The sequence below is a fragment of the Lotus japonicus genome, chromosome 1 (genome assembly GCF_012489685.1).
Source record: "Lotus japonicus ecotype B-129 chromosome 1, LjGifu_v1.2".
NCBI lineage: Eukaryota > Viridiplantae > Streptophyta > Magnoliopsida > Fabales > Fabaceae > Lotus > Lotus japonicus.
In genome coordinates this window covers 75,482,077-75,544,172 of record NC_080041.1, presented here as the reverse complement: position 1 = coordinate 75,544,172, position 62,096 = coordinate 75,482,077, and the positions used below count along the sequence as shown (strand labels likewise).

The window sequence follows — 62,096 nt, the reverse complement described above, 5'->3', positions numbered from 1 at the left end:
AGATCAAGGTTCATGCGAAGATTCAGAAGGCGAGGGTCTAGATCGGGATTTTAGGTTACCACCTAGCTTTGAGGTTGGTTCTTGTTCTGATCCTGTTCGTGCTTCGGTTTTGGACGTCTCAATTTTTGAGTCTGAGGATGATGATGTCGGCTTGGGGATGGAGGAGGATGTTCCTTGTTTAGAGTTCTCCCCTCCTAGGCCCAGGCTTCGCGGTCGGCCTCGGAAGAATGTTGCGACAAAGCTTAGTGTAGATGGAACTATTCGTAGACCTAGAGGTCGTCCAAAGAAGGCTATTTCTGTGGCGCTTGTGAGCGACCCCCCAGCGGCAGCTCCTCATTCCCCTATTGGTCCCTATTTTACGCGTGCAAAAAAGGTTTGGTTTTTAGGTAAATATGCGGGTTTGGAATTTCCTGGTAGCGAGGAAGAGGCCATTCGCGGTCTAGAAGATTTCCTTAAAGAAAATGGGCCTGGTGTTTCGTAGAGGTATTGGTTTGTCTAGGTGTTCTTGGTTTTGGGCTTTCCGTGCCTTTCTTTTTATGGTGCGGTTTTTGGTTGTCGTTTCCTTTGTGGTTTTTTTTCGTCTCGCCTTCTTTTTGTAAGGCTGTACTTTTCCCTTGATTATTAATAAAACATTTTTGCTCTTTTCAAAATACTATTATACTTTTTATTTAATAGTACCTAATACAAGATCTAATTATCAAAAAAGAATTATTTAACTAATAAAGGTTCAACCGCGGTTCGACCCCGGTTGAACCTTTAAACCTTGAACCACTACTTTGACCGGTTCAATGACTGGTCCGGTTTTCAGAACATTGGTCTATTGTATTTGAAACATCAATCAATACATTAATTTTTTAGATTTATGTTTTTTCCCAATCATAACCTCAACATATGAATATGATTGTTTGTTAACCAATTCGTTGTATTCGTGAGATAAAAAATTTGATCCATATATCATTACTCATTTATAATTAACATAGGAAATACGATTCAATCCATATGTAAAACACTAAAGTAAGGAAAATATACTATTACAAATAATATAATTGACCAAGGTGATGAAAGTGAAGCTGCAAAGGGGGAGGAATCAGACGATTGAAACTGAGACAGATTAGAGATTTAAAGTAGTGACGCTGGGTGCGGATCTGAGGCAAAGGGGAGTCGCGATCGGAGTAGATGACCATGTCGCTGTTGAAGGAGGACTTGCTGAGGGGTGGCGGTGAACGAAGCAGGTTCTGATCTAGGAGGTGTGGGGTGAGAGTTGACCTTCTTTTAGGGTTATAATTTGAATTCGAGTAGCATGTGTTCATGAAGAGTGAACTATTGAAAGGGCACGTGTTGGAGAATCAATCAGGTATATATCGGGACTGGTGTTAGGTGCAATTGAAATTAAATTTGAATTTGAATTTGAATTTGCGAACCATAAATGCTGAAAACGAGTAAGAAGAGAGAAGATTTGAAAACGGGAAAGAAGGAAAGCAAAGAAGGCAATGTGGGTCAGGGAAGAGAATTCATGTGGGAATGACACGTAGTAAGAAGCAATAGAGAAACGTGGGAATGACACGTAGGGAGGGAGTTGTGAGAATTAATCTGAAAGCAAAATGCACCTTGAATTGACACTCATCAAGTGGCTCTCATAGCTTTTGTTCTTTTATAATATATACATGAAAATTATTACTCAAATTTAATACATGTTGTTTTAGATGGGAAAAATGAATTGTGCTTAAGGCTATGTTTGGTTTTCTGTTTGTGAGCCTCAATGTGCTTTTGGGTTGCACTGAACATTGTGCCATTATGTTTGGGTAACTTGAACCCACTTTCACCCTAACTCACTTTTGGCCAAAAACCCACTTTCATCTAACTTGACCCAACCATCACTTCTACGTTTACGTTGAGCAGTTGGGCTAATTAAAGTTGGATTGAAAAAAATCAACTACCTTCACAGTGCCATAACTGACCCTCTCTCTTCTCCTTATTCCAACCTTCTCTGTAAGAAAACCACACTCGGAGCTCTCGTTCTTCTCTTCTGGTCAAAGCTGTAGATCACTGTTTGAAGTTCTATTTTCTTTGAAGCTTATCTGCTCCACAAATCTGTGCTGCACATCAAGTAATTCATTTCTCCTTTGCAAGTTTTCTTCAGATTTGTACCACTAGCTAATATTTTGTTCTTCAAAAAATGTGCTGCATGTTTGAAGTCAGTAGAATATTGGTGCCTTGTGATGACACTTTAAGCTATGAAAACAGATCAGGCTCAAACAAAATCCCTTTTTGTGTAGTTTTAAAGGATCTTTTGGCTTTTCTTTTGTCTTTTTTGTTAAGCTAGTAGGCTGCTCTCGTTTTCTTTTCCCCAAGCAGATCAGGCTCAAGCAGAAAATCAAATGTTTAAATGCTAATAAAAACTGATTTATTCCCATTCATTTTTCCAAGTTATTGCCTAATATATACTAGTGATTGGTTTGCTATATAATAGCCAAAAATCAATCACATTAATTCACTTTTATGGCCTTTAGCCGTGGTAGTAAATGGCTATTAACTTGGACAATTCTTTGATTCTCATTGGGAAATATACAATGGCAGTAGAAGCTTGAATGTGGGGTGTATCTTTTTGATAGTACTCTTCAAGCTTATTGTTATACTTCTTATCTTCATGTTCAATTTTTTGATAGTACTCTTCAATTCTTTGTCTTTGTTTTTGTTGTTAAGTATGCTTAAGAAACTCTCCTTATCAATTGGCATGAAAATTTGCTTGCATTGTACTGAACTAATACACTATCAATAAGAAGTTTTCATTTGTGAGTGCTGATTATGAAAGAGACAACTGCACATGTATGGGATTTGACTAGTACACATTGGTAAATTGGTCTCTTCACTGTTTGAGATGGAGAATTGGGTGTTTATGTATTCATACTTCCTCTGTTCTTTTGTTCTCCCTCTTGAATGAATATAAGAGGATATTTTTTAGATGAAAAGTGAAAACTGTTGCAAGCAAATATGGAGCATTTATGGCTGAAACTTGTTATTTTCAGTATTAATTGTTAGTGTTTTAAATTTAAAAAAGTAATTTGGACTTTTCGTTTATAATAGTGAGTCGCAATAAGAGAAAGGAACATGTAGACACCCCTACAACAGATAAGTCGAAGGCTGAATGGGATGTGAGAGCCTTAGAGATTTACATCAAACTATGCTTGGATCAAGTCTACAAAGGAGAACGGTCTGGGACAACTCTTACAAAGAATGGTTGGATTGTTGTAAAGACTGAATTCAACAAGGCAACTAATAGAAACTATGAGAAAATACAATTTCGAAACAAGTGGGATAATCTTAGGAAAGAGTGGTTAGCATGGGATAAGTTATTTTCCAAAGAGACAGGCTTAGGATGGGATGAGGAAAAAAAGACTCTTGCTGCACCTGATGAGTGGTGGGAGAAAAAGATTATGGTATGGATTTAATATGAAGTTGTAAGATTTATAATCCGTTTATACAATATATCATACTCATTAGTTACAAATGTGCAGGAAAATAAACAATATGCAAAGTACAGATATAAAGGACTTGCATATGCTAATGAATTAACTATCTTATTCAAAGATGTGGTAGCTACTGGAAAACATGCATGGGCACCCTCTTCTAGAGTTTTGCCTAATGAAGAAGGTGAAAGTGCTGATGGGTATCGTCCTACCTTTGAGAGTGGGTGCATAAATCTTGACGAAGGATCGGGGGACAGTGATGAAATTGGAGGAGCTGGTGAGGGAGCAAGTGTTGGAGTTAGTGCTGAATTTGGAAATATTAATTTAAGCAACGGATATGGAAACAGCAGTGATAAAAGTGGAGGGAAGAGGAAGAGAATTGAAAATGCTGAAAAAGCTAGTAACAAGAAGATGGTGAATGTCCCTGCCTCTAAAAAGATAGCAGATGCAATAAGTAGGATTGCAACTGCATCCGAGTCACGCTCAACTACTGTAAACAAACTCGTAGTGCCTGGTGTAAGATCAAGTTTTGATCTAGTAGTACAACTCTATGTTTTGATGATTACAAGTTAACCTTTTGATATGAACAATTGTGGTACTCTAACGTGTTTTTCTGAGTGTGCTATTTATAGGCTCTAACCTCAACTCAATCTCACACAAATCAGAAGCACTGTGTATAAAGAGCAACCCAAGCAACGCTTTCGCATTCACCATGTTCAGTATGAACAGTGGAAAAGCTTCAGAAGTTCTGAAGTTATACAAACTCTGATGTGGACTCAGTCACTAGAAGTTCTGAAGATCCAGAAAGTCTGATAACCAAGAAACACTGAAGGCTCAGATGTTCTGATGGTGTAGAAGACTCTGAAGATCCAGAAGCTGATTAGTGAAGTTCTGATGTCCAGAAGCAAGATACTCTGAAGACCATGTTCTTCCCTCTGAGTTCAGAATCAGAAGAAACAATGGTCAGAGGATCTGGGCTTTCCCTCTGACTCTGATCAACCGGCTTCACAAGTTCCAATATGAAGCATTCCCCTGATCAGAAGTCTCCTAGGTTTAAAGGTCGCGTCGCTATCCAAGTACAAAAGCAACTGTACCTTCCTGACGACCTACCTAACAGTCTCAGACACATCAGAAGCTGGATTTTCCAGAACTGCCCTCCAACGGTAGCATTTCCCATGCAACGCTCAACCCTAATCCTTGGAGTATATAAAGAGGCTGAAGACTGAAAGAAACGGCTAGAAGCATTCACATACGCGCAAGACAAACTTAAATTCTTCTAAGCTTTCTTTCATCTGAAATTCATTGAGTTTACTATTAGCTTTTTAGAAGCAAATCTCTTGTAAACAATTCTTTGATAAACAATTTGTTTAGTTCCTTTAGGAGATCAAGGTTGATCGGATCCTAGAGAAGACTAAGAGAGTGAATCTTAGTGTGAGCTAAGTCAGTGTAATTGTTAGTCACTTGTAGGTTTCAAGTGCAGTTGTAACTCTTACTTGATTAGTGGATTGCCTTCATTCTAAGAAGGAAGAAATCACCTTAACGGGTGGACTGGAGTAGCTTGAGTGATTTATCAAGTGAACCAGGATAAAATCCTTGTGTGCTTTTCTATCTCTTATCTTTAGCACTTAAGTTCTCGAAAGATTTGTCAAAATCTTTAAGGTGGAAGTTTTATACTGAAAACGTTATTCAAACCCCCCCTTTCTACCGTTTTTCATACCTTCAATTGGTATCAGAGCGCAAGTTCTGATTACCACACCTAACAGTGTTCAGTGATCCGGGCCGGTGTGAAAAACAATGGCTGCCACCACCAGTGAAACTCAAAGAGATGGTTACAATGCAAAGCCTCCTATGTTCGACGGTCAAAGGTTCGAATATTGGAAAGATAGACTGGAAAGCTTCTTTCTGGGTTTCGATGCAGATCTCTGGGATATTATTGTGGATGGCTACGAGCGTCCAGTTGATGCAGATGGCAAGAAGATCCCAAGGTCAGAGATGACTGCAGATCAAAAGAAGCTGTACTCACAACATCACAAAGCAAGAGCAATTCTTCTAAGTGCTATTTCCTATGAAGAGTACCAGAAGATTACAGATCGTGAGTTTGCGAAAGGCATTTTCGAATCTCTGAAGATGTCTCATGAAGGAAACAAGAAAGTCAAAGAATCAAAGGCATTGTCTTTGATCCAAAAGTATGAATCCTTCATCATGGAGCCAAATGAGTCCATTGAAGAAATGTTCTCCAGATTTCAGTTGCTTGTAGCTGGCATACGACCTCTCAACAAGAGCTACACTACAAAAGATCATGTCATAAGGGTCATCAGGTGTCTTCCTGAAAGTTGGATGCCTTTAGTGACTTCAATAGAGCTCACGAGAGACGTTGAGAATATGAGTTTAGAAGAACTCATCAGCATTTTGAAATGCCATGAGCTGAAGCGCTCAGAGATGCAAGATCTGAGGAAAAAGTCCATAGCCTTGAAATCTAAATCTGAAAAGGCTAAGGCTGAGAAGTCAAAAGCTCTTCAAGCTGAAGAAGAGGAATCTGAAGAAGCATCAGAAGATTCTGATGAAGATGAGCTGACTCTGATCTCCAAGAGACTCAATCGCATCTGGAAGCACAGGCAGAGCAAATACAAAGGCTCTGGAAAGGCAAAAGGAAAGTCTGAATCCTCAGGTCAGAAGAAGTCCTCACTTAAGGAAGTCACATGCTTTGAGTGCAAAGAATCAGGGAACTACAAAAGTGACTGTCCAAAGTTGAAGAAGGACAAGAAGCCAAAGAAGCACTTCAAGACAAAGAAGAGTCTGATGGTGACATTTGATGAATCAGAGTCAGAGGATGTTGACTCTGATGGTGAAGTCCAAGGACTCATGGCTATTGTCAAAGACAAAGAAGCAGAGTCAAAGGGAGATGTTGACTCTGACTCAGAATCAGAAGGAGATCCTAACTCAGACGATGAAAATGAGGTATTCGCTTCTTTCTCTACCTCTGAACTGAAACATGCATTGTCTGATATTATGGATAAGTATAACTCCTTATTGTCTAAGCATAAGAAGCTTAAAAAGAACTTATCTGCTGTTTCCAAGACTCCTTCTGAACATGAGAAAATTATTTCTGATTTGAAAAATGATAATCATGCCTTGATCAATTCTAACTCTGTGCTTAAGAACCAGATTGCTAAGTTAGAAGAAATTGTTGCCTGTGATGCCTCTGATTGTAGAAATGAATCTAAGTATGAAAAGTCTTTTCAAAGATTCCTAGCTAAAAGCGTGGATAGAAGCTTAATGGCTTCAATGATCTATGGCGTAAGCAGAAATGGAATGCATGGCATTGGCTATTCTAAACCAATTAGAAATGAGCCCTCTGTGTCTAAAGCTAAATCCTTGTATGAATGCTTTGTTCCCTCTGATACCATATTGCCTGATCCTGTACCTGCTAAAGTTGCTAAACACCCTCTTAAAAAGGGATCTTTCTCTATGACTAAATATCATGCAAATATTCCTTTAAAATATCATGTTGAGACACCCAAGGTGATCAGAACCTCTGGGGTAACTAACAAGAGAGGACCCAGAAAGTGGGTACCTAAGGACAAGATTATCTATGTTGCAGATATCCTTGATAGCTCCACTGAAACACCAATCATGGTATCTGGACAGTGGATGCTCGCGTCACATGACGGGAGAAAGGCGTATGTTCTGAGAGCTGAAACTTAAGCCTGGAGGCGAAGTTGGCTTTGGAGGAAATGAAAAGGGTAAAATTGTTGGTACTGGTACTATTTGTGTAGATAGTAGTCCATGCATTGATAATGTGTTATTGGTAGACGGCTTAACACATAACTTATTGTCTATAAGTCAATTAGCTGACAAGGGTTATGATGTTATATTCAATCAAAAGTCCTGCCGGGCTGTAAGTCAAATCGATGGCTCTGTTCTGTTTAACAGCAAGAGGAAGAACAACATTTATAAGATCAGATTATCTGAGTTGGAGGCTCAGAATGTGAAGTGCCTTCTGTCTGTTAATGAAGAGCAGTGGGTATGGCATAGACGGTTAGGGCATGCCAGTATGAGAAAGATTTCTCAGCTGAGCAAGCTAAACCTTGTCAGGGGCTTACCCAATCTGAAGTTCGCTTCAGACGCTCTTTGTGAAGCATGTCAGAAAGGCAAATTCACAAAAGTCCCTTTCAAGGCAAAGAATGTTGTCTCAACCTCAAGGCCGTTAGAACTTCTGCATATCGACCTTTTTGGACCAGTGAAAACTGAGTCTATAGGTGGCAAGAGATATGGGATGGTTATCGTTGATGACTATAGCCGCTGGACATGGGTAAAGTTTCTAACCCGCAAGGATGAGTCTCATGCTGTGTTCTCTACCTTCATTGCTCAAGTGCAAAACGAGAAGGCTTGTAGGATTGTGCGTGTCAGAAGTGACCATGGTGGAGAGTTTGAGAATGACAAGTTTGAGAGTCTGTTTGATTCCCTATGGAATTGCACATGATTTCTCTTGTCCCAGAACTCCTCAACAAAACGGTGTTGTTGAGAGGAAGAACAGAACTCTTCAGGAGATGGCTAGAACCATGCTCCAAGAAACTGGCATGGCTAAGCACTTTTGGGCAGAGGCAGTAAATACAGCATGTTACATTCAGAACAGAATCTCTGTGAGACCAATTCTGAATAAGACTCCTTATGAATTGTGGAAGAACATAAAACCCAACATTTCTTATTTTCATCCTTTTGGCTGTGTTTGTTATGTTCTCAATACTAAGGATAGATTGCATAAATTTGATGCTAAGTCTTCTAAGTGTCTATTACTCGGTTATTCTGAGAGATCTAAAGGTTTTAGATTTTATAATACTGATGCTAAGACTATTGAAGAATCTATTCATGTTAGATTTGACGATAAGCTTGACTCTGACCAGTCAAAGCTAGTTGAAAAGTTTGCAGATTTAAGCATTAATGTTTCTGACAAAGGCAAAGCTCCAGAGGAAGCTGAGCCAGAGGAAGATGAACCAGAGGAAGAAGCTGGTCCCTCTAACTCACAAACTCTGAAGAAGAGCAGAATCACTGCAGCTCACCCTAAGGAATTGATTTTGGGCAACAAAGACGAACCAGTCAGAACCAGATCTGCCTTCAGACCCTCTGAAAAGACCTTGCTCAGTCTGAAAGGATTGGTGTCCTTAATTGAACCCAAGTCCATAGATGAAGCTCTTCAGGACAAGGATTGGATTCTGGCCATGGAAGAAGAATTGAATCAATTTTCCAAGAACGATGTTTGGAGCTTAGTGAAGAAGCCTGAGAGTGTCCATGTTATTAGAACGAAATGGGAATTCAGAAACAAGCTGAATGAGAAAGGAGATGTAGTCAGAAACAAGGCAAGGCTAGTTGCTCAAGGCTACAGCCAGCAGGAAGGAATAGACTACACTGAAACATTTGCTCCAGTAGCAAGACTGGAGGCAATCAGACTGTTGATCTCTTTCTCAGTAAATCACAACATAGTTCTACATCAGATGGACGTAAAGAGTGCCTTCCTAAATGGTTATATCTCAGAGGAAGTCTATGTTCATCAACCCCCAGGTTTTGAAGATGAGAAGAAACCAGACCATGTGTTCAAATTGAAGAAATCACTCTACGGTCTGAAGCAAGCTCCCAGAGCATGGTATGAGAGACTTAGCTCATTCCTTCTGGAGAATGAGTTTGTAAGGGGTAAAGTAGATACAACTCTTTTTTGCAAGACTTATAAAGATGATATCTTAATTGTGCAAATTTATGTTGATGATATTATATTTGGTTCTGCTAATCAATCTCTATGCAAAGAATTTTCTGAGATGATGCAGGCTGAATTTGAGATGAGTATGATGGGAGAATTAAAGTACTTTCTGGGAATACAAGTTGATCAAACACCAGAAGGAACATATATCCATCAGAGCAAGTACACTAAAGAACTTCTGAAGAAGTTTAATATGCTGGAATCTACAGTGGCCAAGACTCCAATGCATCCTACATGCATTCTGGAGAAAGAAGATAAAAGTGGTAAAGTATGTCAGAAGCTCTATCGTGGCATGATAGGTTCACTTCTATACTTAACTGCATCTAGGCCAGACATACTATTTAGTGTTCATTTATGTGCTCATTTCCAATCAGATCCAAGGGAAACCCACTTAACTGCTGTTAAGAGGATCCTAAGGTATCTGAAAGGCACCACTAACCTTGGCTTGATGTATAAGAAATCATCAGAGTATAAGCTTTCAGGTTACTGTGATGCTGATTATGCTGGAGATAGAACAGAGAGAAAAAGTACTTCTGGAAATTGTCAATTTATGGGAAGCAATCTAGTCTCATGGGCAAGCAAGAGGCAATCAACCATTGCACTATCAACTGCAGAGGCAGAATATATCTCAGCAGCAATATGCAGCACTCAGATGCTCTGGATGAAACATCAGCTGAAGGATTATCAGATCCTTGAGAGCAATATCCCAATCTATTGTGATAACACTGCTGCAATCTCATTGAGTAAGAACCCTATCTTGCATTCAAGGGCAAAGCACATTGAGGTAAAGTATCACTTTATTAGAGATTATGTACAGAAGGGCGTACTTCTTCTGAAGTTTGTTGATACTGACCATCAATGGGCAGATATCTTTACAAGGCCCTTAGCAGAGGATAGATTTAATTTTATTCTGAAAAATCTAAACATGGACTTTTGTCCAGAGTGAAGATGGATCAGAACCTCTGACTATGATACTTCTTGATCAGAAGATGTCTAGTCCAGAAGGTAACTCAATCAGAGTGTGTGTACCCACTGGTACTGACTCTGAAGCTGAGACAGCAACACGTGTGTCAATATTTCTGATGCATAGTTCCTTGTGCCCGTGTGACAGTCTGTTATGATTGCGTGTAGATGTGCTTCTCTCCTGTGTGTGATTTGTGTATTTACTGTTACTATCTATCTTTAATTTTCAACCGTTGATCTTAAATTGCTTTTTGAATCAACAACGGTTATTTGTCAAAACCCACTATACACACACGATCTCTTTCACTTCCGGTTTTTACTCTCGCTCTCTCTGCTTTTCAAAAACCGCTTATCCTCGATTTCTCTCTCGATCTCTCTTCATCTTTCAACCTTCATCTTCTACCTCAAACCTTCAACCGCTTCAAAAATGGTGAGTCAAACCAGAAGATCTACTGCAGATGCACCCCAGTTCCCTCACATGGTAGTTGGTCTAGCAACGGGTCAAAGGGGCTCTGAGAATCCGACACAAGATCAAGGTCAAGCTCAAGAGCAGATTGTTCCAATTGCAGAACGGGGCTGTGCCGTTCACTGCGTATATGCTCCTGAGGAACTTCAAGTCCTGGCAGAATGGAGATTCGACCTCGACAACCTGGCTACAAATGGGTATGATCTTCGTCCTGAAGTCCAAGTTCAAGGTTGGGGAAATTACTTCAACAGACTTCGAGGACCGGTGTATGATAGACTGGTCAAGGAATTCTGGAAGCACGCCGACTGCGATGATACTCAGGTGGTATCTCACATTCTTGGAAGAAAGATCATCATCACAGAGAAGTCTTTCGTGAATTTGCTGGGTGCAGACACTGCTTTTGGGTATCGTTTCCAACTCACGGAATCGAAGCTGAAACCCAGCACCAAGGATACAATCAACCAGGCCCTGTACACCAATTACAAACCGGGCAAGACGAATTACAAGGTGATGGACCTTCATCCCAAGCTCAGGATCTGGCACAAAATTTTGCTCCACTGCATAAACCAGAGACCAAAGGGCAGTTCTCCAGACTACATCAACTTCAACCAGAAGGTGATGTTGTTCTTCATCCAAGACCAGAAGAAGATCTGCCTTCCCTACTTCCTGTTCTCCTACTTGAAGGAATGTATCCGGAAGTCTCGTACCACTGCCTCCATCAAGTCAGCAATCAAGTATATCCCCTTTGGGAGACTGCTCTCAGACTTTTTCATTGAAAGCAACCTGGTGCAAGATCTGGTCCATGCTGGATGTGTAGAGGATCTGACCACCATTGTCAGTGATGTCTTCACTGCAAATTCTCTGAAGAAGATAGGTTTGGTCCAGAAGAAAATCGCCCCTGCTCGTGAAGACACATCTTCTGAAATCAGAAGTAGAAGGATGCCTCTGAATGACTACCCTCTGTGGACTCAGGCAGACAATCCTGACGCCATTAGGTGCTATGTTGAAGACCTAAGGGCTCAAGGATTCGAAATTGATCTCGATGATTTCTTCAGCAGACTGCCGCCAGCTCCAGAGTTTCCTTCTCCTCCCAAGAAGAAAGCTCAGAGGAAGATGATCCTAGAATAATCTTCTGAGGAATCAGATGTCCCTCTGGTCAAAAAGAAGAAGAGAAAGCCTGATGATGGTGATGATAGTGATAATGAGGATGGTCCTCCTAAGAAGAAGAAGAAGCAAGTCAGAATCGTGGTGAAGCCTACTCGGGTGGAACCAGCTGCTGAAGTGCTCAGAAGGACTGAACCTCCTGCCAGAGTGACTAGATCATCAGCACACTCAAGTAAGTCTGCACTTGCTTCTGATGATGATTTGAATTTATTTGATGCACTCCCTATATCTGCCATGCTCAAACACTCCTCAAATCCCCTCACTCCTATTCCTGAATCCCAACCAGCTGCACAAACCACCTCTCCACCACATTCCCCAAGATCTTCATTCTTTCAACCTTCCCCTACTGAAGAACCTCTCTGGAATTTGCTTCAGAACCAACCCTCTAGGTCAGAAGAACCTACCTCTCCCATTACCATTCAGTACAACCCATTATCTTCTGAACCCATCATTCATGCACAACCAGAGCCTACCCACACAGAACCTGAACCCAGAACCTCTGATCACTCTGTCCCAAGAGAATCAGAACGTCTGGCTCTCAAACCCACGGATACAGACTCTTCCACAGCCTTTACACCTGTATCCTTCCCAACCAATGTTGCTGATTCTTCTCCCTCCAATAACTCTGAATCCATTAGAAAATTCATGGAGGTCAGAAAAGAAAAGGTGTCTACCTTAGAAGAGTATTACCTCACTTGTCCAAGCCCTAGGAGATATCCTGGCCCTAGACCTGAACGTCTAGTTGACCCAGATGAACCTATCTTGGCCAATCCTTTACAAGAGGCAGACCCTTTGGCTCAACAAGCTCACCCTGCCCCCGACCAACAAGAGCCTATTCAACCAGAACTTGAACCCGAACAATCAGTGTCTAACCAATCCTCGGTTAGATCACCCCATCCTCTGGTTGAAACTTCAGAACCTCACCTTGGAACCTCTGAACCCAATGCTCAAACGTTTAACATTGGCTCTCCACAAGGTGCCTCTGAAGCCCACAGCAGCAATCACCCAGCCTCTCCTGAAACCAACCTCTCCATAATTCCTTACACTCACCTCCGACCCACATCTCTCTCTGAGTGCATCAATACTTTCTATCATGAAGCTTCTTTGATGCTACGCAATGTGCACGGTCAGACTGATGAGTGGAACAATCTGGGCACTTGGCTAGTGGCTCAAGTTCCAATTATGATGCAGCTCCTGCATGCAGAGGGAAGTCAGAGCATTGAGGCTGCAAAGCAAAGGTTTGCTCGAAGGGTGGCTCTTCATGAACAAGAACAGAGACATAAGCTTCTTGAAGCTATTGAAGAAGCCAAGAGAAAGAAAGCTCAAGCAGAAGAGGCTGCACGTCAAGCAGCAGCTCAAGCTGAACAAGCCAGATTAGAGGCAGAACGACTTGAGGCTGAGGCTGAAGCCCTTAGATGCCAAGCACTTGCACCAGTAGTGTTTACTCCTGCTGCTTCTGCTTCCATTCCAGATCCTCAAGCTGCTCAGAATGTTCCTTCCGGTTCTGCTCAGTCAAGCTCATCCAGACTCGACATCATGGAACAGCGTCTTGACATTCATGAATCCATGCTAATTGAAATGAAGCACATGATGATGGAACTTCTGCGACGAACTGATAAACCTTAGTTTTAGGATCTCTTCGTTTTTCTTTTTCTTTAACGTTGTTTTATTTTTGTTAAACTCTGTTTCTTTTTATTTACTTATTCTACTTTGTTCGTTTGTGATTATCTATGCATATCTATATATATTTGTGTCACATATGTTTGTAAAAATCTTTTTATTCATCATATCTTTATGTTTACATCATACATTCTTTCCCTAAAGTCTAGAATGGAGGATCCCTCCTCATTCTTCTGCACTCCTGGCGCTGCTCTGACCTATCCTTCTCCAGACGCTCCAGTGCATGCTGGATGTTGTTGAGCCTGTCCTTTAGCTCATCCCTCTCCAGAATCTCTTCTGCGGTCTTGAGCTTCTCTTTCAAACTCTCTTTTTCTTCCAGCAGCTTGAGTTCAAGCCGGCTGAGTTCTTGCACCTCCTCCACGAAGGCAAGAAATTCCCTCAGGTCTCTCTTCACCTCTGGACGCAGGTCCTCTTCCAGCAGTGTCCGTGTCAGCTCCGCGATGGTCGTTGTACCCTCTGGATGCCTGATGTTCAGGAACAAGTCCTCCTCAAAGGCCTTCTTCCTCAGCTCTTCTAGTGCTACGATGTATGATGCCATTTTTTTTTACTGAAAATTGTTCGAGGTGTGAAGCTTACCTTTCTCTCCAACGCTTTATATAGGCTTCATTTTCTCTCTGAAAGTTAATGCTCCTACGGTTTCTCGAGGTTAAGTTCTTGGTAACTGACCCTTCTCTTTACTCACTTGACCGGTGGTAAACGTTCTTCTCTTGCATTAACTCTTCTATTTATTTCGCCTAACTCTGATTCTTGCATCGTTTTCATTTTCTTTAAACTTAGACCTTCTCTAAGGGGGAGTACCTTGTACTTCGAGCTAAGTTTTTCACACCCCAAGCTTTTTGCTTATGACAAAAAGGGGGAGTACACCCAGTTTTTGATGTGTAAGATGTGTTAGTGTGATTTATTTTTTTCTTTTGGAGAATTTAAGAGTTCCACCTTCATGACCATAGATGTGTCACTGGGCAAATACAAGGAATACATTTCACTTCTTCTGAAGTGATTATAAGTTGACTCTGATACCCAAGACTCTGATACCCTGTCCGTGACTCTGATTACTTATGCGCTCTGATTACTCGATTTTCATCTATGTCATAAGTTCTTCACTCTGAACTCTTATATCTTTTAGCTCAGAATCTAGACTTTACTAACGTTTTCATCAAGTATTAGATTCAGGGGGAGCTAAGCTCAGAATCAAGCAGTGACTTGAATTCAGAATGAGCAAGATAAACTATTCACATCAGGATAAGTATTATTCTATATCTCTAAACTCTGAGTGAATTCAGTTTAATGTTTAAGAATTGTTCATCAAAAATCTTAGTTTTGTCATCATCAAAAAGGGGGAGATTGTAAGATCAAGTTTTGATCTAGTAGTACAACTCTATGTTTTGATGATTACAAGTTAACCTTTTGATATGAACAATTGTGGTACTCTAACGTGTTTTTCTGAGTGTGCTATTTACAGGCTCTGACCTCAACTCAATCTCACACAAATCAGAAGCACTGTGTATAAAGAGCAACCCAAGCAACGCTTTCGCATTCACCATGTTCAGTATGAACAGTGGAAAAGCTTCAGAAGTTCTGAAGTTATACAAACTCTGATGTGGACTCAGTCACTAGAAGTTCTGAAGATCCAGAAAGTCTGATAACCAAGAAACACTGAAGGCTCAGATGTTCTGATGGTGTAGAAGACTCTGAAGATCCAGAAGCTGATTAGTGAAGTTCTGATGTCCAGAAGCAAGATACTCTGAAGACCATGTTCTTCCCTCTGAGTTCAGAATCAGAAGAAACAATGGTCAGAGGATCTGGGCTTTCCCTCTGACTCTGATCAACCGGCTTCACAAGTTCCAATATGAAGCATTCCCCTGATCAGAAGTCTCCTAGGTTTAAAGGTCGCGTCGCTATCCAAGTACAAAAGCAACTGTACCTTCCTGACGACCTACCTAACAGTCTTAGACACATCAGAAGCTGGATTTTCCAGAACTGCCCTCCAACGGTAGCATTTCCCATGCAACGCTCAACCCTAATCCTTGGAGTATATAAAGAGGCTGAAGACTGAAAGAAACGGCTAGAAGCATTCACATACGCGCAAGACAAACTTAAATTCTTCTAAGCTTTCTTTCATCTGAAATTCATTGAGTTTACTATTAGCTTTTTAGAAGCAAATCTCTTGTAAACAATTCTTTGATAAACAATTTGTTTAGTTCCTTTAGGAGATCAAGGTTGATCGGATCCTAGAGAAGACTAAGAGAGTGAATCTTAGTGTGAGTTAAGTCAGTGTAATTGTTAGTCACTTGTAGGTTTCAGGTGCAGTTGTAACTCTTACCTGATTAGTGGATTGCCTTCATTCTAAGAAGGAAGAAATCACCTTAACGGGTGGACTGGAGTAGCTTGAGTGATTTATCAAGTGAACCAGGATAAAATCCTTGTGTGCTTTTCTATCTCTTATCTTTAGCACTTAAGTTCTCGAAAGATTTGTCAAAATCTTTAAGGTGGAAGTTTTATACTGAAAACGTTATTCAAACCCCCCCTTTCTACCGTTTTTCATACCTTCACCTGGTGCATCTATTGGTGAAGTGATGGCAGAAATGCAAAAGTTTGAGGCTCTTGAAAGTAATATTGAGTTGCATTCTCGATGTTGTCAACTCATGATGTTCGAGCCCGCAAGGCAAATGTTTGTGGCATTGAAAGGGAATGAGGAAAAATTGTTGGCTTGGTTGAAATTTGCTGCGTACAACCCATCGCCGTTCATGAAGACTTAATTATGTCATTAGTTTGATCATTAAGTTGTGTTAGGTGCTACTTTTTTATGTATGGTTAACTATGTAGAACTTTTAATGTGTGGTTGTATTGTGCTAGGAAAAATTGTATGGTTAATGGTACTTGTCATCAACTATGTTTTAATCAGTATCTAGTACTTATGTTATTTAATGTCATTCTATCAATTTAATCAGTACATATGTTCCATTTTCTTACTTTGTGGAGCACATGAACCTTAATTAGTTTAGTTGTGACTATATAATTAAAATAGTATTTCATTTTTACCTTTGAACTTTATTGTTGGTTTGTATTTTATTTTGGAACATATATATGTTATTTTAAGATATGTTGTTATCTTTTATGTAATTTTCTACAACTTATTTGGGGGAAATTCTGAACTACAATCAAAACTGTAACTGATACTATGTTCAAGTCTGTTTTGAACCTACTCCTATCTGATTGCATACTGTTTATCTGGTGTTCTATGCGCTGTCCTGGGGATGTTTTCTTTTGCTGTTTGAGCTTCAACGGCCCATGTGTTGGCCAGCTTTGAGCATGGTTGTACCTTTTCCTTTTGGTGAGTAAGCATGCATTTCTAGCTAGTGTAGTTTCGTTTTTTCTCCTTTTTCTTTACTGTACCTGCAGTTGTTTGTCATGTTTTTTCTACTTCTTTGCACCTATTTATCTGCTTGGTTTCTTGTCTTGTATGTTGCTCTTTTAGCTCACTTGGAAGAGGTTTGTCTCCAAGACCTCTCTTATATCAATATATTCTCTTTTCTAAAAAAAAATTCTGCAACTTATTTAATTTTTATTAGTGTTAACTTTACGAATTTCAACTATTTGCATTTTTTGATTTCCTTTTAAAAAATATTTTTGCTTAAAATAATAAAATGTAGTTAAAAAATCATGAATGAAACTCTGTTTTAGAATAAAACTCATACCCTTTTTAGTAATTATACAACTTAAAAGTGCTTTTCATTAATATTATCCAAACATGATTCATGATATCAAACTCTGTTTCAGAATAAAAGTATCCAAACATAAATCACATTACAATCAACTCACTTTGACCCAAACTCTGTTTTGCAAACCCACATTCACCCAAACTCTGTTTTGCAAACTGAAATCCAAACACACACTAAATCATTAAGTATAGTGAACATTACATAGACATATAAGAGAGTAGGAAGATGGAATTGAACTCTGAGTTATGCGAGCGGCCGGGGTGGTAGTGTTCACCATATGACCAACCAGTGAAAAAACCATCGGATACTACTAGTGGTTTCGGCTGGGACTGGATATGAGCTCCACATGTAGAGATCTATGCTATATATATATATATATATCATGTTTTAGGAAACGAAATTGTTATAAAGTTTGGTATTCCTTAATTGAAAACTCATTTAATGTTTGGAATATAAATTTAAAAGCAATAAGCCAGAACTTAGAAAAGATCAAAGCACAACTCACTGAGGTAGCAAGTCTCACCTCTTCTTTGAGCAATGACATAGCACTGCTCCCACAACTCACTAATTGTGATTGCAGATAGAAGTAATTTTAGTTCGAACCTAATCAAACCAAAGTAAAAATGAGCCCAGATGCAAAGCCTCAATTAGAGTTTCTGGTTTCTTTGGCAAGAGTAGTGAAAAAAGTTATCAAAGAAACCTGCTAAATTAATGAGGTCATCTACGATACTTTCAAAATTTAGGTTGTAATCTTTGATGGTTTGGAAAGGAACAGTTATATACCAAAATATGCTATCAGTGAGCATAGCAGCACCTGCATTGATCCATTCACCATTATTGTAGAGACAAAAATATATTATGAGGTCAATGAATAAGTTTCAAACATAAAATTGGAAGAAAAAAAATGCAGCAAAGTTAGAAATTAATTCTGCAAATCAATATCTATATCTATATGTCTCCATTCACATGGAGATAGCATAGATTTGAATTAATGTTATCTCCATGTTTTTTTTATACATGTATACTACTTTTTCTTTACCCGACTAATTACAGATATATAGACGTACTGGATCTTTTTCTTAGATATCGCACTCTATTTGAATTAAGGTTATGTCCATGCACATTAGACGATGGCTGTGAGTGTGACAGCAGCTGCAAGCCGGTGATACCACTGCCATGTGACAGCTTAGATAGACAAGACAAAGTTCCTCCCCAAGTGGCCATAGCATCCACAGAGTGAACACATGATATGCAAACCCTCACATTCCACATTGAACCAAATACCTTGAATGCAAACACGTCCCCACAACTGGTTCATTGTGTTTTATCAAACTTAATTTGTTTCTACCATTGAGAAAATCACGAGTAGAAAATTCCCGTCATACAATGGCAAACTGAGATAGGGGATACAAACCCAAACCATTATTTTGTCGATTTGAGCGGTGGAAGCCACAAAATCAGAAGACCACTCCCTTATTAAGGATAAATAATGAATAAAGATCATTCAGGGACCCGTTAATGACTTTTCATTTATCAACGTCTTGATCCAACTTCACAACATAGAAACCATTCCGCACATCAAGCATCATCCACAAGTTCAAAACGAATCACTTTCTGCTACACGAGTTTGTTGATAGAGACTTTTTTACATCACTAATGTAATTTTTAAATTGATTTACGAATCTAGTGCAAGTTTTGAATTATTTACGGATTTAGTATAAATCGCCACTGGCATTGGCGATTTCTTTGATTTTTTTTGTTCTTATGAAATCGCCATTAACATTGGAGATACCGTTTTTTTATGAAATCGCCACTTGCAGTGGCGAGACCATAATTTTTTTACTCTATTGGTTAGTGACAGAAAAACGTCTGTCACAAAATCCCAGTATATATATAATATGAAAGGTATTAGTGACGGAAAGTGAAGAGAGAAGATATCTGTCGCAAAATATTTAGCGACAAAATTTCTTTTGCGACGAAGTTATTCGTCCCAAAATCCTAGTGAATAATGAAACACATAATTAGCGACGGATAGTAGAATAGAAATAATTCCGTCGCAAAAGTATTAGCGACATAATATTGTTTATGACTTCTTTACATATTATATACTAGGATTTTGTGACAGATGTTTTTCCGTCACTAACGAACAGAGTCAAAAAAAAAAATTATGGTGTCGCCACTGCAAGTGGAGATTTCATTAAAAAAAAGAGGTATCTCCAATGTTAATGGAGATTTCATAAGAACAAAAAAAAAATATTAATGAAATCGCCAATGCTAGTGGCGATTTGTACTAAATCCATAAATAATTTAAAACTTTCACTAAATTTGTAAATAAGTTTGAAAGCTACACTAGCCATGTAAAAAAGTCGTTGATAGACTTTACTGGCGGTGACGCACGCCTTCCCAACACTTTATCACGACAAGAAACCCTTGGACCTTGCTTCTCTACATATCATCCAGTGGATTCAGCGGTGATTTAAAGCTGCCTCCACCATAGTCTTCCATAGCACTATATTCCATATCACCTTGCTAATTTCTTTATTTTTTTATATATATATTTTTAATAAATTTTTTTAGAAAGTAAAAGGATGTATTAATCTCAATTTTGAGAACAAAGCTTACGAGGAGACAAAATAGGCACGAATGATTAGTAGAAACAAAAAGCTAACCACTCCACACTAAAATTAAACCAACAAAAAACAAAGGAAACCCCATGCATAAAAAACTAGTTCAAGAGCTAAAAAATCATCGCTAGAGACCAAAAGAACTAAAAGGCTAAAAGAGAAATCCACTATAACAACACTAAAGGAACGCATGAATATGGGCCGCAATTTGGTTCACAACAAACTCATTTGTACAATCATACCTCATACCCAAATAATTCTCCATCAATATAGCACCACTTGCTCTAGCCATAACACCCTGCGGCTCTCAAAACTCCGACAGTAGAATTATCAACTAATTTCCTTCATTTGCCTCCACAAAAGTCATGACCTCAGATAAAAGACAGACGACCACATGAAACCCAATTAGCTCGAACTTCTTCCGACCTCTCTTCTCAACTTTTCTTGGTCTTCCCCTAAGCCTAGGGGTTTGAACGAGAGATGACCCCAACACTGACTTTTTGATTTAGTTTACAAATAAATTTTGTTTCCCTTACATATCATTTTCACTTTTCAAAAAAAAAAATACATATCATTTTCAAATATATTTCTTCCTATCACTTTCATCTATTATATCATATCACTTATTATATCACTCATTTCTCTTTCTTTTATTTCTATATCTCTATAGAGGTAGAGAGGTGTGTAAGCACCATTTTCCATTTACAAATCCTATACTATATACTATTTCCGAAACCAAAACATGGCAACTCTAACTAGTATCACCCCCTCATTATAAGCCTTTCTTCATAAGTTTTCTCTCTCATACTATAATTAGTAGGTAGATGATGTCATATTTATATTTTCTAATTTTTTTAATTTAAATATTAAATAATTTCATTTTTTGAAAATAATTAATGAATTAATATTGCATTTAATAGGCATTAATGACATTAAATAATTAAGAAAAGTCAATTATGACTTTTTTCGAAAATAACTCTCGTATTAATTTGACATTTAATGGTTTTTAATGACATTAGAAAATTTAATATAAGTCAAATGTTACTTTTTTACTATTAAGATCTATGCTGAAAAAGTCTTTTTTTAGTGATTATGGTTATTTTTTATATAACTGAATAAAAGAAAAATTGAATATAATATCTTAAATTCAAAATGATATCAAATATGACATAAAAAATGATGTCAAATATTTTTACAAGATTGAGTTAGAAATTAACTAAAAAAAATTGTATTTTATGTTTTCGTATATACACATGGAAGTTTAAATTTGTTTTGGTATTTTGATTCAAAGTATAACAAATTAGAATGTAACTATGATTAGAAAAAATAACTTAAATAGGTGATATACGTATTTAAAAAATTAAAACGAGAGAGAAAATATAAAAAGATCTTATGTATGTCGACAAAGTACTCTTATCCATTCGTGCATAACGCAGAATCAAATACTAGTTAGAAGTAAGAAAGGGGGATTATATTGCTTATAAAAAAGGAGAATAACAAAAATCAGCAAGATAAATCACTTTCCTACTTTATTCACATAAGGGTGAACTTAAAAAAATCTCCATCGCCTCTATTCGTTTTTACTTTGCTTGCCACCTTATAGAAAATAGATATCCCTCTCAAATCTGCCTCCTTTCCTCCTCTTATCCCAATTGTTCTGCTCATTCTTGTAGTAATTGGGTTTTAGCAATTTGTGCTGCCTTTTCCAAAAAAAAAAAACACACCATGGATCAGGATCACACTGCAGTCCGAAACTTAAAGCGTAAACAAGAAGAATGCAATAATAATACACAGCTGATAGATTCTCAACGAGATCAAACCGACAAAATTTTCCAACAGATTCTTGTCCTCAAATCCGCTGCTTCATCCTCTCTCTCAGATCGTGCTACCCGTGCTACCGCAAAAACTGCCCTAAACGTGCTTTCTGAACTTGCTAGAGACGGTACTGGTTCTACTCTAAACTCTCTTGTCCTATTTTTTTTTCTTTGCTCGAATTGTTCTTTACGTTATTTCCGTTTTATTCTCATGTAGAGGGACTTGTGGATACTATAATGAACTTTGACGTCGAAGTTCCGGATGGCTTGCAGATCGGATTCGTTTTGCTCGTCGGCCTTCTGTCTTATAAAGTAATTGATTTATTTTGTTATCTCTTTTATTCATGTTAAATTTTGCTTCATGTATTACATTCAAGATTATTTTGTTTGCACTTATCTTTATCTTCAAACAGCCAGAGTACCAACAACCCATTGTTGATGCTGGAGTCCCGCCCTATCTTGTTGATTTCTTAAGGGTGCATAAAGCTGGTCTCATGTCTCAAACACTTGTTGGTCTTCTTATTATAATAGTAGACACAATAACTAATCTTGCTAGTACAAACATCAACACTATGAACCTTATCAGGTTGTCATTTGTTTCCATATGTTATAGACACATGCTGCAAATATTTTATTATCTACTCTTACGTGATATGGATTGTTCAGGAATGAAGGTGGTATTCCACTTCTTGTTGAATTGCTTGAATTCAATGATTCATGTGTGCAGAGGACAGCGGCAGGAGCCTTACGAACTCTTGCATTTGACAATGATGACAACACAAATCAAGTAGTTAACTTTGCACTATGAGTTATTATTATATATTATTTAAACATAGTTGTTTACATGAATGAAAAATTACAGATTGTTGAATGCAATGCGTTGCCCACTCTCGTATTGATGCTTCAATCAGAGGATCCTACTATACATTATGAGGCGGTCAGACACATAAGCGAATTTCCATAATCCCTTATATTTGATTTTGCTGGCTACATAGCTCTAAGTTTTTAACACTAGTTGAATAACGGTTTTTGCAGATAAGTGTAGTTAGAAGTCTGATCCACACTTCGCAGAATATTAAGGAAGTTGTTCTTGAAGTTGGCGCTTTACAACCGGTGATTTTGTTATTGAGGTAAAATTTCACATAACTCATTGTTTTCTCTGTATGCAATACAAGGAAAATGATGTGTTCCTCTAACATGTTAGCTGCTTGCTGCAAATGAGCAATATATTTTCTCCCTAATTAATCTATGCAAGTTCATAATCTTAATCTCTGCGAGTTTGTGATTTTAATGATAGGTCCTCTTGTTTGAAGACCCAAAAAGTAGCAACTTCTTTACTTGGTGAATTTGCTACATCATATTCGTGTTCCAAGGTGGATCAAGTTTTATGTTTTTCCAAAACGCAATAAATCTATCATTTGTAGAATTCTCTTATTAATTTGCACACTCTGTGATTCATGCAGGCTCGGATTGCCCAAAGAGGGGCTATAAGACCTTTGGTTGACTTGCTTATGTCCTCAGATGAACTACTTTGTGCAATGTCAGCTTTTGTTCTTGGGATGTTAGCAGAGGTGATTAATACTAGCAGCAAATATTTGGCCTTATGTCTGCTTAATTGAATCAAATCAATGAATACAAAGTGAAGTTGGGTAATTTTTTGGTGTATGTGGGAATTGATTTTTTAAACCTATTTCTTATTGCTTATATAATTCAACTGTTAGGACTCCGACAATCAAGTTGGTATTGCTTATAATGGAGGTATAGAGCCTCTGCTCAATCTTCTTGGCTCAAAGAATGAGTTTGTCCAACACTATGCAGCCTCCACTCTCTCTTTTGTCGCTTATAATGAGGTGGAGTCAATTTCCTTGTTCTTTAATTGGTCACAAACCCGCAGCGATATGCATCCACTGATTTTATAGCTTTGTTTTATAGGACAATGTTGTAGATATTATTAAGGCTGGTGGTCTTCAAAAACTGCTCAATGGACATACTGAAGTATGTTCATTTATTCTCTTTTTTAGTTTAGTAATATTGCATTTGATTTACCATTATATCTACTTGATGGTTATTTTTTTTTATCAAGGTTTGCTAATAGAACTCATTTCCCTCACTAATTTATTAATTGGGTTGTTCTTATTACAGGCTTCTGATTATGTGTGTCGGTGTGTGGCAATGATATTAAAAAGATTAAAGGAGAACATTTATGGGAGAGTGAGTTTTCTAGCACATTATCAAATTTCTATAGCTAGGGATTGATTATAATCGAATATGAGATTTGTAATCTATTTTAATACTTCTTTTTGCGGTACTTGATATGAACATTATATCATTTCCTCTTTGGCAGGTACTGAAACATCTGTTGAATCTTATGCGCTTTGCAGACAAAGATGTTCAAAGACTTGTAGTTATTGCTCTTGCTCATTTATGTTCCCCTAATGATCATAAAACTATTTTCATTGTTAATAATGGTAATAAACATAGATCTGTCCATTTTTGTCATTTCTCACTCACAATACTTGGAAAGTATTTTCATTTCGATAAGCTGCTAAATCTTCAGGACTAGAATTGCTTCTGGATCTTCTTGAATCTAAAAACCTAAAGCAGAAGAGTGATGCTTCAGCAGCGCTTCTCAAGTTATCTGCCAAAGCCACATTTGTCTCTATTGTTGATGCTGCTTCTCCATTACTATCATCCAAAGTATTTTACTATCATGTGCTTAAGATATCATGATTGCTTCAGTCACAATTGAAATTGAGTTGCTGATATTTAGTTGTTCATGTATGAAAGTGAACAAAATGAGACATTTTTTTTCTCATTTTCTATCATTTACTGGTTATATTTTCTGTAGGTGTACTTGGACGAACAATATGTGAACAATCCCAAACTATCTAATGTCACATTCTTAGTTGAAGGTGGAGAACCTGCTGCCAAGTTTTTCTGTTGCTTATATTTTCTATAACTTTGTTTATACGCATATTGATTTTGATATATGGACTAATTTATTTTGTTTTCCTTTATTCAGGTAAAAGGTTTTATGCTCATAGAGCTTGCTTGCAAGCTACTTCAGATGTATTTCACGCAATGTTTGATGGGGGTTATAAGGTAAGTTTTAATAAATCTTGAATCTTTGTTTTAACCCTCTTCGTTTTCTCTTTCATTTGGATGTGGCTCTGATGACTGGTCCTTCAATTTGCAATTGAAGCAAGATGAATGGATTTGCCGAACTTAAGTGTAAATATCCAAAATAATTTCATAATATATGTGTAATGCAGGAAAGTGAAGCCAATGATATAGAGATTCCAAATATTAAATGGGATGTCTTTAGGATGATGATAAGGTATTGTGATGCAAAGTGCAATACTATTGTTCTATTTTTTTATAATAAGCTTAATATATGAACTGATTTTCTGTTGGACTTCAGATTTATTTACACCGGAACAGTAGATGTCAAATTGGATATTGCTAAGGACCTCCTCATAGCTGCAGATCAGTATCTTCTGGAAGATCTTAAGCATCTTTGTGCACATGCAATTTCTCAAGTAAACCAAGAATTCAGTTCCATTGTTGCTTTATTTCTTCTATGCTTGTAGATTTTTCTTTTAGTTTGATTTAATCGAATTACTCTTGAAATTATTCTTACAGGATATTTATGTGGACAATGTTTCACTAATGTACGATATGTCAGAGACTTACAATGCTACATCATTAAGAAACGCGTGCATACTGTTTGTCATGGAGCAATTTGATAAGTTGAGTGTCAAACCATGGTACGTATATTCTTTAAAACATGAACAATACTTTCATAATTCATTGTTTTATCAATTATATTTCTTTATCCACTTGCTAAATAAGTAAATATGCAGGTATTGTAGCCTGGTTTGCCGCATTGCACCCAGCATACACAAATTTTTCTCAGATTTACTAACCAAGCCAGCTGATTCAGAGGACCATTGAGGATCCTTGATTTTTAAACATTGGAGAAGGTGAAAGATGTAAACATTTTAGTAAGAAATAGAATTACAAATCATTTCTGTGTAGCATTGAAATTGGCCTAAGACTCTGGTCGGTACTTTGGGATTTCCTATGTTAATAGGGTGTGTGTTGAAAGATTATTTCCAATCTAAACTTGTTAATTTTTTTTTTTTGAAAATGAAAGTAATTTTATTAATAATAATGGCTCAAGCATAAGCAAGAAGTTAGAAAACATAGCATTAAACCCCTCTCAGCTGAATTCCCCACGAAACGGCTTCAAACGTAATCTTAAAGATGAGTCTCATCAAAACCTTGCTAAGAAAAACCCAGTGGGAAAAAACCTAGCAAGGAAAGAGTACCACATCCTTAAGATTGCCAATTTCGTTATCCTTATTTAGTAAATTAATCTTGGGCCCTTTTACATCTAAAAAATCAGCTCGCCAAAATTTTCTAATCCAAAACAGCATCTCCAGCATCCATTTTCGCAGCAACAACACTTGTAATAAACAGCAAAAACAGATAGCAACAACACCCTTCAATTTTCGTAGCAACAGCACACAACAACAACACTTTTAATTTGTCAGCAAACAACAATTTTAATTAGCCAACAACAGTAGCCACATCACACAATATTAGAAACAACATCAGCTGGTACACATAACAACAACAGCAACAACAACGTCACAGGCAAAATGGCTTAGAGTTATCTTAAAAATGAGCCTCATTAAAACTTGCTTGTAAAAACCCAATGGGATAAAAACCAAGTAAGGAAAAAGAGAACCACATTTGAAAGATAGCCACTATTGCATCCCCAATTCTAATTTTATGCCAATGCTTCAAAACAGTAACAGCAGCAACAACAACATAGAAGTACAGCAGAAGCAACATCAAACAACGAAATTAATAACAGCAACAGCAGGGGAACAATAGCAACAACAGCAAATACGAAATTAACAACCGTAACAGCAGAAAAATTGCACCAGCAACAACAACAGCAATTAACAGCAGTAGAAATTTCAGCACCAGGAAACACCAGTAACAACAACACCAGGCTCAAACTCATCACCTGCAAACATAGAAATAAATGCAACCAGATAAAAGGCTCCATTTGCTAAATCACCCGCGTCTAAAACTCCTCCTGAAGACCGTTCGGACTCCAACATGACCGCATTGAAATCACCCCCAATACAAACCAAGCCTCCATGACACAAAAACATATACTCTAAGGGCTTCAAAGAAGAATCTGCGATCCGCCACCGACTACTATACGTCGTTGTTGTTCATTCAATATGGTTTCCTGTAACATCCGAAGTTCTGATTTCAATTGCAACACTGATTCTTTCACTGCTTCTCTTTTTGTTGTTCTTCCTAGCCCGCGGACATTCCAAGTCAGTCAAGGTCCGGACATATTACTTGAGATGAGGGTGGTTTTGACAAATTTGAGCCTCCAAACCATGAAGCATCAAAGCTTCCGGCCCTCACGTTTTCAAACCCAATTGCTTACCAAGTAGCCAAGTTCTCTGAGCCCGAGTTGTCACTCCATCTTCCCCCCTGGACTGGCTCTAATAAATCAGCTGGGAGAGGTTGAGGTTTATTCTTACTACCCTTAGGACGCCCCCGTTGAGAACTCTTCTTGGAGGAATTTGTGTTTGGTGATTTCTTCACAGCCGGCGTCACAGGTTCAACAGAAGCAACAGGACCGGGAGAGCACGTGAGAGGGATGGGACTGCCCAGTTCCCCTTTTATTGGACCAAAACCCCTCGCGTCGTCCCGCAGCCGTCAGACGCGTCGCTGAGTGACGAGGATAAAGCCGTCCTCAGTTTCCTCGCTGGTCTCCCTGTTCTTGAATCGTCATAATTGCTCGAGGCCGCTCGCAAGAAGACCATTGATTCACTCCTAGGGGAAATAAAGTTTACCAAGGTTGAACTGGAGCGCGCTCTCGCTGCCAAGGTGATTAAGTTTCCTCCTACCTTCAATACTAGCAGGGGTAAGAGAAGACGTGCTGCTGTGAGTGCTGGCATTGAGACCACCATCCCTTCCCCAAAGAAACGGGTCAAGGGGTCTACGTCTGTTGAGTTTGCGTCAGGATCCACAAGCGGTACCGCCCTTCCTGAGGCTGGCGGGGCAACGCCAAACGTTGTCGTTCCTGATTCCAGCAAACCAACGCTAGGCGCCGACGTCCCTCCCGGGACTGGCGGGTCAGCGCCGGGTACCACCGACAACGTTGCTCTTCCCCGCTAATGAAGAAATCTTACAAATCCAAAGAAGCTGAAACCGGCGTGGATGGAGGAACCTGAGTCGCGATCCCCCCGTTGAAGAAGAAAAAGAAGAAAACCAGGGGGACCAAAACCGGCGAGACATCTGTTCCTCGCCAGAAACTAGCGGGCGAGGACGAACCAAACCCCGAGGGCGGGGCGGGGTCCCCGCCCCTTCCCAAGGAGACCTTCATCGGCCAGGACGCTCCTGAGGGCGCTGCCTCCGTCGTCCCTTAACCAGTTCCCCCTCTAGACCAACCATCTCATCAAGTTGAGGTAAACTCACCTTGGGCTTCCCCTTTTAATACAACGAGTCGCCGCGATGAGGATCAAGCTCCTGTCGTCTCACCATCTCCTTGTCACTCTTCCCCCGCCTTCAGCCACCTGGACACCGAAGGAAAGGAGAGCTCTCCTTCGAACCAACAACCTACCCATGTCGACTTTATGCTGATTGACCCTTTCTTTGGTAGTATGAAAGGAGCTGAGAATCCTGACCTTGATGGTGTAGCACAAGAAGCCATCTCGAGTCTCCTTCGCGCTACATGCCTTTTTGCCAAGTTATCCCAAGATTCGGCCTCTGCCGCTGAAGTTGAGGAACTCCGTCAGAAGGCTGAGAGTTATCGTCTTGCCACGCTCGAGGCGTATGGCGAGCGTGACAGGTTGTTAACCGAGTAATTAAGCTGAACAACTTGAGCATTGAGATGAGCGATCGCGAGACTGACTTATCCGCCTATGAAGGGAAAGTGGAGGACCTAGAGGACGAGCTGGACGATATGCAGAAGGAGTTGGAGGCGAGGGCCGAGGCAATTTCCGCGAGTAGGGCAGCTTGTGTCGCCAAAGATAAGGAGCTCGCGTCCTTGCGTAGTGACTTGGCGTTGTTGAACAAGGCTCTCGCCACGGTGAGAACCCAGCTAGAGGCAAAGGAAAAAGTTGTTGCGGAGGTGGAAGCCCGGGCGCCTGCTGAAGCCAAAGCCCTTCGAACGAGGTTGGAGATCGAAGCAGCAGCAGAGGCTGTGGAAGAGCGTGGCCGCGGTTTCTCCCTTGCTAAAGCCCAGGTTCAACGTCTTTATGAAGGAATAGATCTCGGGGGGATGGGGGCCTTCAAGAAAGTCACCCCCGAGGGTTTGGTCAGCCCTGATGATCCTCCAGGCTTCAACGCGGAGTACTTTTTGGCTGCTGAAAATGCAAGAAGAGCAGAAAATATTGATGCGGTTTGAGTACTTTGTATTGATTTTTCCTTACCGCTTTTGTAATTAATATTGCCCTGCGGGCTAGCTATGAATGAAAATTTGCAGCAGTTCCTTTTTTCTTCTTCTATTCATCGCTCTGCCATATTTTGTCCTCATGTTCGTTTTACGCTTTTAAGTTTAAGTTTCGTGTAGCGATTTTGAATGTGTGCCAAAGAAAACTAGGACTTTTGCTCAGTTTTGAACCGAGGCTTTGTTCACACCATGTTTCCCGTAAGATCAGGTGTGTGTTGGTAAATCTGCAAGTGTACGAATCCACCCGGTTTTAATTATCGAACCACAGGGATTGTGAGTGACTAAATTAAGCTTAAGCCTTGAGAATGAAGGTTTGTTTTATTGAATTAGAGATATGTCGAAGTAGCAAATATAAAATAAACAAAAACTCAGAAAAGAACATGCTTTGGGTTCTTGCTCAACTAGTCAATTCAAGCACATCATTCTAAGCACATGTTCTCATGGATCCCTCCTTGATGCTATAGCCTAGTTACTCACTTATTGATTCCTCACATAAGCAATTCTCTCATACTAAAAGCTAAGCCCAATTCCTTGTGTACTTAGTCATTTATATGAGATTTTAGATCATGCAATTTCAGGCCAACAAACCCCAACCCTTCCTCTATTCCTAGTAGCCAAGATAGAAGGGGTAATCCCAAATCGGTTCCCTAATCTATAACAAACTTTCGTTCTGATTATAGAAAAGCATAAAGCAAGCATGCATACAAGCTTAGATTGATATTCAGAAAATGGGATTCAAGGAAAGAAGAAGATCATGTGGGAAAGAACTTAAGATTATAACTCAAATATGAAAAGTCTTGCATGAAAACCAAAGCATAAGATCATGCTTGGCTAAGAACCTGAATTACAAGCTTGGAAGCCCTCTCTCACTCTCCTAGATGTTCCTCTCCTTCTAAACTTATGTAAAAATGGAATGGGTATCAAGGATTCCAAAAGAAAACCACTAAAAACCTATTTATAGGCAAAAGGGACGAGTCTGGGCGCTCAAGCGCTAGCCCAGGGTGCTCAAGCACCAGACTCAAATTCTAGCAAAAACACCTACTGGTTAACTGGCGCTCAAGCGCTAGACAGGGGCGCCTGAGCGCCCGTGCTTGCCCAAAAACTCATTAAACTTCATTTTAACTCCACTTTATTGCCTCCTTCAAGTCTCCAAGCCTCTAGACCTTCCCTCTTCAGCTGTTACAACCTGAAAACTTGTTGACAAAGCTAGAGAAAATATCAAGAAACTTAAAGGTAAGTTTTGCACAAAGGCTCCAAAACAAGTGGAAATTGCCTACGACTCCTAAACTCTAATAAAATGCAACTAAAGCCCTTATAAAAATACAAAATTACTAAACTAATGAAAATGCACAAATAAAAGTAAAAGTGCATGAGAATGCATGAAACACTACATGAGACACAAGAAAAAGACTCAAAACCTACTAAGAAATAACCCTAAAAACACTACTAAATCCGGGTCATCAGTGTGGCCTTGCCAGTTTTGTCCTGGCGATGACTTACAGTTGCTAGGGTATCAATGGCCATGTGGGTTGCCCGAGACTTAGCCTAGTTTTGTGTTTTCGCCCATATTTCGAGGAGGTTTTGCTCGCCCATATTTCGGGGAGGCTTTTGGGATAATTAACTTATCCGCACACATCGCCAACGAGTAGCAGCGGTTCGCGCCGAACTTTCTGGAGCGATCCCCAGACATCAAGGTCATGTTGGGATCGCCACCTTCAGGGAATTTTTTCCCACCGGGCGACCGTGATAATTTAGTTGTGAGTTAGGAGTATTACTGAGAATATCCTTTTGAATTTGAATTGTAAAAAGATTTTACATTCGAGGGATGCCTCGTTAAAAAACTCTCGTGGTGGAGAAAAAACATGCATCTTTATTTTTGTCATAGTTCCTCGTTTCCTCGCTGCGCCCTTGCTCTTGTCTCTGGTCCCCCCCGATCAAAGCACCACGCCTAATACCCCGTCCTTCAGACCTGATGTGCTCGTTGTCTTTGCAAGGCCGATCTACAGACCCGATGTGCTCGTTGTCTTTGCTAGTAGCGGGAAACTTCATTTAACTTGTTTCTTTGCTTGTCGCGCTGAGCTGTTCTAGGCTTAAAAATTGCTGACCCTACTGGCTTCCAATATCCTTCTTCTCCCTTTTCCTTTTTCATGCAGCGGCACGCTTGGCTCCTTTTCCCTTTCCCCGGCTTGCCCCGAGGTTGCTCAAGTGCCTTGTGACTACTTCGTTCGTCGCCACCTCGCTGAAGGTTCAGCAGACCCATTCCCTACATCGCTTCCCCTTTTCCCTTTCTCTCCTCTTGGCTCGTACCCAAAAGAGTCGGCTTCTTGAATCTAGGAAACCCCCAAAGCGCTGCATCCTTCTGACTCCAACTAAAGAGGTCAAAATTGTCCTCTACTAGCTTATCTAGGCGCCTTTCTTGACTAGGCGTGAGCCTGGGCTCGATCGCTAGCAGTCCTCTGCTAAATTTGTATATTTCCAAATCCCCTATTACATTCGCCCAGCGCTCCTCCACGTGAGCATCAGTGAACTGTCCATCTCTCCCTATCCTGCCATCTAGCCTTCCCTGACTTTGGCTGCTCCTCAATCTCTCAATCTTCTGATCAACCATTTGCTCAATCCTTCCTGCGCCACTTCGGCCCTGGCCTTGCACGCCTGACCCACCTTGATCACCTTCTAAGACCTCGATCTCGTGGCACCTGTGTCCATCGCTGGCTCCCTTATTTCCATACAAACTAAGGCAATTGTTATAGCATTCCCTCGCCCTCCGCTGGTACCACGATTTTCCCCACCTTACCGTAGATCAGTGGATATTTCACCGCCAAGTGAGCCGTTGAAATTACTGCGCAGAGACAACTTAGCGTGTTCCGGCCGATGATGACATTGTATGATGCCACGACCTGCAATACCAAATACCTTACACGCAAAAGCTTGGCGTTTTCATCAATGCCAAAAACCGTGTCTAAATCAAGGTAGTCACGCACCCAAGCATGTTTTCCTGAGAAACCTACCAGGGTCCCCGTGTACGACATCAAGTCCTTATTGGTTAATCCTAACTGATCGAACACATCACCGTAAATAATATCCGCAGAGCTTCCTTGGTCCAAAAGTTCTCTTCGCACATTAAAACTATTGATCCTTACCATCACCACCACAGAATCATCTTTATGTGTCTTGACCCCCTCGGAGTAGTTCTATCAAATGTGCGCTTAGACTTTTTCCTGAATCCTCTCGCCGACGAGAATCAGCCTGATGCCACGGGCGCCAGCGCTCGAAACTTTCCTTCCTTGGATACAGTGGCTCCTTCGCGACTTTCTCCCCTGACTTCACTTTCTTGTCTCACCGCTTACTGCCTTCCCATTCCTCCCTACTTTGTTTGCCTTTTGACGATGCGTCCCTCTGATTGCCATCCTTCTCCATCTTTGCACGCTTCCTTTTGAAAGCATGATCCTCCTCATCCAAGATGTAGGTGTTCGCCCGCGCTCAGATTTCTGCCATCGACTGAGCCGGCTTACAGCTCAACTTACAGGTCGGCTTTCTCGGCTGCAGCCTGTTCTTGAAAGCGCGCGCGCAGGCATGTGGTTCTGACTCTTCAATCTTAACAGATGCTGCACTGAATCGCTTCACATATTGTTTCAAAGTTTCGCCCTCTGATTGGCGGACGTTGTACAGATCATCGATCGTTACCTGCTTGGTTTTGCTCGCGGAGAATTGAACGAGGAACTTCGATGAGAAGTCGTGAAAACTTGTAATGGATCCCCGAGGTAGAGTCGTAAACCAAGCCATGGTTGTGCCCTTAAACGTCGACGGTAACATCCTGCATTTCACCGCGTCGGAAGCCGCGCTAATTACCATTTTCGTGTTGAAATAAAGCAGGTGTTCTTTTGGATCGGCCTTTCCACTATACGTTTCGAGAAGAATGTTCTTCATATTGTCCGGGATAGCCACATCCCTCACCGCTGCTGAGAACGAATCAAACTCCGCCACGGCCTCTGCCTCTCGCTCTCCTTCGTCTTGCTGCTCGAAGCGATAATAATCTAGTTGCTCATGCAAATAATCGTTCCGCTGCCGTATATCATCGACACTGCGGATCAGATACCTCCAATCTCGATCGGTGATCGGAGCCTGCGGTAGTGGTGTTCTTTCTCCTGAGACTCCTGGCGAGTGCACTCGTGACCTCCGTTGCTCCTGTGAGGACGGCGAAGAAGGTAGCGGAGGCGTCGGAGAAGGAGGAGGTGGAGGCGGAGGAGGAGTCAGTTGCTCAGATTCCCCACGGCAGACCTGCTCGCGTCGCGGCCTGCCTCTCACGCGACGCGGCGGTGAACCGCGCCGCTGCTCCTGCTCTCCATCGCGTCGTCGACGACGTGTCTCCATCAAGCTCCACTAGAAAACTAGGAATCCAACCGAAAATCCAAAAATCGAAGAAAATTGCACATAAAATCAAACTTCTCTCAACCAAATCACAATCAACGTAGTCCGGGAATCAAAATATACCGATTCCCACAGACAGCTCCAAATGTGCTATCTAAGAACATAGAGATGAGGTATGACATCTAGAGTGAAAGGATCGTGACGTGAGAATCTAGAGAGAATTAGAGCGTAACCTCTTAGAGAGAGAAAGTAACTGAATTTCAAGCTTGTTATTTCTCAAATGAGCTAAGAGTCTTTACTATTGGTAATTGTCCCCTATTTATAGACTTGGGGCTGGGCCTAACGTCCTTAACTATCCTCAGTGGGCCAGTTGGGCTTCCTGGGAGAGGTCCCAACTTCCTGGCGCGCGCGTCCCTGGGTGAGGGCCCCTGAAGTCTCGCCCAGTCCACATCGCTAGGCTACAGAACTTCAGAAACAACAAGTGGGTTATTGAGTTTTCATGTATGTTACTTGTATTGGTTGCTACTTCTTGATGATTCTAAAACCCAAATCCAATTATCAATTCCCTCGCTTGTTGACAAATTGGTACTGGTTCAGGTTCGTGTCTTTCACCTCATTCTCTCTTCCCTCTAATCAAATTTGTGGCTTTTCTTTGCTTCACTCCTCTCTAAATGTTACGATGCGTGGCAACAAAAGGGGAACATTGACCCAATCCTAAAAATTATAACACATTCAAATAAGATTGCCTTTTTTTAATGGTAAAATTGTCTCATTGATGAGAGTATGTGGTTCAAAAAGAGAATACATTTTGTATTTATGACAAGTTTTTTTTAAAGAAGAAAATAATTTCATTAAAAAATATTTGGAAGAATACCTGAAAGAATGTAAAATTGAATGCAAGACAGAACACAATTAAACCAAGTTTCATCTAAAAAAAACATTTAAGTGTGGTGGCAAGAAGGCGGTGATCGTGCGAACCTTCGATGAGGGAACCCTTGATCCCCCCTACGACCACTGTCTCGTCGCTGGAATCAAGAAGTATCCGAGTTAGGTGATTAGGAAAGACTCTGCCAAGAAGACGATGAAGAAGTCACATGTGAAGGCCTTCGTGAAGCTCATCGACTACCAGCACCTCTTGCCGACGCGCTACACCCTCGATGATGACCTCAAGGCTATTGTCTCCACCGACGTGCTTCAGGAAAAGGACAAAAAGATCACTACACTCAAGGAGACCAACAAGTGCTTGGAGGAACGTTTCAAGACCGGGTGAGAACATGTGCTTCTTCACCAAGCTCAGGTTTTAAGCATGCTGCTCCTAGGGTTATTCTCAACTGTTTTTGGATTATCATGTTTCTTATAATTAGATTATGTGGCTTTTGGTAATTTGGATTGAATTTCATATACATTCAGAGCTTATTGAATTAATTTCCAAAAAAAGATTAAGTGAAGTAAATTTACTTTTTTAAGGAAAAAGACGTATTTTAGTTGTATAACCAATAAATATAATTTAGATAATGTCAATATGCCATAACTTCCTAATGTTCAATATTTAGATTTCAATTTAGTGGATAAGGATTTATTGAATGTTGTGATATCAATAAAAAAATTAACACACATAGGGAAATCCTAATGGCAGAAGCAATAGTGAAGAGGGGTGATGACGATGGAAGGCGATAATTGTGCCAGCATGGTGGTGGCGGATGGTTGCGGTAAGGAGGTGGCGGTGATGGCATGGTGGTGGTGGTTGAGAGGGTGTACGGTGGCAATTGTGGTGGCCTAGTGGGAATGATTGTGGAGTGGTAGGAATGGTGGTGAAGTGTGGTGGTGGTACTGATGGCAGCAATGTTGTGCGACGGTGGTGGTGGAGTATAGTGGTTGTGGTGGTGGTGGTAGTGGTGGTGTGACGATGGCTGTGGTGGTGATGGTGACATTTAATGTTGTATGGCGGTGTAGCGGCAGTGGTGGTGAAGGGTGGCAATTTTGGTGGTAGTGGCAGTGGTGGTGGTTGTTGCAGTGGTGGTGGCAACAACGGTGGTTGTAGTGGCGGAGGGTGGATGTGGTGGTAGATTAAATATTTTCTAGTAGCTTATATGTCACAATTTTATCATGCTTAATCTCATATCTGTTAGATGAATTAGATCATTTGTCATTTTAACTTATTACAGTGGATTCATGGACAACATATACAATATGATGTTAACATTAAACATAATAAACTTATAATGTATTATATAAGCTTATACAATCATATCTAATACGACATACTACACAAGTGAACCCAATGCCCATGTGTGCTCGTTGTAATTTGTATCCCGAGACAGTCCTCTATTGCCTTCGTTATTGTTGGTTCGCTCGCCGGATTTAGATTCAGATGGGTCTCCCCCTAATCATGTATCCTTTGGAGCGGTTGACACTCGTGACTGGCTCTGTTGTGTGCTTGATGGGGCTGAAGCGTCGGGTCTGGCTACCGTCTGGGGAATTTGGAATGCTCGGAATGAAGCGTCCATAACTCAGACTATAATTCCGGAGGGAAAGCTTCTGCACACTATTCAGGAGCATTGAAACCTTTTGATGCATTTATGGTCCTCTCCGCAGCTTGTTGCTCAGCCTCAGATGCTATCTTGGACAGCTTCGGTGGCCCTTGAAATCGTTGTTAATTGCGATGGTAGCTCCCTGCTTCGGTGGCTGCGTTCGGAACTCTAATGGTGGCTGGCTTGGTGGGTTCATGGGATACGATGCTCAAGGGTCAGTTCTTCGAATGGAGCTTCTAGCCATTTTGCACGGTTTGAAATTAGTTTGGAACTTGGGGCATCACCAGGTAGAGTGCTTCTGTGATTCGTTGTTGGCTGACAACTTGACCATCAACCTCCCTCTCATTTTCATGTGGAAGCTATCAACTAGATATTATACTTGTGCGTTGCACGGGTTTATAAACAATATTTCTTAATATTATGTGAAAATTATTATAGAGTAATCATATAAAAAATAAATATTAAAATATTTCTTCAATATAAATATAATAGAAAAATTTATTGTGTTTAGATATCTAAATAGAGAGTATTAGAGTTTTTTATGCATTAAATTGCTTGTATTAGAGTTTTCTTTATGTAAATAAATAATATTACAGAAATTTAATAAATTTTTGGGTTAATGATAAAATTAGTCTCTGGATTTGTAAGCGAGTTTGATTTTAGTCTCTCTGAAGAAAAATTAAGTTTAGTGGCAGTCATTTTTACAATCACTGGCAGTTGTTGACTGCCACTAAACGTCATTTATCCTTAGAAAGACTAAAATCAAACTCGCTAACAAACTCAGGGACTAATTTGACCATTATCACTATTTTTTTAAGATAATATTATTAATAACATAAGAAAACTTGTGAAAATATTTTTACTACTATATAATAGGTCAAAAAAAACATTTGAAAGTATTTTTCCAAATAATGCACGCATGCGGTATATTTAATAGTAAATATCTTATAGAGACATTTATTCAATTTTTAAACTATTTTTCTAGAGTGTTCACTAATAAATTTTATCTAGACTATTAATTAATTTAATTATTAATATTCTCTACATATAAATATATTTCTTAATTCTTCCCTCAATTTATGATTGATAGTTAGTATTCTAACTATTGTTAAAAACTACTGAATAAATTGTTCTTTTGTATAAGAATCTGAAAAAGTTGACAATTAATAGTTAATAAAGTTAATAATATTCATCAATAATTTATTATTATCATTATTAAGACAAATCACAAGTAAATTTAAAATTATTTTTTAGAATAACACGCAGCTACATTATAGTTAATTTAAACAACATACAAAATCATTTCATATTTTAAAAGTAAATATTAAAATATATATTTACAAAAATCATTCAACCATTAACTAATTTTAATATCTAACATGTTTATTTTATTTAAAAGATATTATTTAGTGCTATTTTTGTATCTTTTATTTTTTTCAACCTTAGGTTGATAATTAATTACACTGAAAATGAAAATAAAAGTTAATTAATCTTACCGGTAATGTAGAACTCAAAGTCAAATATTCTGTTATATATAAATATATAACTTATTAACATGACATCTAACTTTAGTATTTAATTTGGTATTTATACGTAAAAAGTAGTAATAAGTTTTATCGATTAATTTTTTAAATTCATCAACTTATGATTAATAATTTATATTAAAATAATAATGTTAATTTTAACCTTAACAGTTTAAATATTTTTACAAATTATTTATAAATGTAAAAGTTATTTTTAGTATATATTTTATTAATTTAAAGGTAGTCAATTTAAATTATTATTATTATTATTATTATTTGAAAATTAAAGAATTGTATTTGTTCTAGCAAAGAACATTGAAGAGAGGTGTAGTACCTAGTGAGTGAAGAATTGTGCTAGAGAGGGAATGAGAATGAGAGTGAGAATGCTGAATTTCATGTCATTTCATAAAATGAGCCAAAAGTCCCTTCCAATTGATAACTACCTCCTATTTATAGAGCTTGGGTACCACCTATTGGGCCTCCGAGATCAAGGCCCAATTTAAGGCCAGGGCCCCGCCTCAGGGCGGGCTACATGCTGGGCGTTGCCCCTCTAGGGGCTCGCCCAGTCCACTAGTCCACAAGACACCGAGCTCGAAGTATAAGAGCTAAGTGTGTCTTTTAAATGCCTTTACACGTGTCCTATTGTACACTGGGATCTAAGCTGTCAACATGACTTGAGAAAAGTGTGGTAAACTACGTCGCCAACATGGCGTGAGCAAAAGGAAACTAACATCTCTAGCCACCTAGTCCACTGACTCGGCGAGCAACCCGAGCCGGCAAGTCCACAAGTCCCCAAGTCCACAAGCGGCGAGAGCGATCGCTCCGTGCTGGCGATTAACTGGAGCAGGTACATGCTCGTTCGCCGGCGGGAAAGGTGGCAGGCATTGGTCACGTGCTGATCACCCAACCATGGACCGGCAGTATTCCCGGTCGAGCGACTAAACTTTGTTGCTGGTATCACCTGTCAGGCGATGGCGTTTGGTTTCTTCAGTGGCGAGGCCTTTCGCGCTTTCCCTTATTTCAAAACTCTTTCAAATCCCTAACTGCCCCACGTGACTGCCCCACGTGATGTGTCAGTTACATCAATTTCCCTCTTTCTCCGGAACCGTCACTTCACTTTTCGTAACCGTCCCATCGTGCGCAGTAACTCCCCATTACACGCGACCCACCTTCCCAAAACCATCATGACTTCCAACCTTCCACACGCGTCCAACACGCGTCACCCTTCCAGACTCCCCCCTTTCCCTATAAAAACCCTTCTTCCCTACAATCATCCCTTTCCGAAACCCCTCTTCACCTCCCTAATCGCTTACCAGACTCCTTCTGCCAACTTCCGTTCCGGAGCCATCGCTTATCACCCCTTCCGCTACCCACTCTTCACATCTTACTCCGGTGAGTCCCACTGTCCTTATCTCTGCATCATACACATACTCATCTTTTCCTTTCTTTCACTTCGCTGCCTTCTAAAAATGGCTTCAAACCCTACCTCCCCTAATCACTCCTCTTCCTCCTCCGAAAGCGACCCTAATTCCACCGCCGCCGGCGGCCTCCGTTTAGAGGTTCCGGAGATCCCTGCTTACCGACTAAAAACCTACGCCACTCTGCCCCTTCCAGTCCAAGTAGCCCCCAAACACGAGGCTATAGACCAACCTTCCATCTTCCAAGATAGCGATCTCATTGTGCAATTCGTGAACTCCCTGGGTGGCTTGTCCAATGACGATGAGTTTAACGCCAAACTCAGGATCTGGATTTGCAGTCCCGGGGATCGCCCCTGGCTTCATAAGCCAAACGGCGACGTAAAGAGATCCCACTTTTTCTTTGCGTATGAATACATGTTTAGCGAGCTTGGAATCAGGCTTCCTTTCTCGCCCTTCGTCCAAGCCGTCCTCCGCGACATCAATGCGGCTCCCTGCCAACTCCACCCCAACGCCTGGGCCTTCATTCGGTGCTTTGAAATCTTATGCGCCGCGGTCGGCATCGCCCCCTCTCCCACCAGTTTCTTCTACCTCTACGATGTTGACCCCATGTCCATCAAAAACAGAGGATGGATTTCCTTAAAGGCCCGAGCCGGCCGGAAGTGCTTGAATCCCCACAAAAGTAACGCGAAGTCCTCCTTCGCGCGGAAGTACTTTCGTGTGGCGGTTCACCCTGCCTATCCAGAGGCCTTTACCCTTAGGGATGGGACCGCCCTTTTCCCTCTTTTCTGGACGGAGAAGCCTAATGGGATTACTGATCCTTCAGAGGAATCCTTGTCCCCCAACGACAAAGCTTTTCTGAATCTCCTTGCCCCGCTCCCCATCCTTGACTGCTCAACAGTCCTTGAGGGCGCTGACCACTCAAGGACTCCCAAATACCTAGGTTGTCCATAGCTTGGTTTTCTTATCGACACCTTCTTTTCTCGTCTTCTGAGTTGTCACTGATGTTTTTTATTGTTGCAGAAGATATGAATTTTACGAACGCCGAGCTCCTGAAGGCCCGCAAGAGGAGAATGGCTCGCTTTTCCCCAAAGTTCAACACTGAGGGCGACGTGAAAAAGTGGGGCGGTGCCGAGAACCAAGCTGAGGGCGCCAAAGCTCCCAAGAGGAGAAAATTGGTCAAAGCCTCCTCTGGCGCCGGCACCTCCAACCCTGGCGCTCAGACCTCCACTGCTGCTGCGCCTAAAGGCAAAAATGTCGCTGAAGCCTCCGTTGCCGCGGCCACCGAGACAACCTCCGTCCCGGCTCCTACTTCTGCCACTGCCGCTGCCGAGTCCACTGCTGGCGCCGAGTCCACTGCTGGCGCCACAATCGCCTCCTCCGGTGCCATAGCCACCTCCGCTGACACAAACACCAACGTTTCCCAACCTCCGGCTGTTGAGAAACCCGCTGCCACCAATGCTGCTGCGTCTTCCGATACTCCTGCTAGGGAGAAAGAAAAAGAAAATGAAACCCCGAAATCTCCCACCCGCCAGGACGCACCTCCTAGCCCACCCCCAACAAATGATGGGGGCTTCATGCCCTCCCCGCCTCATCAAGAGGAAAGATCCTGCCCTGGCGCCACCATTACCTCTGAAGCAGCCCGGATTGAGCAAGCTCCTCCTCCCGAGGGCGGCTCTTCAAGCTATTACAATATGCTCCCCAACGCCATCGAACCCTCAGAATTCCTGCTCACTGGCCTCAACCGCGACGCCTTAGAAAAAGAAGTGCTGAGCCGAGGCATCAACGAGACTAAGGAGGAAACCCTTGCCAATCTTTTACGTGCTGGGTGCATTTTTGCCCACGCGTTTGAGAAATTCAACTCCACCGCCGTTGAAGCTGAGCGGTTGAAGGCCGAGAGTGCTCAGCACCAAGAAGCCGCCGCTGCTTGGGAAAGGCGCTTCGACAAACTGGCGACGCAGGCCGGAAAAGACAAGGTCCATGCCGACAAGTTGATTGGCACGGCGGGAATTAAAATCGGCGAACTGGAGGATCAGCTGGCGTTGATGAAGGAAGAAGCGGATGATCTTGACGCAAGTCTTCAAGCTTGCAAGAAGGAAAAAGAGCAAGCTGAGAAGGACCTGATCGCCAGAGGCGAGGTGTTGGTTGCGAAGGAGTCAGAGCTCGCCACATTGCGCGCTGAGCTGGAGTTGGTGAGAAAAACGCTGGCGGAGCAGGAGAAAAAATCTATTGAATCCTTGGCCTTGGCGAAGTCTGATATGGAGGCGGTGATGCAGGCCACGTCCGAGGAGATCAAGAAAGCGACCGAAGCCCATGCTGAGGCCCTCGCCACAAAAGATGTTGAGATTGCCTCCCAATTGGCAAAGATCAAAGGGCTAGAGGACGAGCTGGCGACGGAGAAAGCCAAAGCCACTGAGGCGAGGGAACAAGCCGCTGACATTGCCCTTGACAATCGCGAGCGCGGCTTCTACCTAGCCAAAGATCAGGCCCAACATTTGTACCCGAACTTTGATTTCAGCGCTATGGGAGTGATGAAAGAGATAACCGCTGAAGGACTGGTTGGTCCTGACGATCCTCCTCTGATTGACCAACACCTCTGGATGGCGACTGAAGAAGAAGAAGAAGAAGAAGTAGGAGAAAAAAACAGAAACAATGAATAATGTAATCCATGAATAATGTAATTTTGATGTCACTTAGCCTTTTCCGCCTTCTTGTCATGCACTTTTCCGCCATTCATATATATAAGAAACTTTTCGCCACAGCTTTTATATCGCCGTTAGATATTTTGTAAATCATGTTGGAATGCTTTCGCCAAATATTCATCCGCCGACCTTATATCTTGCGCCATTCTTTCACGCGTCATGTGATTGAATTACGCCTAACGATTCTGTGCGTTAATTTTAACTAGGACTTGTTGCTTGGTATTTCCCCACCAAGACTTTAACATTTTCCACAAAGGGATAAATGGCCTCCATTCTCGAGGGCTTCGCCCGGGGCTTTGCCCGCTCGGGGCTTACAATGCTTGGGTCCCAATGGCCATTTGGGGGTCCCAAGACTTTTGCCTAGTTAACGGTGCTCGTCGTATTCTGGCGAGACTTACCCAGCACATCGTTTACGGGACCGGCGATCACATTAGACTTTCTGGGGGGCGATTCCCAGGCGTAAAAGGCCATTTGTGGAATCGCCGCCACCATCAGGGTTCTAGCAGGCCCCTTTGGGGATCAAGCTAGCCCCACTTAGTAATCGCCGTAATTCTTTAAGTCGATCGGCAATTCCGATCGTCAGGGAATCCCTGGAACTTTTGGACACGAATTTCGTGAATTTTCGTTTTATTTTATTGATGGAGCGCCTCATTAAAAAACTCCTCTCGGAGAAAAAGAGCACGCTTTGTTATTGCAATACATTGGAAAATTTGGGAACACTTTTCAGAAAATTTTTAAAGATATCTGGCTCCGGCAACTCCGCCTTGCTCGCTTTCTCGCCTGCGATCAACTATAATAGTAGCACAAGCTCAAACCATTGAACGACCGAGGTAGCCGCCTTCCATCAAGCTCTTCTAAATGATAGGCCCCATTACCAAGAACTTTAATAATGCGGTAGGGCCCCTCCCAGTTAGGAGTAAGCTTGTTTCCCGGGGCTCCCGATCGCCACTTGAGGACCAGGTCGCCGACCTGCATATCTCGGACGCGAACCCTGCTGTTGAACTTTTCCGCCACGCGCTGCTTCATCGCTGTTTCCCGAATGTGCGCTTCGTCACACGTTTCCGACAAAAGGTCCAACTCCGCCGCCATATTGGCCTGATTCTCCCCTTCAAAATCTGGCTGGGTTCGCCATGTGAAGTTGTCAATCTCCACTGGCAACATAGCATCAACCCCATAGGTCATTCTAAAGGGGGTTTCCCTTGTAGTGGATTGCACAGTGGTGTTGAATGACCATAGCACCACCGGGAGTTCCTCCAGCCATGCTCCCTTAGCCTCCTTGAGCCGTCGCCTTAATCCACGCAGGATTACTCTGTTTGCAGATTCCACTTGCCCGTTTGCTTGCGGATGCTCCACAGAGGCAAACCTCATCTGTATGCCCATTTCCTTGCAAAATTCTCTAGTTTGATTGCTTGAAAACTGGGTTCCGTTGTCGGATACGATCGCCCTTGGGATCCCGAACCTGCAAACAATTCGCCTCCAGTAGAAGTTGACTATTTTTGCAGAGGTTATTTTGGCCAAGGGCTCGGCCTCAATCCACTTAGTGAAATAATCCACCGCCACCAATATAAACTTCATTTGCGACTTGGCGATCGGAAAAGGTCCGACCAAGTCCACGCCCCACATGGCGAAAGGCCACGGGGCGCTCATCGTTACCAGCTCCTTTGGCGGTGCCTTAGATAAATCAGCAAACACTTGACATTTTTTGCATTTTTTCACAAAGTCCATGCAATCTTTCCTGAGGGTGGGCCAGTAGAATCCCGCCCTTAACACCTTGCAAGCCAAAGATCTCCCCCCAATGTGGCTTGCGCACACTCCCTCGAGCACCTCAGACATGATCGCCTCGTATTTTTCTGGCGGCACGCATTTTAACAATGGCGCCGAAAAACCACGGCGATACAAGTGTCCGTCGATGAGAGTGTAGTGGCTCGCCTCTCGCCGCTGCTCCTTTGTGCATTGCTCTACTTCTGCCGGGTCCCCCGCCAAGATAGACAATATAGGCCCCATCCATGTCGCCCCACTGGTCCACACATGCCATAAGCTCGCCTTCAATGCTGGGGAACGCCAGCGTTTCCTGAATCACACTTCTATTGTTGCCGGGCTTCCGCGTGCTCGCCAATTTGGCCAACGCGTCCGCCCGCTGGTTTTCAGTCCGAGGAACATATTCCACCACAACCTCTTGAAAAAGCGTCATCAAATATCGCACTCGCTCCAGGTACTTGATCAGATTAGGATCTTTGACCTGGAAAGTGCCCTTCACTTGATTCTCCACCAACTGCGAGTCCGTTCTTATCAACAAGCTCCCGATCTTCACTTCCCGCGCCAACTTCAACCCGGCGATGAGAGCTTCATACTCTGCCTGGTTGTTTGTGGCTTTGAACTCAAATTTCAGCGATTGTTCCAGTACTAGATCTCCTGGTCCTTCCAACGTTACTCCCGCGCCACTGCCGCTGCTATTGGAGGATCCATCTACAAAGAGAGTCCACTGTGTGTCTACTCTTTCAAACCGATCTGGGGTTAATTCCACCACAAAATCAGCCAGCGACTGTGCGTCAACCTTGCCTCGTTTATCATATTGCAACCCATATTCGGACAATTCAACCGACCAGGCGACCAATCTGCCTGACAAATCCGGTTTTTGTAACACTTGTCTCAGGGGTAAATCCGTCTGCACCCTTACTGGAAAACTCTGAAAGTAAGGTCTTAACCGCCGGGCGGTGACGAGGACCGCTAATGCTGCCTTCTCGATTTTCTGGTATCTGACCTCTGCGCCCTGGAGTGTGTGACTAACAAAATAAACAATTCGATGTTCGCCATCTACCTCCTGCAATATCACAGAACTCAGAGCACTATCGCTCACAGCAAAATACAAATGCAGCGGGTGTCCCTGTATTGGCTTCGACAAGATTGGTGGCGACGATAGGAGTTCCTTGAGGCGAACAAAAGCTTCCTCACACTCCGCCGTCCACTCAAATGCGACATTCTTGCGAAGACACTTGAAAAAAGGGAAAGATCTGTCACCAGACTTAGGAAGAAACCGAGATAACGCTGCTATTCGCCCTGTTAAACGTTGGACCTCCTTCACATTAGAAGGGTTTTTCATCTGCTGAATCGCCTTGCATTTATCTGGGTTTATCTCTATTCCTCTGGATGTGATCATGAATCCCAAAAACTTGCCACCCTGAACACCAAAAGAGCATTTCTCCGGGTTGAGGCGCATATTGTGCTTCCTTATCTCGCCAAATGCTTCCCCCAGATCTTGATGATGATCCAAACCACGTACCGATTTAACAATCATATCATCAACGTAAACCTCCATGTTTTTTCCCACCTGCCCAGCAAAAACCCTATCCATCAACCTTTGGTAGGTCGCCCCAGCGTTCTTTAGTCCAAACGGCATGGTGCGATAGCAATAATTGACTCTGGCGGTCATGAAAGCCGTTTTGTCCTCGTCTGCCGGGTGCATGCGGATTTGATGATAGCCCGAATAAGCATCCATCAAGCTAAGCAGTTCGTTGCCCGAGGCACCATCAACGAGGCTATCAATGCTGGGAAGGGGATACGAATCTTTTGGACATGCTTTGTTTAAGTCTGTGTAATCTACACACATTCGCCACTTCCCGTTCGCCTTCTTCACCATTACGACGTTCGCCAACCACGTCGGATACTTCACTTCCCTGATGAATTCTGTCGCCAGCAACTTGTCAACCTCCTGTTGAACCGCCTTTCCCTTGTCTCCTCCCAAGCGCCGCCTAAGTTGTGAAACTGGCTTGACACTTGGATTCAATGCTAGTCGATGGCAGATGAAGTTTGGATCAATTCCAGGCATGTCTTTGCAGCTCCAAGCAAACAAATCTAAGTTCTCCCCAAGCAGCTTTGTCAGGCGCGCCTCCTGCTCTTCTGTCAGTCTGGTCCCAATCTTCAAAGTGCGATCGCCAAACTTTAGCGCCTTCGTTTCTTCAATTGGCGTGGGCCTGTTTACCCGCCCCTCGCCACGTGGGTCAAGATTTTCATCCGAAGCTTCAATTTCATAACATCTATGACCGACCAACGCACTCTTCTTGCCATACAAGTTAAGGCAATTATTGTAACACTCTCTCGCCATCTTCTGGTCCACCTTTAGCTTTCCAACCTTTCCACTGCCTAGCGGATACTTGACCGCAAAGTGGGCTGTTGAAATTACAGCACAAAGGCGATTCAATGTATTTCGCCCAATGATGACGTTGTAAGACGCCACCACCTGGAGAACCAGATACCTTACCTTCAAAACCCTGGCACACTCATCCTCCCCGAATATTGTGTCTAGATCAATGTATCCTCGCACCATCACTTGCTCCCCCGCGAAACCTACCAAGGTTCCCGCATATGGAGTCAGATCACTGTCAGTTAGTCCCAACTTGTCGAATGCATCGCCATAGATAATATCAGCCGAACTACCCTGATCCAGGAGTACCCTTCTAACGTTGAAACTGTTCATCCTTAACTGCACTACGATCGGGTCATCCTTATGAGGCTTTATCCCCTCAAAGTCTGCCATCAAGATTGTTATATCAGGGTGTACGAATCCAAAAGCGACCTCATGAACGGAATTAACCGCACGAACATGGCGCTTCCGCACCGCATGGGTGTCGCCACCGCCGCCAAATCCTCCAGCGATGGTGTTTATGGTCCCGACGGGCGGTCCTGAGTGTTGAGCGAACGTGTCATCAGCTCCTCTTGTGGCGATAGCCGCTGATTCTTGCTTTTTCTTGCCCTTAGCGTCCACTCGCTCCTCCTCTCGCTTATGCGTTTTGTTGTGATCGCCGTTGTTGCGCCACTGGCCTTGGCGATTTCCTTGATATCCCGCCCGAATCAACTTATCAATTTCCCGCTGCAAAGTCCAGCAGTCGTCTGTGCTGTGCCCGGCGGACCGATGGAATTCACACCACTTCTTGGGATTGGCGTCCCGTGATTGATACTTAGGGGCCTCTGGCTCATCCACTAGATTTGCGCCCCTCGCCTCGCGGAGCATATCCGTTAATTCAGTATTCATTACCATGTCAGCTTCCTCCCGCTGGCGATGGGACTTGGATTGCCATGGCCGGCGCTGTTCATAGTCATCACGCCGTGGATACAACTGCTCTTTGGTCGGCCTCAATGCCGGCTTCCCTTTATCTTGCCTTTGCTGCTTGCCATCCCCCTTATCTTCGCCATTCTTATCTTTTTTCGCGCGCTTGGGCGACGTGTCGCCCTTTTCCAGCTTCGCGCGCTTTCTTTTGAAAGCGTCGTCCTCCTCATCAAGAATATAAGTGCTGGCGCGAGCACGCATCTCCTCCATCGATCGCGCCGGCTTACGTGTCAACTTGCTGTTCAACCCTCCCGGTAGCAAACCGTTTTTAAATGCTAGAGCACAAGCTCGAGGCTCCTCGTCCTCAACCTTGACCGACGCTGCGCTGTACCTTGCCATGTACTCTTTCAGTGACTCTCCTTCTTGCTGGCGAATATTATATAGGTCATTGATCGTCACCGGCTGATTCTTATTCGCCGAAAATTGCACTAGAAACTTTGATGAGAAGTCTCTGAAATTCGAAATCGATCCGCGCGGCAAAGTTGTGAACCACGCCATCGCCGTCGATTTGAACGTCGATGGAAACATCCTGCACTTCACCGCATCTGACGCCGCAATTATCACCATCTTCGTATTGAAATACAGAAGATGATCCTTCGGATCGGAATCTCCGCTGTAAGAATCCAGAACTAACGTTTTCATATTATCCGGAATCGCCACACTCTCGACATCCTCCAAGAACGGACGGAACTCAGCCACGGAATCTGCTTCTCTGCTTCCATCGTCCCGCTGCTCGCGACGGTAGAAATCCAACTGAGCCTGTAGATGCTCATTCCTCTGCTGGATGTTGCCAATGCTGCGCATCAGATGGCGCCATTGCTCCTGTGTCACCGCCGGCTGTTGCTCCGGAGCAGGTGAATTCTCTGGTGAGCGCTCCAGAGATCCAACCTGTGAAGGCGATGGGGGAGGTGGTGGTGATGGAGGAGGAGAAGGCGGTTGTACTCCCGCCGTTCGTACCGGAGAATCCAGGGTCACACGATGAGGCCGTCGAGGCGGCGAAATTCGCTGTCGCACCGGTGAATGATGCTGCCTCCTGCGTCGAGTCTCCATCCAAACCAAGAACGATGCAAACTCGATCGGAAAACGAACACCGGTTACAGAATCAAAATCGAAAGACCAGAGAATTGCCTAATCACAAACAGAGATAACTTCCTGCACAATCAATCCACGTGAATGGGAGTAGAAAGTTTACAGTCCCCACAGACGGCGCCAAATGTTCTAGCAAAGAACATTGAAGAGAGGTGTAGTACCTAGTGAGTGAAGAATTGTGCTAGAGAGGGAATGAGAATGAGAGTGAGAATGCTGAATTTCATGTCATTTCATAAAATGAGTCAAAAGTCTCTTCCAATTGATAACTACCTCCTATTTATAGAGCTTGGGTACCACCTATTGGGCCAATTGGGCCTCCGAGATCAAGGCCCAATTTAAGGCCAGGGCCCCGCCTCAGGGCAGGCTACATGCTGGGCGTTGCCCCTCTAGGGGCTCGCCCAGTCCAGTATTATTATCCACAAAAAAAGACCATGAGGACAAAACCCCCAAGGCTGGCAAGAGAGCGGGAACAACAACAGGAACAATGACAAGCACACACCCGCTCAAAAGAAAAACCCCCACAGGGTACTAAAAAAAACCCCTCAAATGCGCTTCCAGGAGAGCTATACAAAACAAAACCCAAAGCCAAAAATCAATAAGAGGTATCAAACCATCCCAAGAGAACAAATCATGGCATGAAATGTTCCTCAAGAACCTTTTCAAGGTCGCGTATAGAACCAATGTTGCTCCCTTCATACACCAACCCCACAACCTTACCGAGAAGCCACGCCTTCTTCGCTCGCGTAAAAAAACGCTCACTACCATAACTGCCCAAAACCGGCAAAGACGTAGATGCCAAAGAAGAATCCAAGGTATAATCCTCTTCAACTTCCAAAGGGCCTTCTAAATCAAACGGTCCTTGGAAATGCGAAGAAGACTCCTCAACCACCAAAACCTTGTCTTTTCCCTTATTTTTCCTAGGCCTACCACGGGGACGAGAGTTAGTAGGGCAACATTCCCTAACCTTCTTTGGACGACCTCGCCGCTTAGGAAAGATAGAATTCCCACCATCAGCAACAATAGGTTCCAAATCTACATGTTCATGAATTACAGCCCCAAATTCACCACCATCAAGGTGAGGATCCAAACAAAACTCACCTAATCCATCCGAAGAAAGGACACATTCACCCGTCAAAACAGAACCCGCAACATTGGGACAAGTCCCAAACACCAACGACCAAGAAACCTCCCACACTCTGTCTCTAAAGGGGGCTGTCGCCAAGCTCCAAGTAGGTGCAGAAACAGGTAAAAGCAAGCCCTTAAAAAAGTGTCCTCGAGTTATAATTAATAATTAAAATTTAATAAATCAAAAAAATCATTTTAAAATATGGGAAATTGAAAATTTTAACAATTATTAATTAATATAAAGAATAATAAAATAGATGTTATTTTTTAAGTTTTGTATTTAATTATATAATGTATTTAATACAAAGGTAAAGTAATCAATGTAAAAGTTCAAGTGTACTTTACATATATATACTAGATATTATAGCCGTGCGTTGCACGAGTTTACTTACAATATTTTTAACATTATATAATTATTATAGTTTAACTAAATTTAAATTAAAATACTTTTTATTATAAATATAAAAAAATTGTGTTAAGACATTTAATAAATATTATTATAGTTATTTTTGTATAAATAATTAATATTACTCAAATTTAATTATTAGCATAGAAATAATTTTAACAATTAAATTATTTATTTATTTAATAATATGAATAATTATTAAGTTAATTTGAAATATTCAAATTACGTAAAAAAATGTTAAGTAATAAGTGTTTAATGTCATGAAATAAGTTTTAATTTCATTTTTATACTTTTTACCTAAAAAGTCATTTGCTGTGACATGTCAAGACCAAGAATAATAAATTAATTTTAAATTTTTGAATTATAATTAAAAAAAAGATAACTTAAATAAATTTTTCACAAAAAAATTTCCTAAAACGTTATCTTGTGAATTTGATTTTTTTAAACTTATTTGGTTTGCGAATGTTTCCTCACAGCCGAAAGCCATGAAACTAATCCCTTGAGACTCTAGGATCACGTTAAGTTTGGCGATTATTATTTTTCTCTGTTATGCTTCCTCGAGTAATTTTAACTAATATATCATAGATAAAAGATATATTTAAACATTTTTTTCAATAATGCACATATATGTTATAGTTAACATTAAATACCTTTTAAAGACATTTTTCAATTTTAAAATATTTTATCCATATTATCTATTATTAAGTAATTTTAATTTTTAGTATTTGTCAAATGAAATTTCAGTGTTTTTTAAAGTTAATTTTAAGTTGAGGAATGTTGTTATTTAATGTAAGTAGTTGATTTTTTTTTGACAATACAGTTTTTTTCAGATTTTAATTATTTTTTAATATATTATTACATAGGTATGAGAGTCTTATGGTTTAATGTATTTAATTTAAAACTCAAGTTTCCTTTACATATAAATCTTTTTTTTAATTTTAAAAATATTTTATCTAAATTATTTTTAATAAATATTATTTTCTTATTGAATTTAATTTTTAATATTTGTGAAATACAAAATTCAAGTAAATCTTGTTCCAGCCAAGAACATAGAGATAGGGTGTAGCCCCTAGAGTGTGAGGATTGCACTATGAGAGGGAGAATCTAGAGAGAGAAAGTAGTTGAATTCATATGAGTGTATTCAAGAAAATGAGGAGAAGCCCCCTACAATTGGTAACAGCCTCCTATTTATAGGCTAGGGGCTGGGCCTTGATACGTGTAACTAACTCTAATGGGCCAGTTGGGCCTCGCTATTGGAAGCCCAACTCCATGCTAGGTGTCCGCTCCTAGGCGAGAACCCTTGGGCGTAGCCCCTCGAGGGGCTCGCCCGGTCCAAATATTATTGGAGTTCCCTTTGTAAATAAATTAATATTACTCAAATTTAATAATTAATATTTAATAATCGGTATTGGATCATTTTCAAAATTTAATTATTTAATAATGTGAAAAATAATACAGTCCATTTGAAAAAATAAATATTAAGCAATAAGTATTTAATGCCATCAAAAATGTTTTATTACCATTTTTTGTACTTTTTATTGAGAAAGTCATTTTTTGGGACTTGGTCCTTTTGAGCTTTTGTGGGTTTCAATTTGGCTTTTAAATGTTGTCATGCCTATCCAGTGTTCTGATGTGGGTTCGATGTGTTCATTGGCCCTGGTTCCTTCTTTTGCAATTATAATGTGCCATCTTCGGAGGGTGCTGCTCTCTGCCTTCCTTCCTCGCCGTCTCTTGTAGGTGTTTCGGTCCCGGCTAGTAGTGTTCCTCTTCTCTCTGCTTCATCTTTGTCGGGATGCTCTTTAAGCTTTTAGGTGGGGTCTTGCTCAGCTTCGGAAGCTCTTGAGAGTGTGGGTATGATACTTTGTCGCAAAGTTTTTCTCTTTGGGGGGAGGAGGGTTTCAGTTCTGGAGACCCTTTGCTTGAGCTTTCTCAGCCGAGGCCTCGCCCTCGTGGTCGGCCAAGGAAGAAGCGGGGGGCAAAGCCTGACTCTGGAGAGACTTCCCGCAGGCCTAGGGGCCGACCTAAAAAGGTTTTTTGTGAGGTTGACGCTTGCTCCGCGCCGGTCGATCCTCCTTCCCCAACTGACCCATACTTCACGCGGGCTAGGAAGGCTTATTTCTTAGGAAAAATGGCAGGTTTGGTTTTCCCTGGCAGCGAGGATGAGGCTATTCGGGGTCTGGCAGAGTATCGTAGAGACAATGGGCCTGTGGGCGCGTAGATCTCTTGTGTTTGCAAGCTTTCTTTGTGGGCTGCTTGTTCTTTGGTTGGCTTTTGCGTTATCTTGGTGGGTGGTTTTTTTGGTTTTTTTCGTTAGTTTCGCTCTAGGTTGGTTTTCGGTGGGGTTTTGCGGGTTTCTTTGCTTCGTGCCCTCCTTGTAGGGGTTGTACTATTTTTTTTTTAACTATTCAATAAAATATTTTGCTCTCTAAAAAAAGGTCATTTTTTGGGACACAATTTCCCGAACAATTTTACACATGTTAAAATTGAGAAAAATAATGTAATATCATCTATTTCAACTATAATAAGATATAAATTAAATAGATTAAGTATTATGTAGTAATTTTATATTTATTCTACTTTGGTCATAACTTATATATTAACCTTGCTCAAAATCGTATTTACTAATATATAATAAGATCATAAAATAATATTGAGATTTTTTCATCAAATAAAACACACATACATTATACTTAATTGTAAATACCTTATAGTGTCATTTTTAAATTTAAACAATTTTATCTAAATTATTTATTGCTAACTTTATTTTGTCACTAATCAACTTTAATTTTAGTTATTTTTTCCTAATGCAAAATTCAAGTCAATTTTTATGTTTATGAATAATATTATTCAATTTAAGTAGTTGAATTACTTTTGACAGTACAATTTCTTTCAGTTTTTTATTTTATTATTTAATATATTAATTACAAAGAAATTTTCTATTGCTTCCTTTATTTTAATGCAAAGGTAGAAAGATTATTCTGCTTAATATATTTAATTAAATTTTTTATGATAATAAATATTTTTGTATCTAATGAAATATTTTATTAAATCATTATATTAACGCCTATTAACCTTCCTACCTCAAATAAAAGTGTAGTTTTTGTTTATTAGAGTGTTTTGTTTCATATTTTTTGTTGCTCTTTTTTAGAGAACTAAAGTGTTAGGTTTCAGGAGTCTTTTCTCATGTTTTATTCTACAATATACAACAAACATGAAAATTAGTTGGTGGTTTAATAACTAATTGATCTAAAATTTATTGATCAGTTTTTAGTTTAGTTTAATGTATATATTACAAATAATTTTTTTTGTTTTTTGGTCTATTTATAACAAAATTTCATTTGAGTTATACATTTTAGTAGGTAGTTGAATAGCTAATGACTTAGATAAATTTATTCTTTTTTAATATTTTAATTTAATTTATTTAATACAAAGAAATATGTTAATACAAAGGTTCAAAGTAACTTTTACATTTTAGTAGGTAGGGTAAAAAATTGTAATAAGTTTTATTTTTTATTTTTTTAAAATTACTCAACTTATGAGGCATCTATCCCAAGCTTTGTTTTTTGCCCAATTTTGTGTCCTTTTAACATGGGAGGGATGTTCCCATGTGCTTGCTTTCACTAATAAAGTTTCTTTTGCTGTCAAAAAAAAAAAATTACTCAACTTATGATTAATAATTATTATAAATTAATTTTAATTATAATATATAACAAATTAGAAGGTTTTATTAAAATATGAGAAATTGAAAAATTTATCAATCACTAATTAATAATTAATAATAAGTGGATGTATATTGAAAGTTGAATAGAAATTTGTTTAAGTTTCATTCTTTAATCCATTTAATACTTATAACTTAAGTGAGCTTTACATATATATATATATATATATATATATATATATATATATATATAAATAGATAGATGCTACACCCACTCAATTTCAAGAAGGAGTAGTATAGCATTGAACACCTTTTCATTTTGGACAAAAAGACCCACTGCTTTATTCCTAAAAGCAATTTCTCTTATCAATATCAATATCAATATCAATATCAATATCAATATCAATCAATATATATTAGAAAAGAAGAACTCTCATAGTGACGTGTCAGCACCAGATTAATTCTTAGTGACGTGTCAGCACCAGATTAATTCTCATAAAATTTATTCCACGTGTCAATTTGTTAGAGGGTATGATATTATATAATTTTCAATTGATATATATTTTAATTTTATATATTATTTATTTTAAAAGATAAGATTTGGTCTTTTAATTTATTTTAAATGTATTTTTAGAATATATTAAATAATTTTTATTGAATTTTCAAATTTTTATTAATTCGGGATTTTATGAGTTTTTATTGTGATTTGCTAGATTTTGTTAGTTTTTATCTATCTTTAATTAGTACCTTTTTTAATATTAGATTTGATTGCAATTTAGGTTGTTTATTTCTTAATTTTATCTTAAATTATCTTATTATTTATTTAATTTTAATTCCATGAAATATTTTATTTTATTTAAGATTTATTTTTAGAGTATATTAATTAAATTTTCTTGAATTTTCAGATTTTTAATTAATTCAGAATTTTATGAGTTTTTATTGTGATTTGCTAGATTTAAAAGTTTTTATCTCTCTTTATTTACTACCTTTTTAAATTTTAGATTTGATTAGGATTTAGTTTGTTTACGTGTCAGCACCAGATTAATTCTCATAAAAATTATTCCACGTGTCAATTAGTTAGAGGGTATAATTTTCAATTGATATATGTTTTATTTTATATATTCTAAGCTTATTAATTGATATTATTTTAGAAGATATAATTTTCAATTGATATATGTTTTAATTTTATATATTCTAAAATAATTGATTGATATTATTTTAAAAGATAAGATTTGGTCTTTTAATTTATTTTAAATTTATTTTTAGAATATATTAATTAATTTTTATTGAATTTTCGAAAATTTTTATTAATTTGGGATTTTATGAGTTTTTATTGTGATTTGTTAGATTTTGTTAGTTTTTATCTATTTTATTTAGTACCTTTTTTAATATTAGATTTGATTGGGATTTGGGTTGTTTATTTCTTAATTTTATTATAATTTATCTTATTATTTATTTAATTTTAATTCCAGGAAATATTTTATTTTATTTTAGATTTTTTTTAGAGTATATTAATTAATTTTTCTTTAATTTTCGGATTTTAAATTAATTCAGGAGTTTATGAGTTTTTATTGTGATTTGCTAGATTTGGTAGTTTTTATCTATCTTTATTTAGTACCTTTTTAAATTTTAGATTTGATTAGGATTTAGGTTATTTATTTCTTAATTTTTTCTTATTATTTATTTAATTTTACTTCCGGGAAATATTTTATTTTATTTTACATTTATTGATAGAGTATAATAATTAATTTTTATTGAACTTTCGGATTTTTAATTAATGTAGGATTTTATGAGTTTTTATTGTGATTTGCTAGATTTTGATAGTTTTTATCTATCTTTATTTATTATTTATTTAATTTTAATTTCATGAAATAATTTATTTTATTTTTGAGTTATTTTTAGAGTATAAATGAATTTTTATGGTATTTTTATTGAACTTTCATATTTTTATTTATGCTTAAAAGCATTTTATGCCCCTGATGTATCATGATTGTGCAAAAGTCGCCCCTACTCTTTTTTCGTCTACGTTTGTACCCTTCATGTTTCTAAAAAGTGCACCGAATACCCCTCCGTCACTCTGGAGATGGAAAAATATGGATTTTAATGTAGTTGGGGATGAAGATGATGAACAAAATGATGAGACTATGAAGATGATGATGAATGAGTATGATATAAATAAAACTTTGGTCATGATATAACAAATTGGTTGTGTAGCTCAACTGGTAAAGTGTGTGTTTTGTTTGTTCAAGGTCTTGGGTTCGAATCCCCCACCCCATTTTCCCAAGTTCTTTTTATATTTAATGACATGTCACACCACGTAGGACGCTGACGTGGCCCATTTTTTAACGTCAAAGTGACATAGGGGCATTCGGTGCACTTTTTAGAAACATGAAGGGTACAAATGTAGATGAAAAAAGAGTAGGGGCGACTTTTGCACAATCATCATACATCAGGGGCATGAAATGCTTTTAAGCCTTTTATTTAATTGAGGATTTTATGAGTTTTTATTGTGATTTGCTAGATTTTGTTAGTTTTTATCTATCTTTATCTTTATTTAGTACATTTTTAAAGTTTATATTTGATTAGGTATTAGGTTGTTTATTTCTTGATTTTATCTTAATTTATCTTATTATTTATTTAATGCTAATTCTTAGAAAAAGGAGTTGATTTGGTGCCAAGGGTCCACAAAACTACCATGGACACGCAAAGATTTGATAGCTGCTATTTCTACCTCTGCCACATTTCGCGATCAGGACAGAAGTATGCCATAAGATGATGTTACGTGAAGTAGAGTTTATCATGTTGTCATTGATGGTTTGTGTCATTTCAGTTTATCATTTGTTCATAATTTAATCCTAGTTTCTTAAATTTCACATATTTTGTGTGTTTCGATCCAAAAGTTTACAAATTTATGCATATGCAAATTTCTTTTGTTCTCCTTCCGCTTTCGTATTTTTTTAAACAAGATTTTGGTATAGTTTGTAGAAATCCATGCGTGTGAAGTCTTTCTAAACCAGATTTTGGTATAATTTGTAGAAATTCACGAAACTTAGGATAGCCTGAACTTATATTCATTTCTCAAATTTTGCTACTTTTTATTCATCATGTTTGAGCTGTGTGTATAAGCATACTATTTGCAATGTATGCGAATTATGCACAACTTACTAAATTTTTTTTTATGATGCACAGGTCAATCAAATTAATGAAAACATATGAAGAGTTCATATTTAATCTTCATGAGTATGTTTAGCGCATTCTTAACGTTGGTTCATATTTTCCTCAAACTCATCAGTTTTGCATATAATCATGTTTTAGTATGTCAATTGGGTGACTTATCTTACTTTGCTCTATATATTTCCTTAAGTTCAATTTAAATTGATCGTTAGTATAAGTTCATTGGTGAAGTAACCACAATTATTTGGGTGGGAGAATTATTTTATTTTTTTCTCACATATATAGATAATTTGTTGGGGTGTGCACATTTGGGGCATTACACCATTTTTTGTTTCTCTTGACCGCTGAAATGTGCCTTTGATATTTTGTTTCACAAGGGCTCTACCCCAAGATTCACAAATACACAAGATACAATTTTTTCACCACAGTCCTTTCAAATTGGTGAAGGAGGGTTTTTTGTTCTTCAAGACTTCATTTTGGGTTTCTGTTTCAATCTTCCTCATGAATTGATTGTGTTCTTCAACTAATTGTAAGACTCATATGCTTCAAGGATTCCTGCTTTTCTCTTCTTAATCAAAAGCAAAAGGATTGAGGAAAAGAAAATCTTCTAGGGTGTAGAATATTCACTTATTGGAAAAAAAAATTACACGTGTCATTCTCAGGTTAATTCTCATAAAAAATACATTTTAAAATTTAAGATTTAATTAGGATTTATGTTGTTTATTTCTTGATTTTATCTCAATTTATTTTTGATTTATTTTTAGAGTAAAAAAAATACATTTTTAAATTTTAGATTTGATTAGGATTTAGGTGGTTTCTTTCTTGATTTTATCTTAATTTATTTTTTATTTATTTTTAGAGTATTAATTAATATATCTCTAACTTTTTTAAAAAGAGTGAGTTTGAAAGCTATAGCTTAAGTTAATTTGTTAATATATTCCCAAATAATAATAATAATAATAATAATAATAATAATAATAATAATAATAATAATAATAATAATAATAATAATAATAATAATAATAATAATAACATATGTGTGCGGGTATGGCCGGTTGGGTACTATAGTGCCCATATCCGCACCCATACCCACTATTTTTTTGCTGGTATACCTATACCCAATCTCATACCCATTTAGCGGTTTTTTACCCTATCCATGGTGGATATTTTTTGCGGGTACCCTATGATTTCGAGACCCATTGTCATCCCTAAATTTAGATTTTGGCAAAGATGGATAGCTTCCTGTAATGACATTGAATTGTCTAAAGGTGGAGAGCTTCGAGTTGCTACCCACGTGAGTATGAGGATGGGTATATGTTTTTTAAAAACGCGGATATGGGGATGGTACTATAGTACCTACCCATTGTCATCCCTACTTAGTTGGAATAAACACAATAATGTTATACTTTATGATTTATCTTACACAATCTTGATTTGTGCTACTATCACATTCATTCTTTTTAAGATTAATATGTTGGTATTTTCTTATATCTATGATTTGTGTTATCGTCTTCATATTTACGAAGAATGTGAAACGAGTTCCCGTTGGTCTCAATCGGGCTTAGAAGAGAAGTGCTTATGTCCACTTTACTCATCAATGCTGACTCTTATATTTCATTCGTTGTTTAATATATTTTTAATAATCAAAGTATTAATTGATGTATCAAATACAATAGAAATATTCCCCGTGCAACGCGCGGGTAAAAAACACTAGTTTAATTTTAATTCTCAAAATTTCTATATCTCATTTATTACCCTTCTTCTTCTTTTTCTTTCTCTTTCTTCTTCTTCATCGAACCTCCATTCTTCTCCCTGTAATTTCTTTGTCTTCTTTCTTTTGTTTTTTTTTTCTTTTGTCCCATTGAAACCCCAACTGTAACCATTTCTTTCAACCATGGCCACATTGCATCCGAAAATCACTAGTTTCCCTCCACGAACTCGGTTCTACTAAACCTTCACGACTTTTAAATAGTTGACTCTCCAGAAGCTTCCACCGGCAATAGCACAGCGAAACAATATATATCGCAGTTCTATTATACTGGGCATTCAGCTACTCGCTTAGTGTTTTCTCACAATTATTCAATTAGGGGTGGAGGAAATAATGCAAATTCACATATCTGGTACAGTTTGATTGTTTAATTGGTTTGAATCAAATCAAATTGAGTCAATCACTTCTCGCAATTTAACTCACTCAATATTTTTGCGAGATTTGGATTTGCCACCCCAACCATTAGATTTCATACCCCACATTTTCGGATTTTCAAGTTTCGAATTATTTCGGAATCTTAGATTCCGAAATTAATTCGTGATTTGTAGTGCAAAATACATGTAACACCCCACTTTTGAGTGAAAAAATGCTTCGAAAACCTCAAAGTAAAATAGAAAGATGAGAGGCGCACATGAGGGAGGAGGAAGAGGTTCGATACAGAGGGAGAAGAAAGAGAAAAGGGAAGAAGGGTAATAAATGAAAGAGAGATAATGGAGTCATTGGAAAGTGGAGTGTAATTTACTCTATATCTATATTATGATAATGATCCTCAAGAAAAGAAAAAGTCAACTAGAGATAAATGGCAAATATACTCAGGATTTCACTGATTGACTACATAATCTCGTATTTCGTTTTTCCATGTCACCGTAATCTGCGTTTAAGTTCTTCTTTCTTTTGACATAAGGAGTTTCTCCGTTCAAGTCGATCCAGGAGGCGATATTGGGCGAGGAGCTATGCTGGATGGAGGAAATTTACCGCGGCACAACCATCTGCTGCTCATTGTGATAAGTATTTTAGAGGTTAAAAATGTCATCTATTTAAACAGGTGATAAGTATGGGATAAGAATAGCTAGTGAAAGATTCCAAGTGGTTTGTGGGGCTGGTAAACCTCTTACCCTGTATTGCACATGCACTCCAAGAAACTGATTTCTTAAATACTTATTTTCTTGTACTTCTTGATAATTCTAACTTAAAAATGAAGATTTTGAGACAATTGAATCATGAGGTGTTAATAAATTTGTAGGATAACCCCTAGATATACCAAGTCAAATGAGTTTTTTTTAGGAAAATGTTTTATGTTTCAATCACTATATTGTTTTTCACATGTGTTTAATATGTAATATGTGATCCTTATACTGAAAGTTGGGGAACATGACTTGTGTCATAACTGTTGATTGAAAATGGGAAAATTGCTTTATAATTTACCAATGAGTGCAGTAGTTGGAGTTTTGTTTCTCAAAACTATAGGATGTATGCAACTGTTCTGAGCTTTCCTTTATGATGAATATAATTTTGCATGATTTGTGTTAAATCAGTGGGCAGAAGCAATTGAAAATTTGGACCATGGAGACCCTGGGTCAGACAAGAGCTTTGGCATGAAACAAAGGCCTGATGGTGATATTGAGATTGATGAAAGATTTTGGGAGGAGGATTTTATCATCCCAACCTGCCACAAGTGCAACGGAGTTCTCAAACCTGATGTAAGCCATCTTGCTTCTCTCAGTTGAAATATTTGGCTCTTACTGGTGTGGATACTTCAGTCCGTTGGTTTTTTTTAAATCTTAATAATTATTCTTCATTAATCATTACTATAGCTGGTAATAAGTGGGAGCAAGAGAAGCATAAGAGTTATGAGTTACTGCACTCTTTAATTTATTGATCTGAAGGGAAGAATCTATTAGCACAGAGACTCTTGATCATTTTAATTTGTGTCTTATTATGCTAGCTACATGTAGATTCTTGTTTAAGTAAATTGAATATGAATTGGCTGTGTTTCCTTAATGTTCTCATTGTACATAATTGTGAAGGTTGTCTTCTTTGGTGATAATGTTCCCAAGGACAGAGCTGATATGGCAATGGAAGCATCTAAGAGATGTGATGATTTTCTTGTACTAGGGTCATCTGTAATGACCATGTCTGCATTTCGACTTGTCAGGTAGACTGTAGATATGTTGGTTATGGTGTTAATATTCTACATAATTGATTCTGACTTAAAATCAATTACAGAAGAATTTACAAATATGATACTGTACTCATTGAGTTACTTTTGTGTTGCAGAGGCAAACATGCTGTGTTTGGAGACACCAGTTGGAGTGGGGTTCTCATATGCTAAAGGTAGCTCCTCCTATATGACAGTGAATGATGAGGTAACAGGTATATATCCTTCACTAATGCCAATTACTTTTTTAGACCCTTCTTTTTAATCTTTTGGGACAAAAATGTTTCTCTTTAGAAAGCTCCTTTTAATCCTACTTCTATGGGAAAAGGCACATATCTCATGTTTTATACTGCTTAGGCTTTTTAAAAAAGTTGAGACAAGAAATAGTGATTAGTGGTAAAATACTAGAATGTCATTCTAGCTTTCGTATGGCACTATACATGATTATTCCTCATCTCTTGTTGTGTACGCAAGCTTTAGAATGCTATACTTTTTCATTTCAGTATGATTGTGTTGTCCTTGAATACTCAAATTGTCATTATTCACTCATATAATGTCATCTGAAGCAGTGCTTTTTGAATTCTTAAGCCAGGGACAATGTTGTATTTCTGCAACGCTGGTTCAACAAGTTCCCACAATACAGGAATAGAGATTTGTTTCTAACTGGGGAAAGTTATGCAGGTAAATGTGTCACCTTTGTTTAAGTGCATACTTTCGGTATACAGTGTAAAACTACGGTGAACCAAAATCACGGTGGATTGAAGCAACTTCATTCCTTAGCTTTTGTGGTTGTTTGTCATGATTTTAGCTTCACCGTGGTTTTCCACCGTGTATCCATAGATGCAGTTATCTATGAAAATTCCATTTCAAAAGCAGACTGCAACAAGTTTTACTATTATTTGTGTTTACATATCAGGTCATTATGTTCCTCAACTTGCAAATCTCATGATTGAAATGAACAAAAAGAACAGTATATTCAATCTGAAAGGCATAGCTGTAAGTAACATTAAGTCTTACCTATCTATCAGTGATGCTTTCTTTCTCACATATAATTGAATGGCCTCTTGTGTTGAAATGCAGTTGGGTAATCCAGTTCTAGAATATGCAACTGACTTCAATTCTAGGGCTGAATTCTTCTGGTCTCATGGACTAATATCAGATTCAACATATAACATGTTCACTAGAGTGTGTAACTATTCTCGGTACGCTATAGAGACTCAGTTTCACCTATTTGTTCAAAGGTTATGGGACAGGTGAGCAAAGAAACCAGTAAATTTGTGGACAAATATGATGTCACCCTTGATATTTGCATTTCCTCAGTGTTATCACAATCGAAGATTATTTGTCCTCAAACACATGTGAGTCTTCCCTTGTTAGCTTGCTTTTTCCATCACTTTATCTACTATTTTACTTCTACTACTCACTGGTTTTCAAGTTTGGCTTGCTCATTAGCATTATTGTCTTGTATTTTGACCGCAAGCAAATGAGAGGATAGATGTGTGTGTAGATGACAAGGTTACAAACTACTTAAAACGTAAAGATGTAGAAGAGGCACTTCATGCAAAGCTTGTTGGAGTTCGGAAGTGGGATGTCTGCAGCAAGTAAGTCCTTCTCAGTTCTCACTAAGCAAAAAACTCAGCGAGTGATTGGACACGAGTTGAGCTAACATGGGGGCACTTTCATCCCAATTCATAAGAAGAATTCTGTTCACATTTTGCCTTGAAGGGAGTCTGTTAGCACTGACACCAACGGGTCTCGAAATATAGCCTTCAGTGCATTTGGATACCAGTTGAGTGTAAAGTGAACGGACTTTCATTTCAATTCATAAGTTCTGTTCACTTTTTATCTTGAAATGTGTGTGAACATCTTTGCATCAGTGCAAATGGATATCCAAATCAAATTGGTTTTGCTTAATTGATCTTTGAAAATTTGAAGAT

At 39.4% G+C, this 62,096-nt stretch overlaps 2 protein-coding genes and 1 pseudogene across 2 annotated transcripts; all 3 read left to right on the top strand.

The window, feature by feature from the left end:
- Window positions 1-1,957: 1,957 nt before the first annotated feature.
- On the top strand, window positions 1,958-4,854 carry LOC130711239 (uncharacterized). The gene is made up of 3 exons (XM_057560773.1): window positions 1,958-2,107; window positions 3,085-3,437; window positions 3,516-4,854. Coding segments are annotated over exons 1-3 (879 nt in total). The 5' UTR covers window positions 1,958-2,106; the 3' UTR covers window positions 4,041-4,854.
- A 17,017-nt stretch (window positions 4,855-21,871) lies between these two features.
- Window positions 21,872-25,768, top strand: LOC130711232 (ARM REPEAT PROTEIN INTERACTING WITH ABF2-like). The gene is made up of 18 exons (XM_057560766.1): window positions 21,872-21,961; window positions 22,063-22,235; window positions 22,316-22,436; window positions 22,512-22,586; window positions 22,685-22,779; window positions 22,947-23,022; window positions 23,113-23,220; window positions 23,371-23,499; window positions 23,582-23,637; window positions 23,779-23,860; window positions 23,994-24,117; window positions 24,207-24,346; window positions 24,498-24,561; window positions 24,672-24,751; window positions 24,922-24,986; window positions 25,071-25,188; window positions 25,292-25,416; window positions 25,513-25,768. Exons 1-18 carry the CDS (start codon window positions 21,887-21,889, stop codon window positions 25,601-25,603), a joined length of 1,797 nt encoding a protein of 598 aa, XP_057416749.1. The 5' UTR covers window positions 21,872-21,886; the 3' UTR covers window positions 25,604-25,768.
- A 34,366-nt stretch (window positions 25,769-60,134) lies between these two features.
- The window catches only part of LOC130711187 (serine carboxypeptidase-like 45), a 2,780-nt pseudogene continuing 818 nt past the window's right edge, over window positions 60,135-62,096 (top strand).

Excerpts from the sequence above, each read along its gene's own strand:
- LOC130711239 (XM_057560773.1), top strand. Across the intron at positions 3,438-3,515 it reads GGTGGGAGAAAAAGATTATG|GAAAATAAACAATATGCAAA; the intron begins GTATGGATTTAA and ends ACAAATGTGCAG.
- LOC130711232 (XM_057560766.1), top strand. The coding sequence starts at position 21,887 with ATGAACTTTGACGTCGAAGTTCCGGATGGCTTGCAGATCGGATTCGTT. Across the intron at positions 21,962-22,062 it reads TCGGCCTTCTGTCTTATAAA|CCAGAGTACCAACAACCCAT; the intron begins GTAATTGATTTA and ends ATCTTCAAACAG. Across the intron at positions 22,780-22,946 it reads CCGGTGATTTTGTTATTGAG|GTCCTCTTGTTTGAAGACCC; the intron begins GTAAAATTTCAC and ends TTTTAATGATAG.